Source organism: Moschus berezovskii, chromosome 10 (assembly GCF_049115385.1).
Source record: "Moschus berezovskii isolate FMDL1 chromosome 10, NW_MosBer_1.0, whole genome shotgun sequence".
In the NCBI taxonomy this organism is placed as follows: Eukaryota; Metazoa; Chordata; class Mammalia; order Artiodactyla; family Moschidae; genus Moschus; species Moschus berezovskii.
The window spans coordinates 42026556-42098644 of NC_142469.1; the positions used below are offsets into that span (position 1 = coordinate 42026556).

At 38.0% G+C, this 72089-nt stretch overlaps 1 long non-coding RNA gene across 1 annotated transcript; it reads left to right on the forward strand.

The window, feature by feature from the left end:
• Positions 1–1810: 1810 nt before the first annotated feature.
• On the forward strand, positions 1811–45340 carry LOC129561173 (uncharacterized). Its single transcript, XR_008686932.2, has 5 exons — positions 1811–2256; positions 32230–32331; positions 32951–33080; positions 44211–44535; positions 45081–45340. It is a non-coding gene; the product is annotated as an uncharacterized LOC129561173 (long non-coding RNA).
• The last annotated feature ends 26749 nt before the right edge of the window (positions 45341–72089 follow it).

Below are 72089 nucleotides of genomic sequence, written 5' to 3' on the forward strand. Positions count from 1 at the left end.
CCGCTCACGTGTTCCCTCTCCTCATTCACCCGCATTCAATGTGTCACTGCACTTCATGGTCTGAGGTTGCATATGTCTCCCGAATCCGTTTTGTTTTCATCCTCTGAGGATCGAACACAAGACTCTGTACATCAGAGTGGCTCAACAAATATTTGTTGAAATAATCTAGACAGTGTGGAGAGACAGCTGAATTCCTTGGATTTGGAACTTGACTTTTAGTTGTCTGAGAACGGAACAGTCATATGATCTTTCCATTTTCAAAAATAAATATATATGTAAATATATACATAAATTATATACATATGGTGGTGGCGGTGGTTTGCTAAGTTGCCCCTGTAAGAGGGTCTGATGTATGGTAAATGCTCAAAATATTTTGTTTTAAATGTTTGAATAAATGAATGAATGAAGTGAATTGTCAGATTTATCCAGATTTAACTTAGGAACCTCTTAGGTCACAATGAAATAATACATTTTTAAGCTAAAATAGTATATATAATATGGACAGACATTATATATATAATTATATGCTGCTGCTAAGTCACTTCAGTTGTGTCTGACTCTGTGCGACCCCATAGATGGCAGCCCACCAGGCTCCCCCATCCCTGGGATTCTCCAGGCAAGAACACTGGAGTGGGCTGCCATTTCCTTCTCCAATGCATGAAAGTGAAAAGTGAAAGTGAAGTCGCTCAGTCCTGCCGACTCTTAGCGACCCCATGGACTGCAGCCTACCAGGCTCCTCCGTCCATGGGATTTTCCAGGCGAGAGTACTGGAGTGGGGTGCCATTGCCAATATGCATATATATAAAATGTCGTATATGTGATTAAGTATATATATTATAAAACTATATATATATATATATATATATAGGGCTTCCCTGGTGGCTCAGTCTGTAAAGAATCAGCCTGCAATGCAGAAGTCCCAAGTTTGATCCCTGAGTCAGGAAAATCCCCAGGAGAAGAAAATGACTACCTGCTCCAGTATTCTTGCCTGGGAAATCCCATGGAGAGAGGAGCCTGGTGGGCTACAGTCCATGGGGTTGCAAAGAGTCAGACGCAACTTAGCAACTAAATCATCACCACCATATGTACGTATATAATTTATGTATATATTTACATATATATTTATATACTTTTGAAAATTGAAAAAAAGCTTACATGTACACAATCCCCAAACCAAAAATATCTATTTAGTGTATAATTTTTTCAGATGTTTTCCTGCACATGTAAGTGTAAATTTTTAAAACTAAAATTGGATCATGCTGTATTTAATATTTTATAAACTCTATGACTTTATTTAAAATTGTAGTGTGAACTAGATGTCTACTGTATAATGAGCACCAAAAGTGGATTAATCAGGCCATCAGACTTTTGTTTTTCTCTTTTGCCTTTACATTTACCCTTTTAGTCCCACTTTCTTACCCTTATGGTGCCTACTTCAAAATAGTGTAATTTAAAATGCAATTTCCAAGGCATGGGGAGGTGAGGGTAGGTCTAACTTATACTTGAACATAATTAGCATTTCAGAAAATACACTTAATAACTTTGTTTTACTCTACAACTTTGATTTTCCTTTTACAATTATTTTTTAATAATTTTATTTTACATGAATCTATAGCTGAAATTCATCATTGATTTTAGAACAAACACTGAAATTAAAGATTTAATAATAAAGCATAAATGTGATACACACCTAGATAGATATTTTCAAGGAGATCAAAAGCATTTTTTCTTTTTTCTATTCAACATCTATACAGTTCAGCTATACTGGGGGCCTCACCACTAGCTCTCTCTCCCTCTCAGTAAGTGTCAAGAGAGGCCAAGGACACTGTTATTTCTTCCAAATTCCGTTTTTGTTTACAAAGGACTCTCCATTTTAAAGTATAATGTCAAAATGGCTAAGCAGAAGGGCACCAAAATTGACAGAAAAATGACTATGATTTAACCAAGAAGCCACACATTGTAAATGGGATAAAGTAATAGAAAATGTGCTGGATCAAGATGATAGTTTGGGCCACGCTAATAAAGTCCTCGGATGGTAACTCCTTCAGTGAGCGTTCTCCTTTGCCTGGCCTTGTGAGTCAGATCTGGGAGAGCCACAGCTCTGTGCTGGGAACCAGGAAGTGTCAAGTTGTCCGTAAGCTATCTTTGCCTTCACAAATATTTACCAGCCACCACCCTCTTCTCCTCATTGCTACAGAAATGAAAAAAACAAGTGGAAAAACAGTTGAGAAAGGAACATGATTTCAGGTTTATGAGGTATGAGAGATAAGGAATTATCCTTATTAAGGGACTAGTTAACGGGACTTTTTAAAATTTTATTTTAAAGCAGTAAGATTTTTGACTCTCCTGATTCTCTCAAACAACATAGCAAGTAAATGTTTAACAAAAACTCAAGGTGTAAGGAATAAATCTTAGGTAGAATCTATAAGTGAAATGTACATAAATATCTGATTTACAAGTTTAGTGGAGTTTCTAGTCTGGAGGCTAAGAGAATAGAAGGAGGGGAAAAAGTAATAATATACATTATATTAAGGCTTATCAATATAATTAGTTATGATAGACATAAGTAATATTTAATGAAATATCAAAGGTAACCAATCTTGCAGAAACAATTTTTATAAGATCTCTATACTAAACTATGGCTTTAAACAAAAATTACAGTGTATATACCAATCAGAGTGCCCTTGTAAGACTTTGAATTATTGTTTGTGGCATGTTTTCTTAGTCCATTGGTTAATATTATGCTCAAGTCAGAGGTATTTATTATTCCAAAGGTTTTGTAAAATGAGTTTTTGGTAATGTCTCTATAGCTACTGGTGGAAAAGTACATTTTTGGACATTAAATTTTATTTTCTTAGAGTTTATCTTCTAAATATGTAATGTCTGAAGAAAATGACAATCTGAAAGGACAATGCTGCTTCAGCTGGTCAGTTTCATTTCTCCCTCCCTTTAAATCTGTCTTTCACTTATAAAACACCAACAGAATGGACTGACTTCAAAAGTGTTTATTTACTTTATAAAGAAACTGATTTTCCAACAGACTTCTGATATATCAAAAGGTCCTCGGGAATCAAACCTTGTCTCTCTATTTTCTTTCTCCCTGCCCTACTCTGTTTGGTAAAACTTGTAAATTGTTTCATTGACCTTGAACATTTTGTTCACATCCTTTGAAGAAAGGCAGAGATACAAAATAATGTTTTTGAAAGTACTGTGTTACCAAAAAAAGAGTGCCTGTTAGCCCATGTCCTGGATAATAATACTTCTTGGGCTTCTAATTTGGGAACGCACAAATAACCATAATATTAAATCTATGTGGAGTTTTAATGATAACTTCAAAATCCTTTGATTTATTAGAAATAAAAGAGATCTTAGAGACCACTAAGTTCTGCTGTGAACCAAAACAAAATATCAGACATTTTTTCTTATTAGAAATATAGATGTTTAATGCAAAGATTTGTGAAAAATAACAAATTTCTGTGTACTCTGTCTAGCTTAAAATATAAGACATTATCCTGATCAATATGTGGTTTAGTATTGTGTGTTTTTTCAACTTGATGTAAACGGGGATCATAAAAATACCACTAGCTGTGTTTTTAAGTTCTGATTGTTCCATACCTTGCCAACACTTGATATTGATGAACTTTAAAATTTTGCTTTTCTGGTGTATGGAAATGGTATTTGTGATATTATTTTGCATTTCCATAATTGACAAGATTGAATATCTTTTTGTACTTTTTGGATACATTCCTATTTTCTTTTCAGTGATGTCTATTTTTCTATTGGGTTGTTTATATTCTTCTTAAAATGTATAGAAAATTTTCATGAATTTTGCATAATAATTCTTTGTCAGTTATGTTTTACAAATATATTTTCTCAGACTTATATTTTCACATCCTTTGTCATACATATTATGGGGGTCTTATCTAAAATCTGAAAAGTAAATTAACTTAGTATGCAAAATTATTATATATTTACATAAACACATAGCCATCACCTAGATCAACATATAAAACATCTCCAGAACTGCAGTAGAATCCCTTTATACCTTGTCTCTAGTTAATGTTACTGTACTTCCCATGCTCAGGCTTCCCTGGTGGCTCATACGTAAAGAATTTGCCTGCAGTGTGGGAGACCTGGGTTCCATTCCTGGGTTGGGAAGCTCCTCTGGAGAAGGGAATGGCAACTCACTCTACTATTCTTACCTGGAAAATCCCATGGACAGAGGAGCCTGGCAGGCTATGGTCCATGGGATTGCAAAGAGACAGACATGACTGAGTGACTATCCCTTTCACTTTTGGCCAATGCTCACAGTATTCTCTTCTCTACCACTCTGGATTGATTTTTCCTGTTTTGAAATCTTAATGAATGAAACTATATAGTATGTTTTGTACAATTGAACAGTCATATAATTGTATCATACAATAATCATACAAAACATATTATTTTATAACTGGCTTCCTTCACCCAGTATTCTATGAGCAAGACATTGTATGTAAAAATATTGTTCTTTTTCATTGCTATGTACTGTTCTACTATGTGACCATTTTACAATTTTCCGTTCTACAGTTGATACACATATGGGTTCTTGTGTTAGTCTATTAAACGTTTCTGCTATAAGCATTCCTGTACTTACCCTTTGATAGACAGTAGCCCTTACTGTCCTTGGATTTATAGCCATGAGTGGAATTTTGGGGCATAGTTGTATGCATGCTTGGCTTTAGTAGATATAGCCAGAATGTTTAGCAAAGTGGTTACATTGATATGTACTTGGAATAACAGTATGTGAGTTTCAGCTGCTTTATGTCCTCATCAATATTTGGTATGGTCATTCCTTGAATTTTAGTCACATTTTATCAGATTGGTCTATATGTAATCATCTTCTCATAGGTTTAATCTAGTGGATTCTCATTTTCTCTTTAATTTTCATTCTCTTGGTGACTAATGATGTTGAAAAACTTTTTGTAGGCTTCATGACTATTCATAAATTTCTTTTTATGAAGTGCTGCTGTCTGTTGCTTTTTTTTTTGGATCGTCAGTCTTTCTGACTTTGATTCATATTTCTTTATATATTATGGATTCAAGTCCACTATTATTAGACATGTAGTTTCTTCTTATGGTTTATTATTTGCCCTTTCATCTCTACATGTTATCTTTTGATAAATAGAAATTCTTAGTTTTAATAAAATCTAATTTATGAATTTTTTTATGGTTGATGATTTTTAATGAAATCCAGTTTGTAAATTTTAAAAGTTATAATATTTAACATTTGGTGTCAATATTGACATAATTGTAAAATTTTGTTCAGAGCTAAGCTAAACAGTATACTTTAAATACATTTCCTTTCTTGTACAATCTTTTGGTTTTTTCTTTTGATGATTTTGTGTGTGTGTGTACCTATTACTAATTAAGCCTCAGACTTCTCAACAAAGCTATACAATTTATTTCAGGATGTTCAATTTAAGTAATATGTATATTTCACTTTTTCTTTTAAAAATCTTCCCTTTCAACCTGATTTCTAAGTCTCCATACTAAGCAGAGATTGTCTGCTAACCAAGCTAATCTACAGTGGGCATGTAGAAAGAGAAGTTAACCTCTCTGTTTTAATTCACTGAGATTTTGGGAGGGGTTGTGTATTACTGTAGCATAACTTACCCTGTACTGACTGTCAACAGTATTCCTTTGCTGAAAATAACTGCTTTGTTGCAAGCTGAACTTCAGCCATCCCATGCTTTGCCTCTGCTATCAGTCTAGGAAGTCCTTTGATCTCTTGCATCCTTGTTTTTTGGAATCTCAAGTCTTCCTTTTTTTATTCCATTGTTTTGGTGGCACATATTCTTCAGTAGCTTCCTTATAAAAACTTGTGGAAAGTGAAGTTTTTGAGACCCTAAATGTTGAAATATGTCACACTAGATATGATTTATAACTTGGCTGAATTCAGATATTTATGTTAGCAATATTTCCCCTTCAAAATTTAGAAGACAGTTCTTTAATTACTTGCTGAGTTATTATTTGAAGTCCATTGACATTTTAACATACCTGTTTTCCTTTCTAGAAGTTTTCAGAATCTTCTCTTTGTCGTGAGTACTCTGAAATTTCAGAGTGATATGCCTTGGTATGCCTTTGTGCTTTGTAATTGAATCTGGAAACCTATGTACATTAGTTCTGGAAGTTTTCTTATATTGTTTCTTTAGTAATGTTTTCCCTGCCATTTTCTCTGAGCTCTCTTTAGAATTCCTGTTATTCAGATCCTGGATCTCCTTGATTGATTTTCTAATTATTTTATCTTTTTTCTACCATTTTCAAACCCTTTATCTTTCTCTTCTTTTTTTTTTTTTTGAAGATTTTCTCAATTTTATCCTCCAACCTTTCTCTTGGTTTTGCTTTTCATATATATTTAAAATTTTCCAAATCACTTTTATGTTCTCTGAAGGTTGTCGTCCTCCCTTCCACCCTTCCCTATTTTTTCCTTCCTTCCTTCTTTCTTTCCTCCTTCTTCTGTCTCTCTGCATATTTTTAATCCTTTTATTGTTCTTCTGCTCCCTGCATTTTTTCCCTGTGTGCTTGTTTATTTTGCTATTGTTAGAGATTTTAATCAAATTTCTAAGAATCCTTGATTCTTCATTCACATTATGAATGAATCACTAAAAAGCTAACTGGAATGTTTGGGAACATGGGGTTCACCATGATAATTTTTGTTGTAGAATTCTGGTAGGTTCTATACAGCACATTTATTTAAGAACATTTATTTCAATTACTAGCCGGCTAAGATGAAATAAAAAGTAAGAATGGATTTTGTATTTTGTATTTAAACAATGCTTTCTTAGCATCTATTGAAACCATCATGTACTCTTTAACCTTTAATTTGTTAATGTAGTTTCCGAATGGTAGGGTTTCTAACAGTAGAGTTTCAGAATGGCTTTATTGTCTTTCTTCAAGGAGAAGCTAAAAGCTTCTCCTTTTTAAGGAAGGGGAAACTGGAGTGGGAAGGCTGACAGTGCTGTCCATGCTGCCCATGTTTAGGTCTGGGTTTGCCCTCTCTTTGCTCTATGCAATGCAGAAGTTAAGATTTTACTTTTCAAAACAAGGATTTGACGTAGGAAGACTGTGGTATATTTTAAGGAGTCAACTAAGTTTGTTGTTATTCTTAGACTTTCTGTGTTTAATATAGTTTTTGCTTTATCAAAGCCCAAATGGAATTAAATCTCCTTACTAGCATGACATCTAAGGTATTTGGTTTGACATCATTTTAAGGGTAAGAAAAGGTATTTATAAAATGTTTTTTCAATGAGCTCCTCATCTGTGGTTTAGCTACTTTCCTTACCACAGCATAGCTTTCCACCTACTCTTTATTGTCACATGGCAATCAAAAGACCAACACTCTTTTTCCTTCTGCAATATTTTACTCTTTCACATACTTCCCCAAAGAAGAAGGAAGAGTGAGGCCTGTTCTAATCATTAGCATCAGTTTCAAAAGAGTGTCTGAGTTCCCTGAAATGCCAAAGAATATTTATCTAGGATTTTTAAGCTAAGAAATTTTATGCAGAAGTCTTAAAAATTATTGATATATTGAAAAAATGAAAAGCAGCCTAAAGGTATCATGGAAGAGACTTAGGTCTGGGAACCAAGCCAGGAAGTGTTAGTTAGGCTCACTTCTCACTCACTAGCAAGTCACTAGCCTCTCTGAGCCCTCATTTCTTTGTACATAAAATAAGAAGGCTTGATTTCCCTAGATTGTCTCTGTAGTCTTTTGGGACTCTAACATTCTTTTGTACTCAAAACAGTAGCAACTCTAGGAAATAGTCAGTAGATGGACTTGTACAGTTTGTTGCTTAATTAATGTAAACTTCATTAATGTTATAATATTTCAGAATTAAAATTTTCCTTTTTGTTATGAACACGTTTGTTTTTAAATATATGAAATAGAAGGCTTCCTGGGGAACCATAAAATATCCCCAGAGTAGGCAGAGTAATATCCCCAACTTAAGATTTCCCATGTCCTAATCCCTGAAATTTGTTAGTGTGTTACCTTCCATGACAAAAAGAATGCAGATATGATTACATTAAGGATTTATGTAGAGGTGGGGAGGTTATCCTGGATTACCCAGGTGGGTAAATCTAATCACAAGGGTGCTTATATGTTAAAGAGGGAATTCATAGAATGTTGGATCTGGAGTGCACCATAAATATAATCTAATGAAGTCTAGCATTCTCTTTTCACAAGAGAAGAAATTGTAACCCTTTGAGATGAAAACTGTGAGTTTCTCTGTAATCATCGAGCTAAATTCCACTACACTATAGTCTTTCCAACTGAAAGTGCTAGGACATGAAACTGTTTAATAAATACCTTAGTGTGAACTATGAAGGAGTATGAAATTCAAATGCATCTTGTATGAGTCAACTTATTCTCACTTGAGAAGCAGCTTAACAGAGTGCATCTGATCTAGGATGTGTAGTGAGATTGCCTTTATGCAAATCCCATCTCTAGTACTTCCCAGCAGTGTGACCCTTGATAAGTTATGTAACCTTTCTATGCGTTTATTTCCTTGTCTGTAAATGGAGAAGGTAATACCACTAACTCGTAGGGTTGTGAAAAAGTGAAAGTTAGTTGCTCAGTCGTATCCGGCTCTTTGCGACCCCATGGACTGTAGCCTGCCAGGCTCCTCTGTCTATGGAATTCTCCAGGCAAGAATACTGGAGTGGGTAGCCATTGCCTTCTCCAGGGGATCGTCCCAACCCAGGTATCGAACCCAGGTTTCTGCATTGCAGGCAGATTCTTTACTGTCTAGGTTGTGGAAAGAGTTAAATATATTAATAACTATAAGTCCTGTAGAACAAGGCCTGGACCATATTTAACACTAAATAATTATGAGAAATTTCTGTTATGAGCAGCAGGCTTTATAATAAAGACATGCTATTTCAGTTAAACAAAAAAGCATATTGCTTAACATTTAAAAAATTTTAATTATTAATACTAATATTTGTTCCTACTGTGGTTGTTAGCCACTTCCTGTGGTGAAAGCATGAACACATAACCCTGAAACAAGGGCCGAATGTTCTGGTAAGGCTGAAAGTCTTTTCTTCTTCCATGCCCCCAGACATTTTGTAGACAGTGAGCACATGACTGTCATGAGTGCTCTTGCTAATTAAAGTCTCATTAATACCAAAGAACTGTACAGTGACTGGTTCTATACTGTCGTTTTTGCAAGCTGCATTGTTTGAAGAACAAATCAGCTGATGTTCTGTTTCGTTTCTTTCATAATGCTGAGCATGGGTATCTGATAGAATTGCTTAGGTTGGCAAACTTTGTGAGCAGAAGTGCTAGATCTGTATGCATCTTCAAGAATGAGGCAGTTCAAAGCTAAAGTGAGCTGGGAAAGAAACAGGAAGTGAAAAAGTAGAACGGAAAGACATAGGTAGATAGAGGAAGAAAAAAGAGGAAGGAAGAAAAAAGGAGCCATGAAAGGACATGAAAGATAAATGAAAACACTTAAATGGAGAAGAGACTTTTAAGAGGCAGTTTGGGCAAACAGGAGACTGTTTTATATGAAGTGTTTCTGATGCCTAAACCTGTCTTCTCAAACTTTAATGTGCATTAGAATCACCTGGAGGACTTGTTAAACTAGTTTCCTGGGTCCCATTGGCAGATTCTGATCCAGGAGCTCAAAGTGGAGCCCAATAATGCAGATTCTAACAAGCCCAAAGGTGGTACTGATGCTGTTTGTCTGTGGACACAGAACCTTTGTGTTAAACCGTATTTACAAAAAATAAATAGCTTTTAGCGTATTTTTAAAGCTGTATTTTATATATAGTAAATAGCACAGATATTGATGTTCTTGGTTTCCTAATGTAAGTTGCACCCTCAGTTCAACTAGGTCATAAAAAGATATATCTGTTCCCATATACTGTCTCTTCAAGGATAGCAGTAGATGTTGTTTTTTTTTTTTTTAATGAAGTCCTAGTGGCCTGATGTTATTTTCCATCAGAATGATATAATGAACTTCAGTAAGGTTTTTAGCTTTTAAAGAACAACATGTATATCTATAATCTGGAATTGAATGCTAAAGAACTAGAAATACCTATATTACTATGATTACACCTGGAATTCTCCTGGTCTCATTTTCTATCTCTTATTTATGATCCTATTTGAAAGGAGGATATTTTGTTGTGTTATATTGAATTCTCTTCCCATTCTTTGGATTAGCAATTTACAGGATTTCTATAATAAGTAATCTGAGATGTTGGGCAAGGAAACTGTTGAGTTGAAATTCTTGAGTGTGCTTCTTGAACTTCACATGCATCTAAATCCCTAGGAATCTTGTTAAAAATGCATATTCTGATTCCGGGGGTCAGATGTTGGGTTGTAAGTTTCACTTGTGTAACAAGCTTCCAAATGACATCGATGCTGCCAATTTACAGCTCACATTTTCAGTAGTAAGTCTTTGTATAGTGTGTGAAGGTGGGTCTCAGACTTTAGCGAGTATCAGAATCAATGGAAGCCTTGTTAGAACACAGATTTTTGGCTTTTACACCTGAGTGTCAGGGTTAGTAGGAGTGGGGCCTAAGAATTTACGTTTCTAAGTTGCCAGACGATGCTGGGGAAAGTGCAGAGAAACACACTTTGACAACCACTAATCTATTAACCAACCTCTTCATCTTGCTGATACTCATAGACTTGCCAGAAATTTATACTGCTGATTAAAATTGCCCTCAGATGTCTCTGATAAAGTCACCAGTGGTCTGTTCATTGACAAATCCAATGGACTTCTCTCAGTCGTTAACCTGGCTTCTCAGTGGCTTCTGACTTGTTACTCTGCTCTTGATACCCCCATCTCTCTTGATACTATAGCAGTATTTTCTTTGTTTCCTTCTTACTTCTCTAACTCAGATTGTATTCTAAAGTTTCTCTTTAATCCACCCCATGCTCTAATCTCAAAAGTCTGCCTGACCTCAGCCTCTTATCGTGTTACCCTAGACCACATCAGGGCTCGTCTAACCAATCAGGGCTCGTCTAACCAATCTCTCTCCCTCGAATCTCTAAGCCTCTCTTCCCACTTCTACCAGTGATCTTTCTAAAATGCAAGGGTAGGGATATTTATTACAGTGCTTAAAATCCTTTAGTAGCTTCCCATTTGTTCCCATTGTTCCCTTTGGATATATTCCAAACTCTTTAGCTTGGCTAACGTGGCTGTCTACAATCTAGTTCTTATCTGCTTTTTCCACTTATATCATGCCTACTTTGGAATCTTAGTTGAGTTCAGTTCAGTCGCTCAGTTGTATCCGACTCTTTGTGATCCCCTGAACTTCAAGCACACCAGGCCTCCCTGTCCATCACCAACTCCTGGAATTTACTCAAACTCATGTCCATTGAGTCAGTGATGCCATCCAGCCATCTCATCCTCTGTTGTCCCCTTCTCCTCCTGCCTTCAATCTTTCCCAGCAACAGAGTCTTTTCCATTGAGTCAGTGGCCAAAGTATTGTAGTTTCAGCTTCCACATCAGTCCTTTCAGTGAATATTCAGGACTGATTTCCTTTAGGATGGACTGGTTGGATCTCCTTGCAGTCCAAGGGACTCTCAGGAGTCTTCTCCAACACCACAGTTCAAAAGCATAAATTCTTCAGTGCTCAGCTTTCTTTATAGTCCAACTCTCACATCCATACATAACTGCTGGAAAAACCATAGCCTTGACTAGACAGACCTTTGTTAGCAAAGTAATGTCTCTGCTTTTTAATATGCTATCTAGGTTGGTCGTAACTTTCCTTCCAAGGAGTAAGTGTCTTTTAATTTCATGGCTGCAATCAGCATCTGCAGTGATTTTGGAGGCCCCCAAAAATAGTCTGCCACTGTTCCCATTGTTTCCCTATCTAATTGCCATGAAGTGATGGGACCGGATGCCATGATCTTAGTTTTCTGAATGTTGAGCTTTAAGTCCACTTTTTCACTCTCTCCTCTTGCACATTCTTCAAGAAGCTCTTTAGTTCTTTTTCAATTTCTGCCATAAGGGTGGTGTCATCTGCATAGCTGAGGTTATTGATATTTCTCCTGGCATTCTTGATTCCAGCTTGTGCTTCCTCCAGCCCAGCGTTTCTCATGATGTACTCTGCATATAAGTTAAATAAGCAGGGTGACAATACACAGCCTTGACATACTCCTTTTCCTATTTGGAACCAGTCTGTTGTTCCATGTCCAGTTCTAACTGTTGCTTCCTGACCTGCATATAGGTTTCTCAAGAGGCAGGTCAGGTGGTCTGGTATTCCCATCTCTTTCACAATTTTCCACAGTTTATTGTGATCCACACAGTCAAAGGCTTTGGGATAGTCAATAAAGCAGAAATAGATGTTTTTCTGGAACTCTCTTGCTTTTTCGATGATCCAGCGGATGTTGGCAATTTGATCTCTGGTGCCTCTGCCTTTTCTAAAACCAGCTTGAACATCTGGAAGTTCATGGTTCAAGTTCTGTTGAAACCTGGCTTGGAGAATTTTGAGCATGACTTTACTAGCGTGTGAGATGAGTGCAATTGTGTGGTAGTTTGAGCATTCTTTGGCATTGCCTTTCTTTGGGATTGGAATGAAAACTGACCTTTTCCAGTCCTGTGGCCACTGCTGAGTTTTGCAAATTTGCTGGCATATTGAGTGCAGCACTTTCACAGCATCATCTTTTAGGATTTGAAATAGCTTAACTGGAATTCCATCATCTCCACTACTTTGTAGTAATGCTTCCTAAGGCCCACTTGACTTCACGTTCCATGATGTCTGGCTCTAGGTGAGTGATCAAACCATCATGATTATCTTGGTTGTGAAGATCTTTTTTTACAGTTCTTCTATGTATTCTTGCCACCTCTTCTTAATATCTTCTGTTTATGTTAGGTCCACACCATTTCTGTCATTTATTGTGCCCATCTTTGCATGAAATGTCCCCTTGGTATCTCTAATTTTCTTGAAGAGCTCTCTAGTTGTTCCTATTCTTTTGTTTTCCTCTATTTCTTTGCACTGATCACGGAGGAAGGCTTTCTTATCTCTCCTTGCTATTCTTTGGAATCTTAGTAGACAGACTTAAAAACAATGAATTTCAGTATATGCTGTGTGATTTCATGCCTCTGCATCTCTGTTCATGTTCCATTCTCTTCCAAGAATTCCCTCCTTCCCATATTTGTTTAGCCAGCAGACATCTTCTCAACTTTCATATGTCCCTCCTCTTTCAACCCTTGATAACCACCCCAGGAAGCAGTGACCACTTTCTTCTTGTGGCCACATGTTATAATGACATCAGCTATACTTCATTGTACTTAGTTTGTGTGTCTGATTCTCTTTATCAGATTATCAAGCTCTTGAGAACAAAATTATTATTTTTCCAACTCAGACTTTATTTTTGGGGGTTCCAAAATCACTGCAGATGGTGACTGTAGTCATAAAATTAAAAGATGCTTTTCCCTTGGAAGAAAAGCTATGACCAATCTAGGCATATTAAAAAGCAGAGACATAACTTTGCCGACAAAGGTTCATTTAGTCAAAGCTATGGTTTTGCCAGTAATCATGTATGGATGTGAGAGTTGGACCATAAAGAAAGCTGAGCACTGAAGAATTGATGCTTTTGAACTGTGGTGTTGGAGAAGACTCTTGAGAGTCCCTTGAACTGCAAGGAGATATAACCAGTCAATCCTAAAGGAAATCAGTCCTGATTATTCACTGGAAGAACTAATGCTGAAGCTGAATCTCTAATACTTTGGCTCCCTGATGCGAAGAGCTGACTCATTGGAAAAAACCCTGATGTTGGGAGATTGAAGGCAGGTGGAGAAGGGGACAACAGAGGATGAGATGGTTGGATGGCATCACCAACTCGTTGGACATAAGTTTGTGCAAGCTCTGGGAGTTGATAATGGACAGGGAGGCCTGGCCTGCTGCAGTCCATGGGTCTCAAAAAATTGGACATGACTGGGTAACTGAACTGACATGTTTCTTGTTTGTTTTCTGAACAAATGAATGAATAACAGATTGAAGAAGCAGCAACTGATAAAGATGTCGGGTGACTGCATTCACATAGTAAGTCTGCTGTAACAAATTACCATAAATTTAGTGGCTTAAAGCAACAGAACCTTAGCCTGTTGTAGTCCTGGATGCCAGAGGTCTCAAATCAAGGTGCTAGTAGGGCCACACACTCTCTGGAGGCTTTCGGAGAGATTCCTTTCTCTCTCTTTCTAGATGCTGGGGCCTGTAGCTTTTCCTTGGGTTGTGGCTGAGTCAGTTAATCGCATCTCCATTTTCCCTTTTTCTCTTCTTTCTCTTCTAAGGACATTTGTCATTACCTTTGGGGCCAACATGGGTAATCTAGGATGATCTCATCTTGAGACTGTTAACTTAATTTCATCTGCAAAGAATCTTTTTTTCAAATAAGTTCACAGTCACAAGTTCTGGTGGTAAACACACGGACGTAGCCTGTTGGGGGCCACTCTTCAACCCCCTTCAGTGACTATGGGAAAAATAAGAATGGTATTCATAAACAGAAATAGAAAGCAGGCAGAAACTCCTTTTCTGCCCTCTGAATCCCATTTAATAACAGTGAATAGAAGGTGGTAGGCATGCACTCTCTTTTTCTAGTTTCTTTAAACTGGTTATCACCCACAGACAAACTCTTACTTCTTAAAAAAAAAGACATGTATGTGTGCGTATGTTTTAGGAGGCATAGGTCAAGTACTAATGTTATCCTTTCTGACTATACCAAATCCTCCTTAAGCTTCAAAAGAATAAAATAAAAAACAACAAAAAGCACAAGGATCTCATCTATTAGTCTTTAAAAATTAGCACTTTCTGAACTGTTTTTTCTTTCACTTTACATTTGTCCTGGAAGAGAAGGAACTGTTTCTTTTTTTTTTAGTAGTACCAGGCCTTCTTCACCAATTAGACACTTAAATACTTTTGATGAAAATATAAATTTGTATTGGATTAGATCAAGGAAAGAAGTCGGATTGGGATAAGCAGTTATGGAAATTGTGGGGGTGGGAGACTGGGCAAAGGCTTGGGAATGCTGGTCCAGATTCCAGCCTCAGCACTTACTCTGCAGTTTGCACATGATCCCCCAGCACTGAAGCCAGGGTTTCCAGAGCGAACAGCTTTCATTTCCATTAGTGACTGACTTACAGCCGCCAAGATCAAACCTTTTCCTCTGACTTTGCAATTGAAGGTCGAGGGCTTTCTCATCTAGCCTACAGATATGGGAGAGCTCAGGAAAAGTGGGGAAAACAGAAAAATACAGGATGAAGAATCTATAGAGCTACATTTCCCTTTATTTTTCCACGAGACAGGAGAACAGCACAGGATACTGTAATTTGTCAAATCCCCAAACAAAACAAAACAGGTCTGTTGTTAATACTGACAAATGGTCACAGCTGCAGAAAAGTTTCCACATGAAATCTTTCAGTCCTAAATAGTCGTTTTGCAGTTTTATAATTGCTTTTCCAGGGTTCTTTTTTCCCTAAGTGTTTATTCATGTTAACTGTTTGTTCCATGTTGCAAGGGCCCTCCTGTTAGATAGATTTCTGACAGTGGTGCTTTCCATACAGTAGTTTTTAAATATTCTATTCAGTTTCATCAGTACATATATATCATTTCAATTGGCACAATAACTTTAGCAATGAATGTTTTAATTACATAGAAGAACTACTGTTATACTCCCTAACTGTACACCCATTCTCAGCATTTGGATGATACAACCCGCCACCCCCACCCTTAGAAGCTTGTGGTTAACTGTTGTGCCACAAATGAATGCAGTGAAGCTTGAAACCCAGGTTGTCATGCAGCTCAAATGTAGGCCAGGTGGTGAGACTTTTCCAAAGTTTTTGACAATATTTTGGTTAAGTTAAATTTTCTTAGCTGGCTTGAATTGCTGTAAAAGTGAGAAAGCCAGGCTGAAAGAACTGGTGTTTGATCATTTAAGGCTGAAATTTAAACCTCAAGTAAAACAGAATCCAAAACTGATTCAAAACAGAAAGAAGAAAGTTTTATGTGACTTTGCTGTGATGGAAACTGATGAGTTACACATTTTTCCTGTTGATTCTTAGCTTGTCTTCCTCTTTTACCAGAATATATTTATCTCTTCAGGAGTAATACCACGTTACAATAAAACCACTTTCATTTTAACTGGATTTGTGATACTCAGACACATAGAGGTTGATGTTTAATTTTGCACTGACAAGAAAGAGCTTCCAAAGAATGGTGTATCAGCTTGTGAGATAAATGTTTAGTCCTTGTAAGAGAAAAGGAATCTCTGGGCCTTTGTAAAACACTTTACCAGCACAGAAATAATTTGAATATAAATAATTATAAAATCAAAATGACAGAGTATTCGTATCTAAAAGCAGAGTCCAAAGTTTAATTGGCAAATTTTATAGACATTCAGAATTAGTCAATGTAAATTAAAGTAATAAACATTTAATTGAAATATCAAATAACCTTTATAATACTTTTTACAATGTGTTCACTTATTCAGATGAACTTTTATCTGAATTTGTAAGATATTACTGTATTTGTATTTGTACACAAATTTTCTAAAGATACACTTATTTCCATGCATTTAAGCTATAATTTTACATATTTTATGGTACAGTTAAAGAAGGGAAAATAAACATATAACAATGAAAATTAAATGTTTTATTCATTTTCAGGTATAATGTATTACAAATGGCTTCCCAGGTGGTGCAGTGGTAAAGAATCTGCCTGCCTGCAGGAGATGCAAGACATTCAGGTTCGATCCTTGGGTCGGGAAGATTCCCTGGAGTAGGAAATGACAACCCACTCCAGTATTCTTGCCTGGGAAATTCCATGGAGAGAGGAGCGTGGCAGGCTACAGTCCATGGGATTGCAAAGAGTTGAACATGACTGAGCACACACACACACACACACACACACACACACAGTATTACAGGTTCATGGTCAAAAATTAAGGAAATACAGAAAACTCTAAGACAAGAAACCACTTCTAACTCTACCACTTAGTAATAACCATTGTTAAAAATTTTAGGTTACTTTTAATATTTTTACATATATATTATCTTTTTAAAAAATAAATCAGGATTATTAACTAATGTTTCAGTGCTGCTGGAACAACCAAGTATCCATATAGAGGAAAAGAAATGAGCTTTGATCCATATCTCACTCCATACACAACAAATTAATTGAGATGGATCATAGACTAAACTTAAAAGCGAAAACCGGGAGCGTAAAGCTTCCAGAAGAATAAAAGGAGTCTATGATCTTGGGACAAAAATTTCATGCAAAAATACCCACAAAGACCGTTAACTACAAGAGACATTATGTTTAATTGAATTGTGCACATTTTCTTTGCTTGTTAGAGGTCATCATTCAGATATGACCAGACAAACCGTAAACCAGGAAAAAAATATTCTCAGCACATAGGTATGACAAAATACTGACATTTACACCCAGAATATATAAAGAACCCCCAAAATCAATAATAAAATAATACTATACAGTAACTATTGCTGTATAACAAATCACTGAAGTGAGCTGAATTCAACAAACATTTATTATTTCATACTTTCGGAGGATCAGGAATTTGGGGGCAAATTAGCTGGGTGGTTCTAATTGAGTATTGCTTATGAGCCTGCAATTACAGTATTAGTTGGGACTGTAGTCAACTGACGGTCTGATTGGAGCTGGAGGATTCATTTTCAAGAGATGACTGATGTGGCTTCTAGCAAAAGACCTCAGCTCTTATGCCACATCAGCTTTTATATAGGTTGCCTTAATGTCCTTCTGATATGGCACCTGACTTCTCCCAGAGTGACCAATCCAAGAGAAAGAGCAAGGAGAAAGTCACCATGCCTTTTATGTTCTAATTTAGACATCTATACCATCAGTTCCACCATAATTTATTTATTAGAATCAATAATAATTGGACAATAAATCTGGACTTAAGATTTAAGAAGTTAGGCTTTTTGAATGGAGGAGTATCAAATTTAAATCACTACAAACACATCACAAAAGAAGATACATATAAAGGAGCAGTAAGTATAGGGACAAAAGTGGTCAGCTTCATTAATCATTCAGTTCAGTTCAGTTCAGTTCAGTTCAGTCACTCAGTCGTGACCGACTCTTTGCGACCCCATGAATCACAGCACGCCAGGCCTCCCTGTCCATCACCAACTCCTGGAGTTCACTCAAACTCATGAATCACTATAAAATACTATTCCAACCCACTAGGTGGGCTAAAATGAAAAAGATTGGCAACATCAAATATTGGAGAGGATACAGGGCAACTGGAGCTCTCATCATTGCTGGCAAGAATGTAAAATAGTCACATATTTTGGTGAATTTCCTAGTGGTATCTTATAAAGTTTACACTTAACTCATTCCACTTGTAATAGTTTCCTGAGAGAAGTCAAATATATGTCCACAAAAAGCATTAGACATGGGGATATTAAGTTTATTCATAAACACTTAAAACTGGAAACAGCCCAATGTCTGTTAACAGGGAGAAGGAAAAACAAGTTTACACAGTGGAATTCTTACAAAATGTGTATTTATACAATTGAATATTACTTAGCAATACAAAAGAAAGAACTCCTAATATGAATCTCAAAATGTAACTATGTAATGTAATTAATTATTAAGCAGAAGCAGCTAGACACAAAAGAATAAATATTGTATGATTCCATTTATATGAAATCCAAGAACTGACAAAACTGATCTATAGAAATAGAAATAAGGAAATTGTTGCCTAGTGACAATGGAGGAAAGGAATTGATTAGAAATGGGCAGGATAGAATCTTAGGGGTTGGATGAAAATGCTCTATTTCTTGTCTTGGATGGTAGTTACAATAGTGTATGTGATTTCCAAAACTGATAAAACTGAACACCTAAGATCTATGCATTTTATTAATAATGCTGTAATAAAAAATAAGATGATATAATGTTTTATTTACTGCTCTTTTGACTAAAATTACACTGTGTTATTCTATTTCCTTTATATTACTTTTTGAGAAGGTGTTAGGTGGCTACATATTGTTTCAGGATATTGATACCATGCAAATATAAGTATCATGATATGTATAAAATTATATATCATGATATGAATATACCAGTATTGAATCTATAAATATTAAGATTAATCTCACATTTTATAATAAGTATGAGTAAATTTTCTTATATCTCTAAGTATCTAGTTTTGAAGGTTAATGGTCTTTCATCATTAGATGTTCCTTACTGAATCTTTTCCTCTTCCTTTCCTTCATTTCTTTTTCCCTGCCCACCTCCCTCCCTCCCTTCCTTCCTACTTCCTCCTCCTCATCCTTCTTCTCTTTCTCTTCCACTTTGTCTGTGTGTGTGGGGTTTTTTTTGGGAGGGGGCATGCCACAAGGCTTGTGGGATCTTAGTTCTCTAACTAGGGATTGAACCTGACCCATGACTTAAAGCCCAGAGTCCTAACCACTAGGCAACCAGGGAACTCCCCCACTTTGTGTATTTTACCTAACTTTTAATTTAAAAATACTTCAATTCTATAGAGAAGTAAGATGAATGATGAATATCATGAAACCGTATACCTTTCACCTAGATTCACCAATTCTTAACGTTTTGCAACATTTGCATTGTGTGTGTGTGTGTGTGTGTGTGTGTGTGTGTGTGGGCACATACACTTTCTTAAGTTTCAGATGTTACTTCAGCATGTGAAAAATTCTGCAAAATCACAATAAAGTGATTACTCTTAAGAAATTTAATATGATGCGATAATATTAATTATAGAGTGCTTACTCAAATTTTCCAAATGAGTCCCAAACTTTCCTTTACACTTTTTGTTGTTGTTGGTTCAGGATCCAAAGATAATGCATTTTAGCTCTTTCCTTAGTTGCCTTTAATCTATTCTAGAACAATCTGTCTACGTTTTTTTATTTGACATAACATTGATATTCTGAAGGATCTAAAATGATTGTCTTGTAGAATGTTCCTTAGCCTAGATATTTCTGATTAATTCCTCATAATTAAGTTCAGGTGAAACCTTTTTTGCAAAAATATTATGAGTTATATGTATAATGTGTTGCATTATATAATGTCATTGTGTACCTTTACTGGTGAAGTTAAGCTTGATCCCTTGGCTAAAAGATATTTTCACCAGATCGCTTTCTGTTTGAAACTAAACAATAATCTGTAGGATGATCATATGAATATCATATCCTCTAATAAGGTCCGTCTAGACCACCTGACCTGCCTCTTGAGAAATCTGTATGCAGGTCAGGAAGCAACAGTTAGAACTGGACATGGAACAACAGACTGGTTCCAAATAGGAAAAGGAGTACGTCAAGGCTGTATATTGTCACCTTGCTTATTTAACTTATTTGCAGAGTACATCATGAGGAACGCTGGGCTGGAAGAAGCACAAGCTGGAATCAAGATTGCTGGAAGAAATATCAATAACCTCAGATATGCAGATGACACCACCTTTATGGCAGAAAGTGAAGAGGAACTCAAAAGCCTCTTGAGGAAAGTGAAAGAGGAGAGTGAAAAGGTTGGCTTGAAGCTCAACATTCAGAAAACAAAGATCATGGCATCTGGTCCCATCACTTCATGGGAAATAGATGGAAAAACAGTGGAAACAGTGTTTATTTTTTTGGGCTTCAAAATCACTGTGGATGCTGATTGCAGCCATGAAATTAAAAGACGCTTACTGCTTGGAAGGAAAGTTATGACCAACCTAGATAGCATATTAAAAAGCAGAGACATTACTTTGCCACCAAGGTCCGTCTAGTCAAGGCAATGGTTTTTCCCGTGGTCATGTATGGATGTGAGAGTTGGACTGTGAAGAAAGCTGATCGCCGAAGAATTGATGCTTTTGAACTGTGGTGTTGGAGAAGACTCTTGAGAGTCCCTTGGACTGCAAGGAGATCCAACCAGTCCATTCTAAAGGAGATCAACCCTGGGTGTTCATTGGAAGGACTGATGCTAAAGCTGAAACTGCAATACTTTGGCCACCTCATGCGACGAGTTGACTCACTGGAAAAGACTCTGATGCTGGGAGGGATTGAGGGTGGGAGGAGAAGGGGACGACAGAGAATGAGATAGCTGGATGGCATCACCGACTCTGTGGACATGAGTTTGAGTGAATTCCGGGAGTTGGTGATGGACAGGGAGGCCTGGCGTGCTGTGATTCATGGGGTTGCAAAGAGTCGGACACGACTGAGCGACTGAACTGAACTGAATAAGTGATAGTTTTAACATTTATTAGTGATCCGTACCTGAGACTCAATTATTACAGTGATGGTTACAAAATGGAGGTTGTTCTAGTTCTGTCCTTTTTTTTACACTTTTTAGCTGCATTCTTTGCCATAATAATGCTTATCTCTTTCTTCCTTCTATATTTTAGTACCATAGATTCTTTCTAAACAATTGTTTTATTTAATGTGTTAAAATCTCCTTTGGACATTTTAGAGTTCAAATTGCCCTGAATTGGGCCAGTGGAGAATAGAGGTAATAATTTTAAGTCATTTTAGATTGTTTTAGGCCATTCTTGGCCCCCCAAAAATTTCTTCATAGATTTTCTTTTTTCCTTGTTTTTTAAAGCTTTATTTTTATTTATTTATGTTTGGCCATGCTGGGTCTTCATTGCTTCATAGGGGCTTCCTCTAGTTCCAGTGAGTGGGGGCTACTCTTTGTTGCGGTGCATGGGCTTCTCATTGTGGTGGCTCCTCTTGTTGCAGATCACAGGCTGTAGGATATTGACTTCAGTAGTTACGGCACATGGGCTCAGTAGTTGCACCTCCTGGACTCTAGAGTGTGGACACAGTAGTTGTGTGGCATGGGCTTAGTTGCTCTGCAGCACGTGGAATCTTCCCAGACCAGGGGTCAAACCCTTGTCCCCAGCATTGGCAGGCAGATTCTTATCCACTGCGTCCCCCACAGAGAGCAGGGACTACTCTCTAGCTGAGTGCTCTGGCTTCTCATCATGGTGGCTTCTCTTGTTGTAGAGCATTGGCCCTAGGGTGTGCAGGCTTCAGGAACTGCAGCACTTTGGGCTCAGTAATTGTGACTTCTGGGCTGTAGAGCATAGGCTCAATAGTTGTGGCACACAGGCTTGGTTTCTCTGTGGCATGTGGGATCTTCCTGGATCAGGGATTGAACCCATGTATCGTACAGTGACAGGTGGATTCTTTACCACTGAGTCACCAGGCAAGCTCCTTGTTACCTACCTTTGGTATTTTTCTTGAAAATCAACAAGGTTTTTATTTTGTTACCCTTGTTTTTAATGTCATTTGTTTAACGGTAAGTTTGTGTAGTTTTTCAATTTTAATAATATCTGTGTTTAACAACTGGCTCATCTTATTTCTTGCCAAAGTTTAACAATTGGCTCTTAGAACAGGTGCAAACCAACTTCAGTACCCGATCCCACTGTCTATTACCAGTCAAGGTCTGAGCCTAACTTTTGGATTCAATATTAATTAAATATCAATAAAATTATACTTAAAACCAGATTGAAAAAACCTTAGCATATCTTTTCCCCAGAGGAAACACTTTGTCAGCGAAATCAATTTCCTTCCCTCTTCTCCTTCTATGCTTGATGCTCTTAGTTTAGTGGTGTCAAAAGCCATTAAACCATCTTCAATTTACTGAACTGGAAAGTTGGTAAGAACTTCAGGTAATATGTGAAGGAGAAATGAAAGACCATTTAGGGACAAGAGGCCCTCATGTATCATCCTGTCCAGATATTCTGTAGGGGAACATACTCTTTATTCTGCCCAGCTTCCAACCCTTTTAGCATCAGCTCCCTTTTTCCTGCTAATGTCCTTCCCTCATCTCAGCTAAGGACCTTGCTCCTTCCCATAGTTTGTTCTTGGGCATTTTTGAACTGAATCTGGAAGAGTTATTCAGCTCTTCTCTGGAGGACAAGTATGATGAAACACGGAAAAAACTGGCAGAAGTTGTGTGACCAGATTTTCCCTCTAGTCTTAGTTCTCTTAACACCATTGCAAGGCACTGCCCCATGTGCTCTGTGTGTCTCGTGGTCTGAGAATGCACCTCCTTGAAGTGAGATGAAGAAATTAGGGTTGAGCCCCTGATTGCAAGGCCCTAAACAATGATTCTTAAGAAGATAACCAAAATCTGATTCAGCTCAGATCGACTTCATTAAGTGCTATCCTTGTGCAAAGAAATAGTTTATATGCTGGGGGTAAAGGAGGAGAGTCATATTTTTACCTTAAAGGATCTACTGTAGTAGGAGAAAAGTGTGTGTAATCAAATACATATAAATAAATGGCATGTCTTACTGCTTATCTATACAGTGAACACTTAGCAGCCATTTAAAATTATAATCTATATGTACATACATTTGTGAAATACTACATAACTACTAAATCTGAAGAGTATTGCTAGAAGAAAGAATCATTTTATGCTAATTACATACACACATTATATATATATATATATATATATATTTTACATATATACATATGCATATATACATATAAACATACATATATACAAAGCATGCATGTGTGCTATGTCACATGTCCAACTCTTTGTGACTCTGTGGACTATAGCCTGCCAGGCTCCTCTGTCCTTGGGATTCTCCAGGCAAGAATACTGGAGTGAGTTGCTATGCCCTCTTCCAGGGTATCTTCCAGACTCAGGGATCAAACCCGCATCTCTTCTGTCTCCTGCATTGGCAGGTGGGTTCTTTACTACTAGTGCCTCCTGGGAAGACCATCCAAAGCTTATATATGTATATAACTAAAATTAAAAAACATACATTATGGGGTGACTCCAGTTTTATTTTTTTTAATATATATACATAGGAAAAGGAAAGAAGGAAATACTATAAAGTGAGGAGTAGATGGTGGATTGTAAATGACTTGACTTCAACATTTTTTTCTGTTTTCACAGTTTTCAAAATTTTCAGAGCAAGACTAATGTGACTGACACCAGTACTCAAAATATTTTATTGTTGAAGATATTGCTCAGTTACTGTAAGTCTTAATTTATACAGTGTATAAATCTTCTAGGATTAATACAAAATACCAAAGACTAGGTGGTTTAAACCCAGAAATTCATTTCTCACAGTTCTGGAGTTGGAAGTCCAAAATCCAGGTGTCAGCAAGTTTGCTGTCTCCTGTGGCTTCTTTCCATGACTTGCAGACCACCATTTTTTGCTGTGTCTTTCCTCTCTGTGGTCACAGCGCCTTGTGTCTCTTCCTCATTTTATAGGGACCCTAGTCTGTTGGGTTAGGACCCCACTCAGAAGACCTCTGGAGAAGGCAATGGCAACCCACTCCAGTACTCTTGCCTGGAAAATCCCATGGGCGGAGGAGCCTGGTAGGCTGCAGTCCATGGTCGCTAAGAGTCAGACACGACTGAGAGACTTCACTTTCGCTTATCACTTTCATGCATTGGAGAAGGAAATGGCAACCCACTCCAGTGTTCTTGCCTGGAGAACCCCAGGGATGGGGGAGCCTGGTCGGCTGCCGTCTATGGGGTCGCACAGAGTCAGACACGACTGAAGTGACTTAGCAGCAGCAGCAGACCTCATTTAACCTTAATTACCTCCTTAAAGTTCCTCTCTCCAAAGGGAATAACATCAGGGTTAGAGCTTCAACCTATTGAATTTCTAGAGAACACAAATCAGTCTATAACATATGATTTCTAAAATGAACTCAAACTCAAAAAATTGATTCAAGATAAAACAATGAGAGTTCTCAAAGTAAAAGAAATTTTCATGTAGCTTATTTTAACTGGTGATTATTTTTAATATCTTTGTAGACTTGAAAATAGTGTCTAGCTTCTAAATAAATGTTTCCATCCATTTCCTACAGCCACTACCCAAGTATTTTCTTAATTATACTGTTGTCTGATTGTGTGAGTACCAATGATATTATTATTAAAATACTCCATACTTTAAAATATGAGTTTATGTTTGAAACTTTTTTTTTTATTTCAACACTTTAATTTTCTAAACACAACCAGGTAAATTCTCTTCCAGTTCACTTGATTTAATTACATTATAATGAATGAAATTTTACATTTAGACCTATGGAAATTCAGTCCTAAATATAAGAAGAATTTAGAAAACTTATTTTGCCTGACTTCTCAGTATAGATGGTGACCTGATGGTGACCAGTTTCTCCAAGATAAATGTGCCTGCACACAAATAAACATATATGTATGTGTATATATACATGTGAAGTGTGAAAGTCAAAGTTGCTCAGTTGTGTCCAACTCTTTGTGACCCCATGAATTATAGAGTCCATGGAATTCTCCAGGCCAGAATACTGGAGTGGGTAGCCATTCCCTTCTCCAGGGGATCTTTCCAACCCAGGGATTCAACCTAGGTCTCCCACATTGCAGGCAGATTCTTTACCAGCTGAGCCACAAGGGAAGCCCATAGATAAAGCACATATTTTTCTCTGATTTAAAGATAACATATGTATGGGACTTTCCTGTTGGTCCAGTGGTTAGGACTCTGGGCTTCAACTGAAGGGGTCATGGGTTCTATCCCTGGTCAGGGAACTAAGATCCTGCAAGCTGCCCAGCCTGGCCAAAAATAAAAATAAATTTAAAAAATTTTGTTCAGTGTAGAGATTTTAGGAAAAAAAAAAACAACAGAAAAGCACAAAGAGGAAAAGCATGCACTTTATCCTAATATCCAGAGATATCTGATATTATAGTTTGACTATGTATTTGTTCCTGGCCTTCAAGATGGTATCTAACAATTCTCACCTCATAACAGTCACCTCCTTGTGTAGCCTCCTTCCCTGTGGAATCAGACTAATCAGTGTGAGCATTAAAATCACTTGGAAGTGACTGTGTGTGAATTCTGCAACTATACCATTAAAGAAACCACAGCTGCTGTTTTATTCTCTTGGGAATCTGCTACCATTTTTGGAGATACTCAGGCATCCCTAGAGAGGCCCAGGATGGGAGGAACTGAGCCCGTCCTCCAACAGCCAACATCAACTTGCAGCCACATGAGTGAGCCACTTTGGCAGTGACTCCTCCAACCCTGATCAGACAGTCAGATAACTATAGTCCTGGCTAACATGACAAGAGATCTCTTCAAGAAAATTAGAGATACCAAGGGAACATTTCATGCAAAGATGGGCTCGATAAAGGACAGAAATGGTATGGACCTAACAGAAACAGAAGATATTAAGAAGAGATGGCAAGAATACACAGAAGAACTGTACAAAAAAGATCTTCATGACCAAGAGAATCACGATGGTGTGATCACTCACCTGGAGCCAGACATCTTGGAATGTGAAGTCAAGTGGGCCTTAGAGAGCATCACGACGAACAAAGCTAGTGGAGGTGATGGAATTCCAGTTGAGCTATTTCAAATCCTGAAAGATGATGCTGTGAAAGTGCTTCACTCAATATGCCAGCAAATTTGGAAAACTCAGCAGTGGCCACAGGACTGGAAGAGGTCAGTCTTCATTCCAATCCCAAAGAAAGGCAATGCCAAAGAATGCTCAAACTACTGCACAATTGCACTCATCTCACACGCTAGTAAAGTCATGCTCAAAATTCTCCAAACCAGGCTTCAGCAATGTGTGAACCGTGAACTTCCAGATGTTCAAGCAGGTTTTAGAAAAGGCAGAGGCACCAAAGATCAAATTGCCAACATCTGCTGGATCATGGAGAAAGCAAGAGAGTTCCAGAAAAACATCGATTTCTGCTTCATTGACTATGCCAAAGCCTTTGACTGTGTGGATCACAATAAACTGTGGAACATTCTGAAAGAGATGGGAATACCAGACCACCTGACCTGCCTCTTGAGAAACCTATATGCAGGTCAGGAAGCAACAGTTAGAACTGGACATGGAACAACAGACTGGTTCCAAATAGGAAAGGAGTACATCAAGGTTGTATATTGTTGCCCTGCTTATTTAATTTATATGCAGAGTACATCATGAAGAACGCTGGTCAGGAAGAAGCACAGGCTGGAATCAAGAATGCTGGGAGAAATATCAATAACCTCAGATATGCAGATGACACCATCCTTATGGCAGAAAGTGAAGAGGAACTCAAAAGCCTCTTGATGAAAGTGAAAGAGGAGAGTGAAAAGGTTGGCTTGAAGCTCAACATTCAGAAAACAAAGATCATGGCATCTGGTCCCATCACTTCATGGGAAATAGATGGAAAAACAGTGGAAACAGTGTCAGACTTTATATTTTGGGCTCCAAAATCACTGCGGATGCTGATTGCAGCCATGAAATTAAAAGACGCTTACTCCTTGGAAGGAATGTTATGACCAACCTCGATAGTATATTAAAAAGCAGAGACATTACTTTGCCAACCAAGGTCTGTCTAGTCAAGGCTATGGTTTTTCCAGTGGTCATGTATGAATGTGAGAGTTGACTGTGAAGAAAGCTGATCACCGAAGAATAGATGCTTTTGAACTGTGGTGCTGGAGAAGACTCTTGAGAGTTCCTTGGACTGCAAGGAGATCCAACCAGTCCACTCTAAAGGAGATCAATCCTGGGTGTTCATTGGAAGGACTGATGCTAAAGCTGAAACTGCAATACTTTGGCCACCTCATGCGACGAGTTAACTCACTGGAAAAGACTCTGATGCTGGGAGGGATTGGGGGCAGGAGGAGAAGGGGACGACAGAGAATGAAATGGCTGGATGGCATCACCAATTTGATGGACATGAGTTTCAGTGAACTGCGGGAGTTGGTGATGGACAGGGAGGACTTGCGTGCTGTGATTCATGGGGTCAGAAAGAGTCAGACACAACTGAGCGACTGAACAGAACTGAACATGTGCTTGTAGCCTCATGAGAGGACCTAGGTAATAACTGCAAACTCTGCTCCTCTCAAATTCCTGACCTATAAAAAGTGTGAGAGATCATTTCAGTTCGGTTCAATCACTCAGTCATGTCCGACTCTTTGTGACCCCATGAATCACAGCATGCGAGGCCTCCCTGTCCATCACCAACTCCTGGAGTTCACTCAGACTCATACCTATTGAGTTGGTGATGCCATCCAGCCATCTCATTCTCTGTTGTCCCCTTCTCCTCCTGCCCCCAATCCCTCCCAGCATCAGTCTTTTCCAGTGAGTCAGTTCTTTGCATGAGGTGGCCAAAGTATTGGCGTTTCAGCTGAGCATCAGTCCTTCCAATGAACATCCAGGATTGATCTCCTTTAGAATGGACTGGTTGGATCTCCTTGCAGTCCAAGGGACTCTCAAGAGTCTTCTCCAGCACCACAGTTCAAAAGCATCAATTCACTGGCACTCAGCTTTCTTCACAGTCCTACTCTCACATCCATATATGACCATTGGAAAAACCATAGCCTTGACTATATTCTTTTAGTTTTCTATTATATTGATTTTTTTCTTTTGAGAAGTATTCATTGAACACTTGCTGCGTGTTAGGGTTGACCCAAAGAAACAGAAAACAAGGGTATATATATATATATATATACACACACATACACACACATACATATATGTGTGTATATATGTATAAGATATATGTGTGTGTATTTATTACAAAAAAGTGACCATGCTCTCATGGTGGTCACTAGCAAGCCTGAAGTCCACAATACAGGCAGGCAGGAAAGAGAGGTCATGAGCAGGTTGGAGCCCTGTGAGCACAGGCTGAAGCTTGTCTGTAGGCAGCAGGCACTCAGGAAGGATGATCTGGGGGAAGGGAGAGGAATTGGATGGCCAGCTGCTGTTTTGAAGTCTTTTAGCTCAGTGAAGTCGTAAGTTTTCTTTTAAAGCCCTTCCAACTGATGAAGCCAGGTCCCCTAGGGGTAATCTCTCTTTGGATTAATTTGAAGTCAACTGACTTGGGACTTTAATTGTATTTGCAAAATCCCTTCATAGAAGCACCTAGCTTAGTGTTGATTGAAAAACTGGGAGAGAGCAAGAGAAAGAGAGAGAGAGGAAGGAAGAGAGGTTTTTATTATGAGGAATTGGCTCACATAATTATGAAGGCTGTGGGGAGCTCTGTGATTTATACTGTCTGTGAGCAGGAGACCCTGGAAAGCCAGTGGTATAATTTAGGCTGAATCTCAAGTCCTGAGAACCAGGGGAGCAGATGGTATAAAGCCCAGTCCCAGTTTAAGGGCTAGAGAAGATGAGATGAAGTGTTCCAGCTCAATCTCTAAGGCAGGAAAAAAGGGGCAATTCCTCTATCCTCTGCCTTTGACCCTCGATGGATTGGATGATGTCCACCCACATTGGGGAGTGTAATCAACTTTACTGAGTGAAATGCTGCTCTCATCCAGAAACTACCCTCAGACACATACCTGAAATAATGTTTAATTTGGGCAGCCTGTGGCTAGGCAAGTTGACACATAAAATTAACCATCACAGCTAGTTTCCCTGGGCTTCCCCTGTAGCTCAGTAGTAAAGAATCTGCCTGTAATGCAGGAGACCCAGGTTCAATCCTTGGGTTGGGAAGATCCGCTGGAGGAGGATATGGTAACCCACTCCAGTATTCTTGCCTAGAGCATCCCATGGCCAGAGGAGTCTTGCAGGCCATAGTGCACAGGGTCGCAAAGAGTCGAACATGACTAAAGGGACTTAAGCATGCATGCACAGCTGGTTTCTCCATATTATCACAAACCTGTTGCTAGTTAACATGCTACTAGTTGACTGATTTTGTTTATTCAGATTCATATAACATGAACCAGTACATCATATCCTACATTAGTTCTGTGTCTTTAATCTGTGACACATTTAGTTTTTTAGAAAGGTTTGTAGAAATGTTCATGCTGTTTTGTATACTGATTAATATATTTAAGTCATCAATGCAGATCTATAATAACTAACTTAAATCATCCTTTAAAACTAAATATTGTTCAAAGAAAGCAGTTTACATTGTTTATTATCTATAGATTAATATTGTGTCTTGCTTTTGCAGTGAGATTTTCTTCCCATTTTCAAAATATTTTCACATCCGTCTCTTCCATGATTTCCACAGCATCCCTGAAGGTCAGCAGGGCAGTATACTAATATAAGACTTAGAAGGTACAAGAGTAAGGAAGACTGTTTCTATCTTAAGGAGTTGTCAGTCTTGTAGGGGAGAATAATATGTAAGCAGATAGCTCTAAGAGAAGATTTGATGTGACAAGTCAGGTTATGACTAGCAGACAGGGATGGGTTTGGGGAACATGATGACAGAAGAATCAGATTGAGCGAAGTTATAGAATATGCCTAAAATTCTTCACCTAGAGGGCATATAACCGTGTTCTTGGCACAGGTTTGTAATGAAAAGTTGGGCGAGTGGAAAGTCATGAATATAAGTAATAAAAGAAATATTTGAGTCTGTCGCAAATAATGTTTCTTTGCAACTAAGCAGAGAAGATATTATTTTACTCTGTGGGGAAAAAAGTTTTTTGGAAAATGTTAACCCTTCTAATTGGAGAAGGAAATGGCAACCCACTCCAGTATTCTTGCCTGGAGAATTCCATAGGCAGAGGAGCCTATGGGCTCCAGTCCATGGGGTCACACAGAGAGTCGGACACGACTGAGTGACTAACACACAACCCTTCTAAGGTCTTGATTAAACTATGAATTTTCTGTGGCTGAGAATTTTCATCGGGATTATTAATGACATTGAGTAACATTTGATTTGGGAGAGGACTGATATCTTTTAGTATTTGAAATATGATTATGTTCATTAATGAAATCTTTTAGTATTAGAAAACCTGTGAGGCTGAACACAAGTGGAGCAGGACCAGAGAGAAAATAATAATGGCAGGAGTATGGAAACCTTTCTGCTTGCTGACCAAGCTCAGGACAAGGCCTGAAAATGTATTCCTGGCCCTGGTGTGACTGATACTACCAACATGCCTCTGGTGGAACCACAGTGCCTGCTCCTGGGACTCATCCTGCAAGCACTACCAGACAAGAGAGTGCCTTTCTTCCAGCAGGGTAACTGCGTTCACTAATTGTAGTCAGTGGAGCCCACCATCAACAGGAGCAATAAATAGGCAAGCTCTATCCTCTCTGTGGTAGGGGAATGAAACTAGTGGTCATTTACTTTACATATTTATCTTTTAAGAGGCATTTTTTCCCCTTCAATTGTAGCTAAATACTATTGTCAAAGTCAGGGTACTCTTGGCACAATATGCTAGAAACCTCTCACTTAACATAGTGGTTCCTCCACTGCTATTCTAAGGTGTTTTATGGGCACAGTTTGAGCAACATCACTGTTTTCTTAGACTGTGCTCAGGACTAATCCCATCAAATCAATGCATGTATATAGTATATACATATGTATATGTGTGTATGAATGTATTAATATGTATATGAAATTCCATTACAATAAAACTGGTTAAGTTGTAGATCGCCATAGGATGAAACTGTTCTGACAGCTTGCTTATTTCAAGTACTCTTTCCTTTAATATCTTAACCTTCCATAAACTCAGACTTTCTTAGATCTCAAAATACATAAAGGATTATTTCTAATATCTGAAAAAAATAGTTATTCTTTCAACTATTAATAGTCGAAGGAAAACCCTGAGGGAAATATTCAGAACTTAAGGGAATGCTCTGTCCTTTTTTTATATAAGTGAGTGAGTGAAAGTCTCTGTCATGTCAGACTCTTTGTAACCCCATGGACTGTACAGTCCATGGAATTCTCCAGGCCAGAATACTGGAGTGGGTAGCCATTCCCTTCTCCAGGGGATCTTCCCAACTCAGGGATCAAGCCCAGGTCTCTCACATTGCAGGTGGATTCTTTACCAGCTGAGCCACCAGGGAAGTCTTTATATATATATAGGACTTGAATAATAAATATAGGTAAGTGCACAATCAGTTCAGTTCAGTCGTTCAGTCGTGTCCGACTCTTTGCGACCCCATGAATCACAGCACGCCAGGCCTCCCTGTCCATCACTAACTCCCGGAGTTCACTCAAACTCATGTCCATCGAGTTGGTGATGCCATCCAGCCATCTCATTCTCTGTCGTCCCCGTCTCCTCCCACCCCCAATCCCTCCTAGCATCAGACTCTTTTCCAGTGAGTCAACTCGTCGCATGAGGTGGCCAAAGTATTGGAGTTTCAGCTTTAGCATCAGTCCTTCCAATGAACACCCAGGATTGATCTCCTCTAGAATGGACTGGTCGGATCTCCTTGCAGTCCAAGGGACTCAATTCAACTAGATGAATCAAGAAAGAAAGCTTTTATTTCATGTGTGTGTTACCTTAATTTAGATTTTTGAAACCCTTAATTAGCTTGAATTCAGTAAAGTGAAATTGTAAGGAACCATCATTTGCTTTCTTAGGATTTCTCTACAAGAAGAAAGACAAATCACAGAAATTGGCAAGCTGCATGTTGATCCAGTTGAGAAAAGAATATGACTGCACCATACTTCTGCTAAGAGTCTGTGAGTAGCTCTAAAATTCAAACAAGAAAAAGCAGCTCATTTCAAAGACTTTTAAAGGCAACAGAATAATTGCATGATATTTCTTAGGGTCAATGTAGATTAACATCAGTATGACATATTTTCCCAGTTAAATCTGTACAACCACTTAATTGTAATTGTCATCAATGACTCTAAGGCCCTGTAACATTTTCAATCATAAGAGGGATTAAAGCAGCAATTTTTACTCTGTTTGCTAAAGTAGGAAATCTATTAGAAAATATTAGAAAGATTATCAGCTACTAAGTTTGAAACAGAAAGGGATTTCATATGAGTCCCTCTGAGGTCTTCATTATTTAGAAGTTCTTGTTCTCTAACTTTAGAAAATCACTGCCTTAACTTTCCATTTTGTTTAAGTCTAGGTATTGCTACTTCTAAAATGAATTTTGGTAGCTAAAGGCTTAATCTATTTAGAAATTACTAGAACCATTTCCTGAAATTCTGAAAAAATTAAAAGTTTCAAAATAAGAGTCTTGTGGATTTAATCACCTTTCTGCTCCCAAATTAATTATACATGTAGTCAGGATCAAATGATCATGTGTATACTGTATGTATTTTTTTTGTTTGTTTTTACCATTATCAGTGCTAATTCACTCAACAAGGGACATCCCAAATGTGTGGAAAAAGAGCCAGACATCCCATTCTAGATTTGGTGTGGATGACAGGTTTGACAGGAAGAATATGATTTACAGATTGAAGAATAGGATATCAAAGTGAGTAGATATTTTAAAAAACATTTAAAATACACTGTATAGAAAGCTGATGAAAATATTGTATTAAAAATAGGAGGTTTCTCTTTAGTTGATTTATGTGGTCTGTATTAGCTTTTTAATTTATTTTTTAATTTGAAGAAAATTGCTTTTCAAAATATATCATAATTTTATATTCTATAGTTCTTTGGTAATCTTCTGTTCTCATGGAGAAACTCAGTATAAAATGTGCACTTATTGGCAGTAAATTCCATCTTCCTCTTACACCAGAACTATTTAAAACTAACAAATACATTCCAGATTTTAGGTATATGTGCTGTGTGCTTAGTTGCTCAGTCATGTCCGACTCTTTGCAACCCCATGAACTGTAGCCCACCAGACCCTTCTGTCCATGGGGATTCTTCAGGCAAGAATATTGAAGTGGGTTGCCATGCCCTCCTCCTGGGGATCTTTCCAACCCAGGGATCAAACCCAGGTCTCCTGCAGGCAGATTCTTTACCATCTGAGCCACCAGGGAAGTCCTTGCATACTAAAGTTGGTAGCCTATCCCTTCTCAGGGGATCTTCCCGATCCAGAAATCAAACTGGGGTCTCCTTCTTTGCAGGCTGAGCTACCAGGGTAGTGGTTATTTTTCCCCACAAGTTAATTATTTTTGTAAAGATTCTATAATTCTCCTTCCTATTGTAAGTATTGTGAAAGCATGCGTAGAACCTGGGGGATCTTCCCTCTAATGAAGACCATTTTCTGCTAGTGATTAACTTGGCATCATCAAGCCTTTGGGTTCAGTTTCCTGATCTGGGAATCAAAGGTTTACAATAGTTAGTTGCTAAAGATCCTTTTTATGATTCTATAAGGACAATTATTTTTGAAATTTTCTTTTAAAATAAGAAATGTCAGAAATCTCAGATATTTTAGTGTAAAAACTTCAGAAAATAGGGATCAGGAAGATATTAATGGATGTTACCCTAAGATACACACTTTCATCATAAATTCACCCAGCACTAGGTAAAATGAGTCTCCCAGCCTCAGTATCTGCATGTGGTTTTTTTTTCCTTTTTTTTTTTTGGTTTTAACATGGTTCAATATGCTGTTGTGCCAGCACTAGCAAAATGAGTTTTCAAGCAATAATGTATCCTCTAAGGAAAAAATTAAATGCCGATTTTGTCTGTGTAGGAAGTGTGTAGGCAGGACTCTCAACTTTCAGGAAAATTTCTGTCTTCATAGAAAGATATTTTTCAGCTACTCTTTGAATTACTTCCCTGAGAACAAAGAAAAGACTATGAAAATGGAGTTGTCACAGGACTTGCTTGATGGCAGGGGTAATCTGTGGCTGCCTCCACCTTTGCTGGAATTGAGAGCAGAATCTGAGAAGAAGACAGAGGTGGTGTCACAGTAGGGCTGGGGAGGCAGTGGTAATAAAACTGGTTCAGAAAATGGCCTGATTGACTGGTTCTGTCCCAAAGACCCCAAATAGCCAAAGCAGTCTTGGGAAAGAAAAAAGGAACTAGAGGAATCAGGCTCCGTGAGGGCTGTTCAATTGTTGACACCTGTTGTGAGCTGAATGAGTGCCACCAAAATTTGCCTGTTGAAGTCCTAATGCCTAGCACCTCTGGATATTATTTTATGTGGAGATGGGGTCTTTGCAAAGTGTAATTGAGTTCCAGGTCTTTAGAGTGGGCATTAATCCAGTATAACTGGTGTTCCTATAAAAGGGGGAAATTTGGAAACAAAGACATATACGGGGGAATACCATGTGAACATGTAAAAGGCCAAGGAGCAAGTCTTGGAACTGATCTTTCCCTCATACCCCTCAGAAAAAACAACCCTGTCAACATCTTGGTTTTGGATTTCTAGCCTCTGGAATGGGGAGATAAAAAATTCCTGTTGTTAAAGTACTCAGTTTGTGGTACTTTGTTCAGCAGCCCTAGCTAACTAAAACAACACCCACCCGGAATACATTTTAAGGAATAAGTAAGTAGCAGAAATTCTGATTTATATGAGTCATTCCACAGAGAAAAGTGAAATTTTGCTTGAAATGGAATTGAGAATTTTGTGATTTTTATTTGTAATGAAAAGAATTTTACTAAAAACAATTGCATATATATGTTCACACACATATTATTTTAAAAAATTAAGCTATATATATATATATAAAAAGTTAAGCAAGAATACACAGAAGAACTGTACAAAAAAGACCCAGATAATAATGATGGTGTGATCACTCGTCTAGAGCCAGACATCCTGGAATGTGAAGTCGAGTAGGCATTAGAAAGCATCACTACGAACAAAGCTAGTGGAGGTGATGGAATTCCAGTTGAACTATTTCAAATCCTGAAAGATGATGCTGTGAAAGTGCTGCACTCAATATGCCAGCAAATTTGCAAAACTCAGCAGTGGCCACAGGACTGGAAAAAGTCAGTTTTCATTCCAATCCCAAAGAAAGTCAATGCCAAAGAATGCTCCAACTACCGCACAATTGCACTCATCTCACACGCTAGTAAAGTCATGCTCAAAATTCTCCAAGCCAGGCTTCAGCAATATGTGAACCATGAACTTCCAGATGTTCAAGCAGGTTTTAGAAAAGGCAGAGGCACCAGAGATCAAATTGCCAGCATCCGCTGGATCATGGAAAAAGCAAGAGAGTTCCAGAAAAACATCAATTTCTGCTTCATTGACTATGCCAAAGCCTTTGACTGTGTGGATCACAATAAACTGTGGAAAACTGTGAAAGAGATGGAAATACCAGACCACCTGACCTGTCTCTAGAGAAACCTGTATGCAGGTCAGGAAGAAACAGTTAGAACTGGACATGGAACAACAGACTGGTTCCAAATAGGAAAAGGAGTACGTCAAGGTTGTATATTGTCGCCCTGCTTATTTACCTTATATGCAGAGTACATCATGAGGAATGCTGGGCTGGAAGAAGCACAGGCTGGAATCAAGATTGCCAGGAGAAATATCAATAACCTCAGATATGCAGATGACACCACCCTTATGGCAGAAAGTGAGGAGGAACTAAAGAGCCTCTTGATGAAAATGAAAGAGGAGAGTGAAAAGGTTGGCTTGAAGCTCAACTTTCAGAAAACAAAGATCATGGCATCTGATCCCATCATTTCATGGGAAATAGTGGAGAAACAGTGGAAACAGTGTCAGACTTTATTTTTCTGGGCTCCAAAATCACTGCAGATTATGATAGCAGCCATGAAATTAAAAGACGCTTACTGCTTGGAAGGAAAGTTATGACCAACCTAGATAGCCAACATTACTTTGCCAACCAAGGTCCATCTAGTCAAGGCTATGGTTTTTCCAGTGGTCATGTATGGGTGTGAGAGTTGGACTATGAAGAAAGCTGATTGCCGAAGAATTGATGCTTTTGAACTGTGGTACAGGAGAAGACTCTTGAGAGTCCCTTGGACTGCAAGGAGATCCAACCAGTCCATTCTAAAGGAGATCAATCCTGGCTGTCCATTGGAAGGACTGATGCTAAAGGTGAAACTCCAATACTTTGGCCACCTCATGCGAAGAGTTGACTCACTGGAAAAGACTCTGATGCTGGGAGGGATTGGGGGCAGGAGGAGAAGGGGATGACAGAGGATTAGATGGCTAGATGGCATCACCTACTCAATGGACATGAGTTTGGGTAAACTCAGGGAGTTGGTGATGGACAGGGAGGCCTGGCATGCTGCAATTCGTGGGGTTGCAAAGAGTCAGACATGACTGAGCGACTGAACTGAACTGATATATAAATGTACAGTATAAAATGAGAGTCATCATTCTTCTTCCTCTAGTTTTAATCACCTGCTTAGTGCTGTTTGAAATCTAGCATTGTGTTTGTACAGTGCTAGATTCTTAATATTACAGTGTACAAACTTGAATAAAATTCTAGTCCAAGAGTAGAGTTTTTCTTTTTTTTTTTATTTTTTTTTTTGCATTTACTTTTTATTTTTTTATTTTTTATTTTTTGTAGTTAATTTATTTTTTATTGGAGGCAAATTATTTTACAATATTATATTGGTTGGTTTTGCCATACATTGATATGAATTTGCCCCGGGTTTACATAAGTTCCCCCTCCTGAACCCCCCTCCCACCTCCCTCCTCCCTTTATCCTCCCTCTGGGTCATCCCCGCATGCCAGCCCCGAGCATCCTATAACATGCATTGACCCTGAACTAGTGATTCGTTTCACATATGACAACATACGTGTTTCAATGCCATTCTCCCAAATCATCCCACCCTCACCCTCTCCCATAGAGTCCCAAAGACTGTTCTATACATCTGTGTCTCTTTTGCTGTCTCGTATACAGGGTTATCATTTGCATCTTTCTAAATTCCATATATATGTGTTAGTATACTGTATTGGTGTTTTTCTTTCTGGCTTACTTCACTCTGTATAATAGGCTCCAGTTTCATCCACCTCATTAGAACTGATTCAAATGTATTCTTTTTAATGGCTGAATAATACTCCATTGTGTATATGTACCAAAGCTTTCTTATCCATTCGTCTGCAGATCACATTTAGAGTCTGTGCTGTGGGACTATGTTGTAAGTTAAACCTTACACTTCTCTTATTGCATCACCATGGATAGGCTGTAAAGTAGTTAGGCCTGTTTTTTTAAATTCTATCCTATGTCACATGTTTAAAGTTTAGTATGTTACCAACCAAGGGTGAATTTTTCAGAATCAACTATCATTTGAAGTTTTTCTTGACTTAGTTTTGTTTACTGCTTAAAATATTGTTATTTTAAGTAGAATAACTGACTATATCTTACTAAAGCTCTTTCCTAGGAATCAGTAATAAATAAGTCAACAAATCAATACCTACCTTCTATGAAGTTTTAATCAATTATAGCAGTGATACCCTTGTGATGGAGAACTCAGTGAATCAGCAGCTCTACTGTGAATCTCCTACTTGATATAATAGTGCAGGACTTGAGGTATATGAAAACCTCTGAATAGACAACACAAACATTACAAAGTCCACATAAGAAAGCTCAAAGCTTTGTTGATAGACATGTCCGAGTCCTCAGCTGATGTTTGTGTACTCATGGTTTGTATGCAGTACCAACAACTTTGGTATAGTTCCTAAGTTCAAAGCAGAGAAACAGTAATAAAAAGACGACACATTTTATTCCTTCCATGTACAGTGACCAGAATCAGAAGGAAAATTTAAGCACTCAATGACTTGCAGGGAATTGCAAACTATGAAATGCTACAGTAAGTTGAACAATTGCCTGGAGTCATTTAATAACAGAGAAAAGATTTCTTTAGGTTTTGAGGTCATTTTTATATTAGAGTGTTATATTATAATTGATGCTCAAAGTGGCCTCAAGTCACTGTGAAAAATTTTTTCTGTGATTAATATTCCATATTTAAGGTGGTAGTTGTTCTGTAGCTCAGTCATGTCTGACTCTGCAACTGTATGGACTGCAGCATGCCAGGCTTCCCTGTTCTTTGCCATCTCCCGGAGCTTGCTCAAACTCATGTCATGTAGAAAGTTGTGTAATATATTTAAGAATGATTTCCATTTAAAATTGTTCAATATCAATACGGTTTGGCATTTACAGAGGGAAAGATTTAGTAATATGAAAAAAATTTGCTGTCTACATAGTTGAGGTTTTTTTAGTATACCAATTAAAGCATTTACTTTGTTTAGATGCCTCTATTTATGATTGTGCCTTAACTTATTGGACCTTTATATTATATATAAAGTGTTTACTCCACTGGTTGAAAATAAATAATGAAGTAATACTTAAATCTTTGTGGAAAGTGTTAGTCACTCAGTCGTGTCCGACTTTGCAACCCTATGAACTGTAGCCTGCCAGGGTCTTTTGCCCATTGGATTTTCCAGGCAAGAATACTGGAGTGGGTTGCTGATTTCTTCTCCAGGGGATCTTCCCAACCCAGAGATCAAACCTAGGTCTCCTGTATTTCGGGCATTCTTTACCATCTGAGCCACCAGGAAATCTTTGTAGTACTTTTATTTATTTAGGCACGTTGAAGCTGTATTGTATCAGAATAAGGGGTGCCTACCATATCAGCATATAGGAGAAGTTCACCGAGATGAATGGACTTCAAGTGAAGAGACTTTATTAAATGTACATCTCTCATTGTTGGAGCTCTACAGCTAAAGGAGAAGCAAGAGACCATAAACAAGGTGGTGTATTTAGGCAGTTTTACAGATACCTCCTTTTCCTCAGCATCAGATCAGTTGGTACAGTATTATTCAAATTATATTCAAATAGTCCAATAATGTTGATTTAGGATTGAAAAACAAAGGCAGAGACCATATCAGATGAAGTTCTCAATATTGTAATTAAATGAAGGCAGTATTTGTCATATTGATCAAAGAAACAGTCTTATAAAATTTATTCCAAGTTTTGAACAAAGGGCTTACACTTGCCTGCTCTTTGGTGATTCTGTGATAACATGTCTAAGTGTTAGGTGCTCCATGCTAACAAAGGAGAACAGCTTATTTCCAACAACCTTGCAGGCAGAGGTCTTTCAAAGTTCATATCATCTTTCCTTCTCAAGGAGCAATTGCTTTGCGCATGTGCTCTACAAATACCAAATACAAGGAACCTGGTTTTTAATTACAAAGTAAAATATCATTCTAAAGTTGCATAACTGGTGGTTGCCTTTTGCAATGCAATGAACATAAGGAAACCTGACATTAAATGTTTGATGTGTTGCCATGACATTTTCTGAAATTTTATTTTATGCCACTTTTAAGCTGAAAACTATGTTAAATTTGAATTCTTTGGGGGGTAATAGAGTGATGCAAAATTACAGAACCTAACTCTGATGTTGGAATGTCTAGGCCCACAGAGTGTATATTTCAGATTTTAGAAAAAAAGTAGATACAGAAATAGAGACACACTGGGGTCTTTATTCTCTCCTTACAGTAGTTCCATGTTTTTCTAGATATAGAGGCCATTTAGGCAGGGAGGGATGTCTCTAGCTTCCCCTTTGCATGAAGGGAAACATAATAGAGTGGAGAGAAAGACAGTGGCACTCAGTGTCACCACAGTTGAATGTGCGGGCCACTGAAACAGAGAGCCATATCACAGACTGTGTAATGTGTATGTAGGTATGTGCAGGGTGTGGGGGTGGGGGATTGGCTGCAGGACTTCCTGTGGATAGCAAAATCCACAGATGTTCCACTCCCTTAAGTAAAAGGATGTACTGAAGTTGGCCCTCTGGATCCACACATTCACCAAATGCATTATCCCTGGATGAGGGGACTGACTGTATTCCTCCAGGTTACAGAGTTGCTGGAGGAAGGAGCAGGAGCTATAGTAGGAGGATGTTGCTCTGGTTCTCTGTTCCAAAGTGCCTTTTGGAGTAAATATTATTTGCTTAGCAGGGTTTAGTACCACTGCAAATGTTGGCACGGCTCCATACAAACCAGAGGATATTGAACACTAGTTTTTCCCCTCCCCATGTCTGCATTTTCTACACCTGCAAACTTTTTTTGTTCCTTACCCCCCAAAGATCTCTGACAGTCTGAAAAATGAAGAGGCCAAATCTTAGAACTGAAAGACACTTTTCAAGGCATTATCTGTTCTGTCAGTGAGAGAGGAAAGGCAATTAGATATCATGATTATAATTTGGGCTTATATAAGTAAAATGTAATATAAAAAGCAGGATCATGCTACTTGAAATGATTTTCAAAGGTTCAGTATGGTCCCAATGCCTTTGACCTCTAAAACGTTCAATACCAGCTAACCACAACACAATAAATTTAGTAAGTGAATTGTAACTATTTTGTAGATTATTGTGAGTAGGGTTGTTACAGAGACTTTAAAAATTGTCTTGTTTTTAAATTTCACACCAGTAGTTCATGTATGCACTTTAACTCCAACAGTCAGCTAAATGTCTGGAAATAAATTCTTATTTCTTTCTTCCGCCCCACCTAGATTATTCTTGCCTTCCCCCTGCCTGCCCTGACCTTCAGAGTGAGTCCAAAAGGTCAATGTCCATAGGTTTATCTCCATGAGACCTCAGTATTATAATTTTCATCGAGCTTTTACTCATTTTCTTATATTTCACTGTACCTAACAGTATTTTGCACATAGCAATTGTTAAACATTTGCTGACCTCAGTTAACAGCTGCCCTCTTGCCAACCTTAAGATACAATTTAGAAATTTTTAGTGTCTGGAACTAAGTCATCTGCTTGTTGGCCTCCTCCTACTCCACAATGATAAAATGTATTCTAAAATAGAGAGATTGAACTGACCTCAGTGCTTTGCTAAGAACTATGTATAACAGTATGCTAAAATTATACTCAATAAACTGAATCGCTTTGTTGTACAACTGAAACTAACACAACACTGTAAATCAACTATATTTCAATGTGAAATAAAAATTTAAAAGAATTCATTCAATAGCTAACATTCAGATTTTCCTATATATCAGGCACAGCAAGGTCACTGTGCTGAGACTTTTTTGTGTGTGTGTGCTAAGACTTTTATAATCATGATCTTACTTATAGCTCATGATTTTGTTAAAATAGGTAATAACATTACCCCATTGAGACCCAGATTCATTAAGAAATTTGCTTAATGCTGTTCAGCTCATTAATGGCAAAGACTTGAAACCATGCACTTGACTGATTCTGTTGTGCCTATTCAAGCACCCAAAGCAAGTCAAGAAGTAGGAAGTACTAAGTTAGAGAGTTTTTAGTGCGTGGTTGAGCAAACAGGTCATTTTGATCTTTTAATGCTTTTTAAAAAAAGGATTGTAAATCTAGTAGTACATCTATACTTCTAGGTACATAGCAGTATGTAAGCATGCATGCTTAGTTGCTCAGTCAAGTCTGACTCTTAGCAACTCCATAGACTCTAGCCCGCCAGGCTTCTCTGTTCATGGGATTATCCCAGCAAGAATACTGGAGTGGGTTGCTGTTTCCTCCTTAAGGGGATCTTCCTGACCCAAGGACCAAACCTGTGTCTCCTGCATTCCAGGCAGATTCTTTACCACAGAGCCACTTGGGAAGGCCCAGCTACATAGAAGCCTTGTGGAAATATTAAGCCATCTTCTAAATATGGTGTTTATGGAAACATGATATTTTAATTCAATTTTTAGTCTAAGAATTACGTTTCATTTGTATCAAGTGCTATAACTGACAAAGTATTTTCATATATACTATGTTATTGGATTCTTACAGCTGTTGAGTTGAGACTATATATTATATGGTTTTACTGCAGAGAATTGGAGTTTGAGAAAGTCGAGATAACTTCCTTCAAATCATACAGCAAGTAAATGTTCTAAAAAGAATTAGTTCTTTTCATCACTATAATGATTCTGGAATATCTCAATACGTATTGATATCTCAATATATATGTGCATTTGTAGTCAAGAGTAACCTACTAAAAGTGATTACAATTTACTACTACTAATAGCTAAAGCTGAAGCTCCAATACTTTGGCCACCTCATGCAAAGAGTTGACTCACTGGAAAAGACTCTGATGCTGGGAGAGATTGGGGGCAGGAGGAGAAGGGGACGACAGAGAATGAGATGACTGGATGGCATCACCGACTCGATGGATATGAGTTTGAGTGAACTCCGGGAGTTGGTGATGGACAGGGAGGCCTGGTGTGCTGTGATTCATGGGGTTGCAAAGAGTCAGACACAACTGAGCGACTGAACTGAACTGAACTGAATAATAGCAACTTTACCATTTTCATTCAAGAATAAACTACTAAAAATTTTTAGTTTACTAATAACATTAATCACCATTTTCACACAGGTTGTACACATGAATTGTCATCCAAACCAGGACCCTCTGAGAATGACAAATGGGAAACTAATTGGGAAGTTGAGACAACAATCATAAATGGGACCAGCTCAAGGAAAGAGGGATGTGTGATTCCCCAGTTGAAACAGCACCTGTCTTGTGCTGTCCTATTCTAAACAATTTACATGGATTAACTTGCTTAATTCTCCATCCTTATGAGATAGGAATTATACATATTTTTCAGATGAGCATTTTCTGATGTGTTTAAGGTCACACGGCATTCATGGATTCTTTTCAGTGCCCTGTGCTCTACTGAATCTCTTTGCTTGCTTAAAAATAGGGGAAGGGAGAGCCAAGGCCAAAAAAATAAAGACCTGGGGAAAGGCAGGCAATGCTTATGAGAATTTTGTAGTTGAAAGAGACAGCTAGTTTTTTTCTAATTTTAGTGGCAGAGTTAGGGGAATAGTTTGTGGGAAAGTGGAAGTGTTAGTTGCTCAGTAGTATCCTACTCTTCAACCCCATGGGCTGTAGCCCGCCAGCTTCCTCTGTCCATAGAATTCTCCAGGCAAGAGTACTGGAGTGGGAAGCCATTCTCTTCTCCAGAGAATCTTACTGACCCAGGGATTGAACCCGAGTCTCCTGAATTGCAGACAGAATCTTTACCATCTGAGCCACCAGGGAAGCCCCTGGTATGGGGGAAGCAGTGGCAATTAACTGAGGGAGTATGGGTAATCAACAATCTTGCTAGTTACTGTGTTTTGTTTTTTTTTTTAAATTTTTGGCTGTGCCAGGTCTTCATTGCTGCGTGGGCTTTCCTCTAGTTGTAGTGAGCGAGGGCTATTCTTTAGTTGTGGTGGTTGGGCTTCTCATTGCAGTGGCTTCTCTTGTTGCGGTCCCTGGACTCTAGAGCACCAGGCTCAATAGTTGTGGCATATAGGCTTAGTTGTTCTGAGGCCTGTGGGATCTTCCCTAATCAGTGATCGAACCAGTGGCCACTGCATTGGCAGGCAGATTCTTTACCATTGAGCCACCAGGGAAACCCCTTGCCAGTTATTGTTTTTTAAAAATTATTACACATTTATACACATTAAAGATGGTTTTGATGTACTTGGTGCTCTTGGATAATTATTTAATGACGTGTGAACAATTAGGTGAACTCTAAGCAGTTGACTTTATTTCTAGGTAAGATGGGTGAACCAATCAGGATTAGTTTGTTTTATTAATTGGATCCAGCCTGGGATAGATCAGTTTTTGACTGTGAGAAGCCCTCTGGATTGTCTTGCTTCTGCTGAGGCTAAAGTTTGTTTATTTTTTCCTAAGTGGGTGTCATCTGTGTGAAGTCCTGGACCCTTTCTCTAACTACATTCCTTTTCTTCTCTGCTCTATCCCCTCTTAGTTTGTTGAGAGAAGTCTGTTGGCATTCCACTTCACTTGTCAGGCTGCATATAAAGGCAAAGATTGGAGATCTACAAGTGAAAAGAAATATTTCAATAGACAATGCCTGGTACTTTCAATCTGATCACTTTACAAACAAGCAGATGCTTTCTCTGTTGTACGGATGACCTCATCAGGGAAAGTGGATTAAGCTCTGGATCACTCTACTCAGAGTCATCCTCCAGCACTTCTCAAATCACAGGCCTATTCTTCTGCTCTACTCTTCCCTTAAAAAAACAAGGACAATTCTAAACAACATTCATCTCATTAATTAAAAAAACAAATAGGTAAGTATTTATACTTATAGTTAAATGTAAATAATGTTTCATTAACTATGAATCATTAAATTGCTTTCACAATGATTTTAGAGCAAACTGTATTTGGGGCAGGCATTATGCCAGAAATTCTTTCATGGCTTATTTAATTCTCACAATATTCTAGAACTGCTTTCCCCTTTTTAAACATAAGATAAGCACTGGTTAGGAAGATTACATAACTTGCTAAAGATCAACAGTAAAAAATCTATTTACAACTAATCAGTTGGCTTTGACTGATACAAACAATGTAGGTTTTTGTATTACAAAGGAGCTAAAGACGTCAAATGACATACAGTTGTGTTTCATTATCAGTGATTAACTCCACCATTGTCCAGATTATCTAGCCATTTAAAAGATAGGAGCCCACTTTTCCAGAATGACCTGCCTGTTCTATTTTGTTCTTGTTGATCACCTAACGAAATGAAAGAGGAATGTACCTTGTCTCATAACATATCTTAAAACAATGTCTTTCACTGTTGTTTCTAACGTTTTTTTCTTTTCTTTTTTTTTTGCAGAACTCTCTTCCTTAAACATCTACTAAAAAAAAATAGCATTTAACAGATGAATAACTTCACTGGTGGTCTAGTGGTTAAGATTCTGTGCTTCCACTGCTGGGAGCACAGGTATGATCCCTGATTAGGGAACTGAAATCCCACATGCCACAAGACATGGCCATAAATAAATAAATAAGTAAAATAATAAATGAAAACAGTATACCAGTTGTAAGATCAGTTTATACTGTTTCAGTTCAGTTCAGTTCAGTCGCTCAGTCGTGTCCAACTCTTTGCGACCCCATGAATCACAGCACGCCAGGCCTCCCTGTCCATCACCAACTCCCAGAGTTCACTCAAACTCATGTCCATCGAGTCAGTGATGCCATCCAGCCATCTCATTCTCTGTCGTCCCCTTCTTCTCCCGTCCCCAATCCCTCCCAGCATCAGAGTCTTTTCCAGTGAGTCAACTTGTAGCATGAGGTGGCCAAAGTATTGGAGTTTCAGCTTTAGCATCAGTCCTTCCAATGAACGCTCAGGATTGATCTCCTTTAGAATGGACTGGTTGGATCTCCTTGCAGTCCAAGGGACTCTCAAGAGTCTTCTCCAGCACCACAGTTCAAAAGCATCAATTCTTCAGCGATCAGCTTTCTTCACAGTCCAACTCTCACATCCATACATGACCACGGGAAAAACCATAGCCTTGACTAGACGGACCTTGGTTGGCAAAGTAATGTCTCTGCTTTTTAATATACTATTGAGGTTAGTCATAACTTTCCTTCCAAGGAGTAAGTGTCTTTTAATTTCATGGCTGCAATCAGCATCTGCAGTGATTTTGGAGCCCCCAAAAATAAAGTCTGACACTGTTTCCACTGTTTTTCCATCTATTTCCCATGAAGTGGTGGGACCAGATGCCATGATCTTCGTTTTCTGAATGTTGAGCTTCAAGCCGACCTTTTCACTCTCCTCTTTCACTTTCATCAAGAGGCTTTTTAGTTCCTCTTCACTTTCTGCCATAAGGGTGGTATCATCTGCATATCTGAGGTTATTGATATTTCTCCCGGCAATCTTGAATCCAGCTTGTGCTTCTTCCAGCCCAGCATTCCTCATGATGTACTCTGCATATAAATTGAATAAGCAGGGTGACAATATACAACCTTGACGTACACCTTTTCCTATTTGGAACAAGTCTGTTGTTCCATGTCCAGTTCTAACTGTTGCTTCCTGACCTGCATACAGGTTTCTCAAGAGGCAGGTCAGGTGGTCTGGGATTCCCATCTCTTTCAGAATTTTCCACAGTTTGTTGTTTGCTTATTATTAAATCAGTCATGTTAAGAGACTGTTTCTATGAACACTGGTCCTCAAAATCAAGAGTTAAAAAAGATTAAAAAATGAAAAGAGAAAAGATAGTTGCAGGGTTATATTATTTTTACTATCTAATTGTTTTCTGTATTTTTATTTGAAAAGTAAAATTAACTCAAGAAAAGTTATATAGTTCATACTGTTAAGAATTAGTGTCTGAATTTATACTTTTAGCTATACAGCCAGAATCTCTCCGGAATAAAAAGAAGAAATTCAGGCACATTTATTAATTATTAATAAATAACACATTTGTAGTAAATTCAAATATCTGTATAGAGGTGTCAAGAAAAAGTGGCTCAAGTGAATGTATTGGTAGTTTCTTATTTGATATAGAATGTATTTCAGTGTAGTATAGGTTTTCTTTTTAAATTATAAATCTGTGTGTTAGTGAATGTATTTTTATCATATTTTATTTTTTTATTTGAAAGCATATTTTTATAATGAAATGTGAGCTCAATATTTATAGAACAGATGAATCACCAGGAATTTTCAGAAAGACAGTTTGAAAAGTATAACCTTAGTTTTCTTTTTACTTATTCAAATTCCAGTGATACCTGTGAATCAAAACTACAAAGCATTTTATCATCTATATTTAGTCATTTTCATAGAGTTTAGTGAGGCACATGAGAAATGCTATGGAATGGCACTTAATTTTTTTAATAGTGAATTAAAATCCTTTTGGCTCCTGTTATGAAGGAAGCACTGAGTACTTATACTTTATTTTTTTCCATCTGTGTTGCAAATTACTTCCTCCAAATTTTGAAAAACTTTAAGACTTTTAAAAAATAACTATTTCAAACTTATAGAAAATTTGCATGGACAGTTCAGAATATTTCCATATCTTATGTAGACATAATACTGAAAACCCTAGTGCACATTTCTCAAAAACAAAGATATTCTCCTCCTAATCCCAAATAATCCTCCAAATTAAGAAATTGATACACACTACCTTTTAGTCCACAGACCCTATTCAAATTTTGACAGCTTTTGCAATAGCAGGTTTTTCCTTTAACATCCAGAATCAAGCATTGTGGTTATTTTTACTCTCTTTAGTTTTCTTTAATCTGGAGCATTTCCTAACTTTTTCCTTAGTCTTAGTCATGGATTCATAACCTTGATAGACTGAAGAGTACAGACATTTCATTTGATAGCATGTCCCTCAACCTGGGCATTTTATGAGGTTTTCTTATGACCAGATTCAGATCATTCATTCATTCATCAGAAATGATGCCATGCTCTTCCCAAGTTGATCACATGATGGAGGCCCAGGATGAGCACCCATCCCAACCCAGGTGATGCCAGCCTAGAGCACTCAGTCAATTGCCAGTTTTCTCCACCTTAAAATCACCATTTCTCCCCTTTGTAATTGATAAAGATTTTATGTTGAGATAGTTCAAACCTATGCCAATAGCCTCAAAATCTTTAAGCCTTCACTCACCAGCTTTGGCATCCTTTCCTGCCTGAATTAATGACTTTTATATGACTGTCAAATGATGATTTTCTTTTTTCATTGTTTATCAGTTGGGATTCTAGGATTGGATAAAATTTCCCCTTCTCCTTCATTTATTTATTCTTTTAATTATTTATATCAGTATAGATTTATGGATTCCTGTTTTATTCAGTGGATTGTGATCTGTTACTATCATTATTCTGATGCTCAGTTTTCCAGAATTGGCCAGTTAGAACCTTTGTAAATTTGCTCCCAAGTCTTTTTGACAGTGTTTATATCATTCTTTGAACACTTCCTTATTTTCTATGACAAAAAAGATAACCCAAGCCCATATTGTATCTTCTTCACGCAAGTGCTGAAATCAGTTGTTTATCTAAGGAGTCCTGGTTCCTTTCAGTGGAGAATGGTATTGGAAGCCAAAGTCTGCTCTCAGAGTACTCATTACTGCTGGAGTGTCATTGCTTCTAGACTCTCTTGGGACACAGAGCTGAAATTCAATATGTATTGAGATATATATATATATATACACACACACATACATACACAGATGCATATGCTGCTGCTGCTAAGTCACTTCAGTCGTGTCCGACTCTGTGCGACTCCATAGACAGCAGCCCACCAGGCTCCCCTGTCCCTGGGATTCTCCAGGCAAGAACACTGGAGTGGGTTGCCATTTCCTTCTCCAGTGCATGAAAGTGAAAAGTGAAAGTGAAGTCGCTCAGTTCTGTCTGACTCTTCGTGACCCCATGGATTGCAGCCTACCAGGCTCCTCCATCCATGGGATTTTCCAGGCAAGGGTACTGGAGTGGGGTGCCATTGCCTTCTCCGTACAGGTATGCATATATATTTATGTGTATGTATATATATTATGCACATATTGTTTATATATACTAATCTTGGACTGCAAGGAGATCCAACCAGTCCATTCTAAAGGAGATCAATCCTGGGTGTTCATTGGAAGGACTGATGCTAAAGCTGAAACTCCAATACTTTGGCCACCTCATGCGACGAGTTGACTCACTGGAAAAGAGTCTGATGCTAGGAGGGATTGGGGGTGGGAGGAGATGGAGACGACAGAGAATGAGATGGCTGGATGGCATCACCGACTCGATGGACATGAGTTTGAGTGAACTCCGGGAGTTGGTGATGGACAGGAAGGCCTGGTGTGCTGTGATTCATGGGGTCGCAAAGAGTCGGACATGACTGAGCGACTGAACTGAACTGAACTGACCTGAATCTATATCTGTCTATCATCTATTATCTAAAATTACAATTTCACGTAGTATTTCCAATTCCAGTTCATAATTTCAGGGTTATTTCTAGCTTTCTCATTTCTTTTACTTTCTTTGACATTGAGGAACCTGACTCTCATTACTGACAATATAGTTACATTTTCTCAAAGTGATTGTTTATAACTAATCTTCCTATTTTGCTTTGTTCCTCCTCCACCATCTTCAAGAAAGAGAATAAAACTGAAAGCAGCTGTAGTTTTCAGTTTACTTGGTAATTGTAGCCCTGAGCGTTCAGTACAGTGCACCTCTAGAAGTATTTCCTAATCATTTTACCTGTCTTTCAATTTCTTTCTGCCTCCAAATGTGGTAGAATGATTATAGAATATCTTTGTGGAACTAGGGAATAACGTTCAACAGTTGTCCTCAGTTAGCTACTGTTTCTTCATTTTACCCCTGCTTCTTCCTGTTCTCTTCTGCTGCTGCTGTTGACTTATTTCTTGATTGAATTACTTTAACAGGTTCCTAAATGCTACAAATCTTGTTGCCTTTAAGATATTCTTCTCCATAAACACCAGCATGATCCCTTTAAAACACAGAGCTGAGTACAACATTCTGTTGCTTTAAAATTTCTCAATGGCTTCCTTATTGCTCTAGATTCATTAATGTGGTTTAAAAGAAAATCTATAACTTGATAGATTCTAGTTTTTTCTCCAAATTGATCTCTCATCACTTTCTTCTCTGAACTTCCTATGTCAGCTACGACAGGTGATTGTATGTATACAAAAAAGTCATTGAATGAGTGTATTTTGATATCAAGCTTTCTGGATTTGAATTCTCTTTTATTGCCTGATTATATATATTATATATATATATATAATTTTATTGATTGATTTTTGATTGTGTTGGGTCTTCGTTGCTACATGGGCTTTTTCTCTAGTTGTGGTGAATGGGGGCCACCCTCTTGTTGTGGTGCACAGGCTTCTCATTGGAGTGACTTCTCTTGTGGAGCACAGGCTCTCTGGCATACAGGCTTCAGTAGTTGCAGCACATGAACTCAGAGTTGCGGCTTCTGGGGCTCTAGAATACAGGCTCAGAACTTAGTGATATAAAACAATAACTATTTTAAAACCAGATTTTGTGGGTCCAGATCAGAAAAGGGTCAGTGGGGACAGTTCTGTGCTGGGTCCAGAAGATTCATTCCTGAGATGACTTCTCTCAAGTCTGGTGCCCAGGCTGATGGATCAGAATGGTTTCTGCTTGTAGCTGGACATTTTGCCAAGCAGCTCAGGGATCCAGCGTGTGTGTTTCAGCAAACCAAGTGGAAGCTGCTTGGCCTTTTATGATCTGGCCCCAGAAGTCGCATAGTGTCACTTCCACTGTACTCTATTGATGGTAGCAAGATTCAAGGGTAGGGAACGTAGATTCTTTCAGCATTTTAAAGCTGTTGAACCTTGGAGGTAAAATGGAGGTATACTAGAAGTCTGGGTTAAATGAGACTTTGTTTCTTCCTGGAATTCAGGTCCTGTTCTCATCGTCTGATCAAGATGGAGCTAGGTTAGCCCCTTTCCTTGAAAGTCTCTCTTAAAAGTTGCCTCAGGGAGTTTCTGGGTTGTCTGACCTCTACAATGCATATAAATGCCCATTTATGTCTTTATTTTTCCTACTAATCTGAGGCTTCTAGGGCAAAGATAATTAATACAGTATTTCTAGTGTGCAGGGACTCAGGACCCTGAGACAGGATGATCGTATATCCAGTTTGCCTGGGACATTCTACATTTACATCTGCTGTTGTAGCACAGTTATTAATAGTTCCACACTTTATTCTCAAAAAGTTCCCAGTTTGGATGATAAACAATGCAGTATCTACTCAAAGAGACTTCTAGAGCCTCAGTCATGTTGCTAAAGGAAACACTGCCCTTGACCCTCTGACACACTTTCCAATTGTAGCAGCAATTCTTGAGGGTAACCCTGGAGCCTGGGAAACTTGCCTCTCACCCAGGGGGCCGGGGAGGCTGTGAGGGAAATGTGCCTATGATGTCTCAGTGAGCCAGCCTATAGTGCTGAATCACTAGCAGCATTTCCCAAAAGTGGAGTTAAGAAACTATTTCCCACTGACTCAAAGGGTGTGGGGCTGTCACTGGTCCATACTAACTAGAACAGAATTACCTGGTTTACTTTGACTTCTGTTGAAAAAGTAGTCTAAGTCCACTCTGAAACCCCATTCCCTGTTGTTCTCTAAGAATCTTCAGTTATTGCCCCCAGACGTCTTTCAGGAAATATTGGCTGATGAGTGCTCTTCAGTTGTGCTACAGAGTTTTGAAATGTTAAAAGTTGAATTTGGACTAAATTGTAAATGAGCTAATGATCCGATGTTTGTACTTACCTGGAAAAACAGGTTTAAAAGATCCAGAAAATCAAGCCATATGATCACTCAAGAAAGGAGTTTGTAAGAATGTGCCATCACCTTGGATAGCCCTGCCAGTTGCCATTTTCAGAAGTGAATGGGGACTTTTTTGCCTTTGGTTTGGTCTTCCGCATTTTTCAAGGCCGAGTTTAAGTCCTACTTTGTCCAAGAAACTTTGCTGAGTTCCCACAGACAGCTTCACCTCTCCTTGACCTCTGCTTTTCCTTAGCTCCAGGTATTTAAAAAATTTACTTATCTGGCAAGTCTCCTGACCTTTCAGTCAATACCTTTGATGCAGTATTTGTGTGCCAAGCACTGTGCTGAATTCTTTGCAGTAATCATTCCTTCTAATCCTTTACCACCAGGTAAGTACTGTTATGTATATTTTATAGGTAAGGAAACACAGGTCATATTGCATTATTATTTATATTAGATTACACTGCCTCTCCCCACCTACCTGTAATCCTCTCAAGAACTGCAAACAGGTTGCTTATCTGTTGGTATCCTAATTCTGCCCCCCCACAGTAGTAACTCAAAGGAGCAAATTGTTGATGTTCAGTTCAGTTCAGTTCAGTCGCTCAGTCGTGTCCGACTCTCTGCGACCCCATGAATCACAGCACGCCAGGCTTCCCTGTCCATCACCAACTCCCGGAGTTCACCCAAACTCATGTCCATCGAGTCGGTGATGCCATCCAGCCATCTCATTCTCTGTCGTCCCCTTCTCCTCCCGCCCCCAACCTTTCCCAGCATCAGAGTCTTTTCCAGTGAGTCAACTAGTCACATGAGGTGGCCAAAGTATTGCAGTTTCAGCTTTAGCATCAGTCCCTCCAATGAACACCCAGGATTGATCTCCTCTAGAATGGAATGGTTGGATCTCCTTGCAGTACAAGGGACTCTCAAGAGTCTTCTTCAGAACCACAGTTCAAAAGCATCAATTCTTCGGCGATCAGCCTTCTTCATAGTCCAACTCTCACATCCATACATGACCACGGGAAAAACCATAGCCTTGACTAGATGGGCCTTGGTTGGCAAAGTAATGTCTCTGCTTTTTAATATACTATCTAGGTTGGTCATAACTTTCCTTCCAAGGAGTAAGCGTCTTTTAATTTCATGGCTGCAATCAGCATCGGCAGTGATTTTGGAGCCCCCAAAAATAAAGTCTGACACTGTCTCCACTGTTTTTCCATCTATTTCCCATGAAGTGATGGGACTGGATGCCATGATCTTTGTTTTTTGAATGTTGAGCTTCAAGCCAACCTTTTCACTCTCCTCTTTCACTTTCATCAAGAGGCTTTTGAGTTCCTCTTCACTTTCTGCCATAAGGGTGGTGTCATCTGCATATCTGAGGTTATTGATATTTCTCCCAGTGATCTTGATTCCAGCTTGTGCTTCTTCCAGCCCAGCATTCCTCATGATGTACTCTGCATAGAAGTTAAATAAGCAGGGTGACAATATACAACCTTGACGTACACCTTTTCCTATTTGGAACCAGTCTGTTGTTCCATGTACAGTTCTGACTGTTGCTTCCTGACCTGCATACAGGTTTCTCAAGAGGCAGGTCAGGTGGTCTGGTATTCCCATCTCTTTCAGAATTTTCCACAGTTTATTGATGTTAATGGCCAATATTACTTTCTATCTACTCCACAAGACAGAATTTTAAGTGTGAATACATAATTGTGTTCTATAGGCCATCTTTAAAGCCCTGGAAACCTCACATCAGGCCAGGGAAATTAAGTGTGAAGAGAAGGAATAATGCATATGTGAGACTTGCCATTTTGAGAGTCCATGGATGTTGGTTTTGAAACACGGAAAGCTTTGCTTCAACATTTATTTCAAAGAGGAAGAAAATGCTGAAAGTTTTTTAAATGTTAGTCACGTTGTGATTATTTGAATATTCTCTTGTGTTGATTTCCTGCATTACATCTTTGAAAGTGTCCTGATTTTCCTAAGTATTCCAGCGCTGAGTGGTATTTCCTGTCTCAGCCTAAAAAATGGGTTTTAACTCGCAACCAGAAGTGTCAGAATCAGCTGCAGTGATGGAAATATTGAGGCAGTGACAAGCGCGTGGAAACACATTTGAATTTTGATCTTAACGCACACTGAATAAGTCTATAAAAGTATATGAAATAAGTATGAGTGCCTTATCATAATTTTAAGTCTGATTTTTATTGTCAAGAATGTTTCCATTTAGAGCCCTTTAACTCTTGCCTTAAAGTGTTGGCCAAAGTTCATTTTTGTGTTTTTTAGTTCTTATACTCAAATTGTTAGATATTAGGTGTGATGAGGGGAGTCAAGGCAGAATTATGAAAATTACAGGTGGAAAATTTGGTCCTTTTCTTTTTTCTTTTCCAATACAGGCTACTTTTCTTACAGAATATCCTCAAATAATTTTTCCATCCTCGTTTAGAATAATGTACACAAATGCTAGGGCCATTACAGGTTCCCCTGGGAGGTTATTCCTCAGAAAAATGGGATTTGTTGCAGGTACATTTTTAACCTAAACTTTTGTTTTGCTCAATTTTATTCTTTTACGCCTTGGACCACCTGTATAGTTCTTCACAGAAGTTTGCAGAACGCTTTTTTTTTTAATAGGAATACTCATAATAATTAAAGGGAATTAGGTTCATTTATGTTTGCTGTGCATAGGTCTGCTTTATTTTTTGCGTGCTTATTGACATGGCCTAAGGAAGCATAATGATAGTGGGCAATTCTTAAACATAATCACAGAACTGGATTAGAAGAGGTTCATAAATATTCTTTTAAGTAGGTGTAAAAAATATTAGGCCCTTTCTTTTAGGCATATTCTAGGTCTCTCATTTATGGGAAAATGAATGAAATAAGCAACCTGATCAGTCTGGTGTTGGATTGTCTAGAACTACTCCAGTAAGTTAGACTTGCATCAGTATGTTCAGTTTGACTTCATTCTGTAGCCATAAATTGGGATGTTTTGATTTGCTGTATCCCAGAGACACCAACCCTGAGGCTTGATCTGGCCTTTACGGGTCTTTGTAGATCTCTGATTGAGCCCGTGCCTGGCAGATGTCAGGTGTTTTGTTGGATAATTGAATGATGAAGTATGTGCCAATTAAGAAAAAACTGGTAAAGCAGCCATGTATCTAGTATTTTTGACACCCAGTGCCTATCATTTTTAATACCCTTATATGAAAGATGTATTTCAGTAAGAATTATGCTGTGAAATGAATAATAATAATAGCCAAACGAAAAGCATAAGCAATAAACTTTCATCAAATAATATATAATCATGCAAGTAGATTAAAAATAACAAAACAAATGTTATAGAACAAAAATATTTTAGTTTTATAAACTAAAGTATAAGACATTCATGATTTCTTGGGAAAAAGGAAAATATTTTATACTGCCATGTACTCCATGACTTCCAAAGGGAGGATTGAGTAACTCAAGTTTTCCTTCTTTGTCCTTACAATCATTGTTTGTTTTGACCATTCTAAACACTTGAAGCTGTAGTACCCTAGGAACTGGAGTTGCTAACTGCCATCCAGGCAAGCTCAAAGGATTCCAAACCATTTTGAACTTACTCTCTATACCTATGGCTGATTCATGTTGATGTTTGGCAGAAACCAACACAATTCTGTAAAGCAATTATCTTTCAATTAAAAAATAAATAAATTTAAAATAAAAAAAAAAGAATGTGGACAGCTGAGTCTCTGGGTGTACAAGTGGAGGTTCCAGATTACAGAGTTTATTTATAAATGATGTTTTATATATATATATATGAAGATTACATATGTATTATTAAAACTCAGCAGTAACCACAGCGATTGTTTAGAACTTCGACAAACAAAAGCTGTTTTAAGTGGGAGGAGTATTTTATCATTGACTTTGTTTAGAGTTGACAGAGCATAAGGAAAATAGAAAGCAGTATGCCTTTGAGCTTATTTCTTATAGTTTATTATAGAAAAATTCTTAATATTTACAAATTTTGTAATTCTCTACAGACAATAATGACTTGCCTGCACCTGGGGCACACTGTTCCCATTTCCCTGTCCTGGGTTCACTATTGTGGAAGATAGGAATTTTGCTTTGAATACAATTTTAGGGGAAAAAAAATGTTAAAAATGTTCCATGGATTGCAGGTATCCAGTATATATTTTGAATGTCTAACTAGAAGAGAGAACGGAGGATGAGTGAACTCTCTCAGGAGACTGTGGGTATTGGAGAGTAGCCGGCTAGTATCAGGCCCCTGGGGCAGCACAACAGAACATCAGCATTTTACAAAGGGAAGTGAGGAGTAGAACAAAGAACTGATGTTCCATTCTGTTGGTGATTGTTTTGGGTTGCTGATGGGAAGAGCAGAAGCAAGAGAGTTTTTCTAGGCTTAACTTCCCATCTCATTCTTTTAATTTCTTCCTTTGACCAGGGTTAGCCATACATACTGTTTTCTCCATTCCCTTGCTCAGTTCATGAGAAGACCCCTCCTTCAGAAGACTCTTCCTTCAGTGGCTTATCTGCTTCTGTCAATAATCTGGAAATTTTATAGAATGTGGAAGCACTGAAAATTTTATAAAATGTGGAAGCACTGAAACACATCTCAGGTCATGCAGAACATTTGTATGCCAGATGTGTGATACAAGTAGGGAGTACTTTTCATTAAATTCTTTCCAACATTGTTCTGTTCTCAGACTCAGTTTTCTCTTGCTGACTTAGAGCTGGCATGGAAACCCCCAACATCCTTTGTAGGCATTTTTGTACACTTCCTCTCCAATCAGAGCAAGGGTATCCAAGAAGTACAATTCTCTGCGATGGCCCTTAGCCATTCTGTTTTAGTCCTCATTGCTCTGTCCAAGAGAAATCTCAATTTGAGAATGCCTTGTACCCTGTTTCATGGCACCTCTGTCTCCCACTTTCTTATCAAAAATAGAATTCCAGCAGAGCCATTAGGATGGCTACTATTAAAAAAATAGAAAATAACAGGTGTTGGTGAAGATACGGAGACACTGGAACCTTTGTGTACCATCGGTGAGAATGTAAAATGGTGCAGCCACTATGGAAAACATTATGACAGATCCTAAAAAAATTTAAAAAAGAGTTAATACATGATCCAGCAACTCCACTTCTGTACATACACCTAAGAGAATTGAAAGCAGAGAGGAGACATTTGGGCACCCATATTCATAGAAGCATTATTCATAATAGCCAAGAGGGAGAAGCTGCAAGTCCATTGATGGATGAATGGATAAACAAAATGTGATCTATCCATACAATGAACTATTACTCAGCCTTAAAAAGGAAGGACTTTCTGACACATGCGATGACTTGGATGAACTTTGGGAACACTATGCTAAGTGAAATAAACCAATCACAAAAAGACAAATACTATATAACTTCATTTATAGAAGATACCTAAAGTAGCAAAATTCATAGAGATAGAAAGTAGAATGGTGGTTACCAAGGGTTAGGTTGAGAGGGAAATGAAGAGTTGTTGTTTAATGGGTACAAACTTTGAGTTTGGGAAGAAGAAAAGTTCAGGAGATGGGTGGTGATGATGATTGCACAATATGAATGTACTTAATGCCACTGAACTATATACTTAAAAATGATTAAGATGGTAAATTCTCTAATGTTATGTGTTTTTAACCTCAATTTAAAAAAAAGAAAAGAAAATATGACAAAATTACATACCTAACCCTAACCCTAATCCCAGAAAACTGCATGTGAAAAATAATTATGGGTATTTTACCACAATAAAAGATAATTTAAAAAATAGAATTTCAAGTTTGTTACACATCACTCTTTGTTTTTTAAATTAATTTATTTTTGGCTATGCTGGATCTTTGTTGCTTCATCACTGGGTTGGGAAGATCACCTGGAGAAGGGCATGGCAACCCACTCCAGTATCCTTGTCTGGAGAATCCCATGGACAGAGGAGCCTGGGGAGCTGTACTTAATGGGGTTGCAAAGAGTCAGACATGATTGAGTGACTAACATGCATGTGCACACACACACACACACACACACTGCTGGGTCTTTGTTGCTGGACAGGCTTTTCTCTAGTTGTGGTGAGTGGGGGCTTCTCTGTGGTTGCCATGTGCTTGCAGTGGCTTCTCTTATTTTGGAGCAGGGGCTCTAGGGTGCAAGGGCTTGGTAATTGCTGCTTGGGCCCTATAGCACAGGCTTAATAGTTGTGGCACACGGGCTTATTCGCTTCGTGGCATGTGGGATCTTCCCTGATCAGGGATAAAACTCATGTCTTCTTCATTGGCAGGAAAATTCTTTACCACTGAGCCACCAGGGAAGCCCCATATCACTCTTAATATAAAATAACAAAGAGCTGTTTTAGGGACGTTAGAGTCTGATGCCATGGGCCACATGCTGTACCTCATCCCAAGCAAGTTTTGAAATCATGCTTGGTGGTCGCTGTGGTTTGAATACAACACATGGTTAAGCAGTACTACCTTGTTCTTTCCAGGTCAGAGACCAACGGAAGAGTAAATCAGAATAGGAAATGACCACCACTGTCTATGACGTCAGAGAAGAAATGGCAACCCACTCCAGTATTCTTGCCTAGAGAATCCTGTGGACAGAGGAGCCTGATGGGCTGCCATCTATGGTGTCACACAGAGTCAGACACGACTGAAGCAGCTTAGCATGCATGCATGCATTGGAGAAGGAAATGCAACCCACTCCAGTGTTCTTGACTTAGCAGCAGCAGTCTATGAGATGGTACCCTCTTAGATGGAGAGCTTACATCCCTAGCTCATCTACATCAGATTTAAAGATCTGAACGTTCACTTCAGCTCCAAGTGGAGGCTGCTTGTGCAAAATGATGTTTGGCAAAATGAAGTAAGCAAATTGGGTGTCATGGTGAATTAAAAGCAGAGTTTTGAAGAACAGAAGCCTTCAAAAAACCTGCAATGCAATATCCACATTTTGACATTTAGGTTACCAGGCCAGAGGTAGCATGGGTTATTGGTGGAAGAAAACTATGATTACCATGGAGACTATTTGGCAGTAAGAAATAGTAATAATAATGCTTTGATTTAAGCCATTTCTCCCCAGGGCTCACATATATAATAATTTATTTTCACAATATACCGAGGAACCAGGGAGGAATGGGTATTATTATCTCTATAGTTATAGAAGGTGAAACTGAGAAATAGAGAAATAATTTGAAATTGAGGCAGTGACTCATTGGCAAGGTAGCCTTAGAAAATAGGCTTCTAGTTTCCTAATCTCGGGGCCTCTTCTTATGAATAGTTTGCCTTCTGTTCTGTTGATCCTGTTGAACAGAACTGCACCTTTATGTCCCCAAACGTGACAATAATTGGCTCTCTGAATAAGTTTTTTAAGTAAAGAAGCCACACAAGAAGATTGGGATCTTTAGTCCCCTCCAAAAGCAAGCAAATGTATGGATGATGACCAAGGAACTTCAGTGTTGGCTGGAGAAGTTTCCTTGACTGTCACATTTCTCTGTGTCTAACTTCATTTGAGAGGAAAAAAAGACAATGGAATTTCAGTAAGCTCCATTTTCTTGGCTTAGAAGTCACAAGCTCCAGTTAAGTGCTGCCCTGAATAAGTGGCTCCTCTGTGTTGAAGAAGAGACCACCCCCTGTTGCAGTTTCGCAACACGCGTATGGAGGTTTCCAGAAGCCCTCGGCTGGAGCAACTAAATGTGACGGAGACAACGCAGCCCCAGAGACAAAGGTCAGACCTATTTTAATCTCTGAGTAAGGCTATTACTCTGGGACAAGGCCCTTCTTGTCTGATATGCTGCTATTTTCAGTGATTCACAAGCTTGAATCTCTTTCATCTGGGAACAAAGAGTCCCATCCCCCTTTCAGATTTGTTTGTGAGTTGAAATACTTCCCATCCTCAGTCTTCTCAGAGTGTCTTCTTCCAGCCGTAGAATTCCTCGTGCTGTGACCCGGAGGAGTCCCTAGGAGGAAGAGTCAGGGCAGCTTGGAATGTGAGCCCAGGGGAGGATCTGGAGCATAGCAGGAAGTGGGGTTGCAGCTTGCTTGGAAGGTCCCGCAGAGGCTCTGAACCAGTAGGTCACTGGGCAGCTGAGTCTTCTGACAGTGCTCTGGGAGGCTTGCTCTGTACTATCTGCTGAGGTGTATGTGTCGTGCAGATGTTTCAAAGTCCAATCACTGTAGAATCCAATGGAATTAGGAAGAAAGACGCTCCCTTAGTTTCTTGATGACACAACCCTCGTGTTAATTACTGATCCGTTTGGATTGATCACCCTCATATTTATGGGTTATTTCTCCAAAGTGAATGTTGCAATATAGAAACCTGCTTATCCAGTTTTCATATATCCTGTGGTTCTTGAGTTTGCCAGTTCCCTCCTTTCTTAAAAGCAGTTTTTAGACTTCATCTACTATGGAAACATCTCAAATCTCTGTTTCTTAATTGTTTAATACCTCAGTTTGGTGTAGATAGAGAAGTTTAAGAAATATGCAGTCAAAGCTAACCTTCAGAGAATCTGCCCAGAGTAATAATAATGATGAATTACCACTTACTGATTTTGTACTGGGTAAATACTTTATACATATTATCTAATTTAATCTACATAATATCATTTTACTGAATACAAAACAAGGTTTAGGGTAGTTAGGTAATTTCCCCTAAATCACAGTTAGTTTATGACTAGAACTAAGATTGCATCTCAGATCTTCTTGCTGGTAAACACAATAGAACAATTATGCTGAGACTTTGAAAATAAGTGTTGGATCCTCTTCAATATCATGGTCTTTGTGGATATCATAAAATTAAATATTTTCTAAATTTTCTTCTCTCATTCTTTTAAAATAAAATGTCCCTGAAGTCAGTGAGAAAATGGTGAGTTGCCCTTTTCATTTGTTTATAGGAGGAAACATGAACTTCTGTGATTATTCCACACATTCTTGCCACTTCCCTAAATCAAAGAAAAAAGCCACAAAGCATGGCTGTAATGCCTGTTTTCATATCAAAAGGTCAAAAACTAAAGATCCTTTAGCATGCCATGAAGAAATAGTGGAAAGAAAGTATTGTCACAAAAATAACAGGAGTTGCATAAATAAATAAATAGGAGTTTTGAGGGGGTAGAGAAAAGGAATTAACATTTTGTTTCTGAATTCTGATCCAGTTCTAATGTTTTCAGAAGTAAATTCATCCAGCAAAAGACTGAAGCCTTTTGGATTTTATTGTATTAACATTCCACCCACAAAATAAAATTAGAAATTGATTACCTCCCCTCCTGTTCTCTATTGAGGTCAAGTGAACAGCAGAATGCACTACCTTTGCTATGAACTATATCTATACCCCAGAGCAAGGTGGAGAGATAAGCTAATTATCCAAATTTCAAGCCAAAGAAACAGCAATTTGGCTTTAATTATCTGGTAGAAAGTGTTTGGAAACCTGAATTACTTGCACATATTTTTATCTTTGCTTGATATAAATAGAGTGACTTTGTGTATAGGCCTTTTCACTTGATAGTTATTTAAGATTTCCTAGTTACTGAAATTATCTCTGCTCATGTAAAGAGAGGTAGTTTCATGTTCCACAGGGAGATAAGGACTGAGATCAGAAATTTTGTTTTTAGGTCACTGCCAACAGTGAAGAAGGATGCAAACGGGGCTTCTTAGCCACAACTTTGCATGAGAATCACTTAGGGGGCTCTTAAAAGTGTACAGTGGCCCTGGCCTCATATAAGGCCAACCAAGTCAGGATTTCCGAGATTGGAGCTGAGGTCAGTATATTTTCTAAAAGCTCTTTAGTGATTTGAAAGCATTCATGGTTGAGAATCATTGGATTCATCGTGGATATTATCATGCTGATGATAAGTATAAAAAAGATGGAGAATACATTGGTTCTGTTGTCCAAATTATCCATGGACAATTTATTTTTAAGAATATATCAAAAAGAGATAAAGCAAAATGACAGTGTAAGTTTATCTCCCTGCCCTTTTCACTAGTATTGTGGTCTCCTGTATCTGTCTCAAATAAAATGTCTTATAGTTCCCAAAGCTAGTTATGAAAGCAAATTCTAAAGTACAAAAGCCACCTTCAGAAAGATGAGAAAGAAAAATCTCTATGTTCTGACTGAATAGAGAACAACATTAACCAAAACACCATACTTTCAAATGATTAAGGAGTCACTTTCACAAATCCTTTGGCTTCATATTTCACTGTTCACACGGCACAATTACTTTCCATACCCATTTGCTGTTTTAAAGTAGTGGTTCTTAGACTTTATTGTGCATCTGAATTACCCAGGGAACTTGGTAAAATCCAGGTTGCTGGGTCCTATTCTTGGGTTTTCTGGTTTGATGGGTGTGGGGTGGGAATCCAATAATCTGCATTTCTAACAAGTTCCCAGGTGAGGCTGGTCTTGGGACCACAGCAAACTAAAGTAGAACTTGAACACCTCTCCCCAAAAGCTCATTATAATTGTGTAAAGAATAATGTGAATATTTCCTTTAGTATTGTTTTTATTCCAAACTAGATTTGATCAATTCTCTAAAAGTATATAAATAGGTTAAACTTTAAAAAAAAAAGGTAAAGGAGACTTCCCAGTTGTCCAGTGGCTAAGACTCCACCCTTCCAATGCAGGCAGCCTGGCTTCGATCCCTGCACAGGGAACTAGATACCACATGTCACAACTAAGACCCAGTACAGCCCAAGAGAAAAAATGGTGAAGAAATTTGAGTGAAAAGTAAAGTTTGAGTAGTAAAATAAAACCAAACAGCACATATATATATATATAAGCTATTTTAAGATACAGAAAATAAAATATATTTTACTATTTAATAAAACATATATTTAAGAGTATTAATTCTATATAGTAAATATGTCATTCCTGGGCTTTTTCTTGCTTCTAAATTCCTGGGAAACTTAAGTGATATAATATTTAGCTATTCCAAAGTAAAAGAAAATGGAAAATTGCCTCACCAGTCCTAAGGATACCGGTCAATGATGAATGATGTGAGATTCCGTTTTGCTCCTCTGTATGTGCACAGACTTCTTTCAAACAGAATACAGTAAAATGAAATGAGTGGTGACATGCATGATTTACTTAGTAAAACTGTGTATAGTAGATAACTAAAAAATTGATTTGGAGGCTTCTTCGATTCATTATCCACATGAAACACAAAGTCAAAGGCAGGAGGCAATCTGATCAAATGAATCCAGGCAGGTAGAGACTGACATGGTGTCCTGACTAATGGGAGCATATGGCCCAGTGCTGTCAGATAGTTGATTTATTGAGAGAAGTTAGAACACATTTTTATACAAAGTGTTATGCATTGTAACTGTTGCCAACGAATTCAATTAAATAATACTATGTGAGTCAAACAAAACAGATTTGGGCCAGCAAGGTTTGGCCTTGCTAATTTGTAAACTCATCTTCAGGGATTCATTTTTCCTGGTTAATTACCAACTCCTCTTTGCATTCTGAGTAGATTTCTACCCAGGAAGCTAATTGAAGCAGAGCCAAACAAATTATTGACTCTTACTTGCATGGCTTTCCTTTAACCCACTGGTTCTCAAAGTGTCATCCAAAGTTGTATCAGTGTCTTCTGGGAACTTGTTAGAAATACAAATTAAACTTGCCCATCTGAAATGGGCTAATTTCAGATGGCCTGCCCCAACCTTAGTCAGAAACTCTGGGAATGGAGCCAGAAATCTGTTTTAACAAACCCCTCCTTGTGATTCTGCTGCCCACTAAAAGTTGGAGGGCCCCAATTTACTTGAAGAGAATTTAAGGCAGCCTTATTAAACCAGAACAGATCTACTGATTTGGTAATAAGATGAATTCCTTACCAGCATCCAAGGCCAGAGTGCCCCATTTCAAATGGTGCTGGGTATCATTACCCCATTAATTGATACTTTGGTATATTTCTTTTTAAAAATATTTATTTATTTACTTTGCTGCATCAGGTCTTAGTTGCAGCACTCAGGATCTTTGATATTCATTGCAGCACTTGAACTGTTAGTTGCAGCATGTGGGATCTAGTTCCCTGACCAAGGATCAAACTCAGTCTCCCTGCATTAGCAGTAAGAAGTCTTAGCCACTGGACCACCAGGAAAATCCCAGATACTTCTGTATATTTTATTTAAAAAGATAATTCCAAAATAGCATGGAGAGTCTCATTTGAGAAGTTTGCTAAAGAATAGCTGTCAGTTTAGGGGTTGTTGTCATTGATTAGTCAGTCATGTTCGACTCTTTCATGGACAGTAGTCCACCAGACTCCTCTGTCCATGGGATTTCCCAGGCAAGAATATTGGAGTAAGTTGCCATTTCCTTCTCCAGGGAATCTTCCCAGCCCAGGGATTGAACCCAGGTCTCCTGCCTGGCAGGCGAATTCTTTATAGCTGAGTCACCAGGAAAGCCTCTAGGGATTGTATCAGTGCTTATTTACTCTTTTTTACCAACTGCTCCAGTTGTTGTGGTTGGTGTCAGATGAAAATATTCACACTTCCTTCTGTTGCTCACATTTACCAGTTTTCTGAGGGTCACTAGAATGTGAGTATAGTTATAGATCCTTGCAACTACCCTTCTAATGGAAAAACAGCTTCAAATATACAGAATCAAGGTATATCTAAAGAAGAACATTTATTCTGAATAAAAGAGAATTTAATCTTAAATTAGTATATTTACCAATATCCTAATGTGTAGCAACAAATACTAGCATTTGAACTGTACATGCTGTTTTCTTCCCTATATTAGACACCTTAGAGTTAGCTGGAGTGACATAAATGCTGATGGGCACTCAGGAGGCTTGGTTTCTTCATCTCTCTCCCTATCCCTCAATGTACCTTCAATGGGTCATTTGTGACTTCCCTTTTCTCAGCCTGTAAAAGGAAAGTCTAGATCTGAATGATCTCTTCTGAGAGCCTTTCAGCTCTGAAAACATTCTGTAATATTAAAGGCTTATTGTCATGTGGGTTATGAGTCTTAGCTGAAGCTTCTTTAGTTGTTTGGCTATCTGTGGATTGTGTATTCACAGGCATTCCATTTAAATCACATGCTCTGAGCTCATTTACTTGTACTTTTATAGTAATACTTAAGCATTTATATATTTCTTTTCATCTTCAAAGCACTTAACGTACTTAAGAATCCTTCCAGCAACACTTTGAGGTAGCTAAGTATTATTAAAATAGAAAGAGGAAGAGGAAAAGGGAGAAAGAGCCAAGGAGAGGGAGAGAGAGAATTTTAAGTCCTTTAATGATTTGTCTGTGGCCCAAGGAAGACAATATACCAAGGGGGCACAATTAGCAATTAAAAAAAATATATTTTTTTTAAAATCAGGGTTGGGGGGAGAAGAATATACCAGGGCCAGAATTAATATACCATGGCCAGAATTAAAACTACTTCCCTATTTTGTATTAGACTTGGTATCAAGCTTTTGTCCTTCCAAACATTCTTAAGGGTTTAGAACCCTCCCTGCACTGCTCCAGGATTTCCTCGAATCTTTGTAGGCTGAAGGCATTTTGATGTTGTCTATCTTCTTGGAGGGCAGAGACACATCTAGCACAAGTACAGTGCTCAGTTTATAACAGAAGTTTACTGTTGGTGATGGTGTTATGGATCCTTTCCTGTTTTAAGCTGATGTAACCAAAAACAGAAGAGAAGAGTGAAGATTTCTATTGCAGCAAGTCATGGAGTAGATACTTTGGGCTGCTAACTTGCAGGTTTGCAATCTTAAATTTCCCTGTAGCTTACTAGAGACCAATGCCTTTTAGAAATAATGCCAAACACATGTTGAACTTTAGTAACCTTTACTCTGTAATGAAAATGTAACTCTGAGCAGGGTGTATAATCAAAAACCTAATGATGAAACTATTGCTTAGAAATTTAAAGTTTGGTTTGAGGATTCTTAATGCTGACTCGGAAAGAACAGTGTGAATGGAGAGAGAGGTTGTGCGGAGGGATGGCAGGGAAAAAAGGACAAATGGAGGGAAAGGAAGATGGGTTTTCTGGAGGAGACTCTGAAGAACTTCAGTTATCACTTCAGTGTCCTCCAGACATGCTCAAAGACAGGAAGACCAGTGCTGAGAGGTAAATGTCAGAAGTACCCATATGAATGAGTCTCTTGTATGAAGTTAGATCATTTTTAGCACAATGCTATGTATTTTATTACACAAATTAGATCTCACTTTTTTTCTGCAGTACACTTTAATCCAAGAATTCATTTCTTTGAAATTTCTAATCCACTCTGTGACAGTTTTAGAGGTGTTACAGAAATTTGTGAAACAGCTGCTTAGGCTGAATTTTTTTAATATGTAAACTTGTTAAGTTCTGATAAAATACGCTGGCACACAAAACAACCCGAAGCTAGTTCATCAATATTTAATGTTAGGATGCAAAAAATGGAGTTTTGCTGAGCCGTGTTTCTAAGTTGGACAGTCTTTTCCTGGCAAATATTTTAGACGGCCTGCCCTGGGACTTGTTATAACTGCCTTGCTCACACTGTTGTTAAACATGCATTTGCCTCAGAAAATACTTTCTTGTTTTTCTGTTTATTTGCTCACTGAATTTTATTTTCCAAAAATACTAACATTTACTAAGAGATGAAAAGACGTCATAGAGGAGGGGGCTAAGTGTGGCCTCCTGTTTGTTTCTGTCTGAGCGGCTTCTGCTGCTAACATTTCCCTGAAGTCCCAGCAGATCTTGTGCCTGGAGCTCATCTTTCCAAGTTCTGAAATGGGAGGTTTTCTATTGATTGAGGGTCAACAGGGCTTTGAGGTGACTCACTTTCTCATTCTGGTCTACTCATGACAGATTTGTTCATACAGACTTAGTAATTTGCAGTGTGAAATGGAGATAGTTCATATTTGGAATTAGTCTACTCTAAAGAATTCCTGGTTGGACTTCCTTGGTGGTGCAGTGGATAGGAATCTGTCAATAAGGGGACGTGAGTTCAGTTCCTGGTCCAGGAAGATCCCACATGCCACAGAGCAACTAAGGCCTTGCATCACAACTACTGAAGCCAAGCACCTAGAGCTTGTGCTCCACAACAAGAGAATCTACCACAGTGAGAAGTCTGCGCACTGCAACCACAAGTAGCCCCTGCTCATTGCAATTAGAGAAAGCCTGCGTGCAGCAACAAAGACCCACTCCAACCAAAAATGTTCAACAACAACAACAACAAAGAATTTCTGGTCTTCAAGACATCCTAGGTCAGTAACCGGAAAATTTCTCATGGTGAAAAGAATCACCACATAATAAAGGACACCAGTCAATATTGGAGGTTATTTTGTCCAGGCAGTTGTAGAGCCAGAGAAATTGTCTTCATACGTGACCAGAAGTCACTTGAAGACCAAGATTTGAAGACCCCATCTTCCTTAGGAGCTAAACGAATGCTTCTAAATTTTTACTTTTCAAATCTTGTTTTGTTTTGGTTTTTATTGACAGTGTAGCTATCCAACGCATATAGATCTGTGCTCTGCAAATCTGTTCCTTAATAGCTTACTACATTCAACTTTGTATTTTGATGTACTGTCTTACCTATCTTATTTGCTGCATTAAATTTAAGCTCTTTTAAATAGGAATCATATTTTAGCAATCTTTACTATCTCTCTTTGCACTCCATAGAACTTTAATACATAGGATTTGTCTATTCTATGTATATATGTATCTATATATATTTATATATATGTATTCTACTTATTGCCAGGCCCTCTTTTTTTTTTTTTTCTTTTTCACCAAGTAGTTCTTTCTGTGAGGTGCCTGGTTAATGATCTAACTAGAAAATAATCTCTACCCCTAGCATTTAAAATATATCATGGATCCACAATAATATCCAAAGAAACACAGGGCAGCCCTGCTCCTCTTATGTAGCCATCAACTGTGAAACCATGTGATTGGGAATAGATTATCTAACAAATACAGCTCCTCCCGCCCCATGCCAAAAAAAAAAAAAGCAAAATGCCGGGTATTTCTTCAGACACTATGGGAAATGTATCAAAATATCAAAATAAAAATTGCTGTATTCCCAAAATCTTCTCATATACTTACTCTTAAAAGAGTGCCAGGAAATAATGTTCAGGCCCCATGTATTTAAAATGTGTTAGAACATGCTTCACTGGGGTTTTGGCTAACAGCATTGTGAGATGCAATTCAGTTTAGTGCACAACATTTCTCTAGAGTGAGTTTTACGAAGAAAAGTATCTAAGGTTCTATTTATTAATGTCAAATAGACTTTGAAAACTAATTCATCTAATTTGATTTCCTAACTTTTCATTTATTGACCCTTTAAACCATCTTTTTTTGTCCTAAAATTTTTTGAATAGGTAATATAGTTCCATGGTTCAAAAAACTGAAATAGGTATAACAGCTATTCGGAGGTGAGTCTCCTATTCTTATCCTTGTCTGGCTGCTCCCCATCCCTGTCTTTTTTCATTACACAGTATTCCTCAGCTATCTTTTCACATTGTACATAAGGAGTTTTCTAATTCTCTTTTAGTGTTATACAGTATTTGTAAGGATGTACCACAATTAGTATAAAGTCTTCAACTGATATACACTTAGGTAGTTTCCATTGTTTTAGTATTATAAATAATTATTCAATGAATAAATTTGTACAAATGTCATTTTGCAAATTGGCAAGGTTATTGGTCAAATAAATTTTCAAAAATTTACTGGAAATTTTCAGTATGCATTTATTAATTGGTTAATATTGACAAATTGTCATCATAGAGATTTTGTCTAAATTTATACTCATATAGATACATTTTCAAGTCATCGAATTTTTGTCAATCTCCTAGATGAAAAGTAATATATGAGTGTAATTTTAATCTGTATTTCTTATGTTGAGTGAGGTCAGTATCTATCCATATATTTAAGAGTAATTTATAATTCCATTTTTGAACACTCATGTAACTTACTTTTAGGTTGTCATTTTTTTATTGTTGATTTTTAGGTGCTCTTTGTATATTAGAAAAATTATTTTTCAATTTAACTTGAAAAGTTTTTTTTTTTTTTTTGGCCAATTTATAAAATTACTTGGCTGTGTATGTGTGTCTGTGTCTATGTTTCAGAATTTTTTTAAATGTTGTTGAATTTATCAACTTCTGTTATGGCCTCTAAATTTTGAGCCATATTTAAAAAGCCTTCCACACTCCAAAGTTTAGAAGTATCTTTTTATGGTTTAATTTTTTATGTTTAGATCTCTGATTCCCTTGGAATTTATCTTGGTATACAATATGAGATATAGATCAATCTTTTGACATAATCAGAAAAACTAAGATAAAACCTTCTTATAGTTTAGAATAAAAATTGAACCTCTTTATTAAATAATGGGTCAGACTGGTTGTCTACAATGATTACTCACCCAAAAATACCCTTTACTGCATAAGAGTCCAACCTTAAATTAACCAAGAATAGTTAACTTATCATAAGACAAGTCTAATTAATCATATTATATAATTATTCAGCATATCTTTGACCACCTAATGTGAAGAGCTGACTCATTAAAGAAGACCCTGATGCTGGGAAAGATTGAAGGCAGAAGGAGAAGAGGATGACAGAGGATGAGGTGGTTGGATGGCATCACCGACTCAATGGACATGAGTTTGAACAGATTCGGAGATGGTGAAGGACAGGGTAGCCTGGCGTGCTGCAAAGAGTCTGGATGTTAAAAGAAGTGAGATTCAATTCTGGTTCTGCCATTTAGCTGCCTGATTGTGTAAACTTTTGGGCAAGTCACTTACCCTTTTGGTTCTATGTTCTAAATCATTTGTCTTTGCTCTAGGAATGAATAACTGTACAAACTGTACCATGAATAACAACAACATTCAGCATATAATTAATGCCTTCAAAGGTCTATAGCACTGAACATAGTACATTAGTTTCGAGTTCCACGTTCAAATTCCTGTAGTCTAATATGACTGATAGACCAAGTGAATACAGAACAAATATTGAGTTAGATATAGAAAATCTATATCATATAGTTGGGATGGGGTATAAAGGTACAGAAAAGAACATAATCAGTAGATAAAAGGTTCTAGTTCTAACCAGAAGGGCTCACTGAAGACATACATTTTGAAAAAACTCCTGAGGGAAATGGCTACAGGAGCAAATGGAACAGGGGACAGAGTGGCCTCATAGTAGAAGGAGCTTCTTGAAGTGCCTAGACAGATTGTTTTACTGGAGAGGACACAAAACAGGTGTGAGTTGTTGACAGAATTTGCCGTCACTTTGAAAAGCCTACTTAGGGAAACCAAGTATGAAAGAGTCCATATGTTCCTAAGATAAGACTATACTGATACACTGGAGCTGTTGCTGGAATCCAGTATCTCACTTCAGATAATAGGCACTTGAAGACAACCTGGCTAACAAGAACAAATGTAAAAGGGCAAACCTTACTCAGTCCCCAACTCCACACCACCCAGTTCACGTCAAGAGGAATGGCTCCTGGTTGGTATGGTCACTAGTGACCACAATGAGAGTTTCATGGATTGCTAGTAGCCTGTTAGTTGCATATAAGGAACAATTAATTGGACTCCACTGTCTTGGAGTAAATTGCTTTTTCAGATGTTCTAAATATCTCAGTAAAGTATTCTGTGTAGACATTTACATTGGTCATTCAAAGAGTTCTGAAATATGGAGAGAAGACTGGACTGGATGTTAAAAGAAGTGAGATTCAATTCTGGTTCTGCCATTTAGCTGCCTAATTGTATAAACTTGAGCAAATCATGTACCCTTTTGGTTCTGTGTTCTAAATTATTGATCTTTGCACTAGGAATGAACAACTATACAACTCAATGACTTACAGCAATAGAAAATAAACAGTTTTTCACGTTCTTGACATGTGAGAAGATGGATCATATGAATGTCTGTTTCCATTGTCTTCTTCATTCCAGGCTGAAGAGGCTGTCTCTTCTAGAACATGTGAGTCTGTGGCAGAGGGAAAGGAATAGGGAGCTGGCAACATCACATGGTGACTTTTAAAGTTTCTGTTTGGCCATGGTATATGCAATGTTCCTTTTCATGCCAGCCTCCAAAGCACATGGTCAAGCCCAATGTCAATGGAGTAGAGGTATATACTTCTGTACCAGGCAATGCATGTTATATTGCAATTGGTGGAATTAATTAAACCTTTCATATGAAAGGGAAATGAATATTTGGAATCAGAGATACAGTCTATTTCAAGTTCTAATCATAATTTTATCATCTCTTCCTGAATACGCAACACAATACTTTCTCTGATCTTCAGCTATTAAATGGGGGACTTAAATGATCTTCATCCTTTCTGTTCTGAAGTTCTATGATTCTGGGAAACAGTCATTTCTATTTGCTATCATAATGTGGCTAGAAGAAAGGAATGGTGCTTCTGGACTGTGATGACCTAAAGGCAGGTTTCTTCATTCTATCTCTGCTCCTGTAAGTGCCTACGGTATGGTGAATGACAAGTATAACTGGTTATACTTATCTGGATGATCTCATTTCACTAGATGATAACTGTTGGAGTTTGGATTAAAACTCAAAAGTTATTGAGTTCTCTAAGCTCAAATGTTCTTGTATGTTTAGATCTGAATTTCCCAAATTCATTTCTCAATACAATATTTTTAAAAGTATAACATATTGATAGGACAGCAACTGGAGTTCAAGAGAAATAGAGTTGAACTAACAGAAATCATAAAAGGGTCTCATGAACTAATTTCAATTAGAACCTATTAGCATTTAATTTATATGCAAATATATAATTAACATTGGGTAATATTAAAAATACATGCTAAAATTATGAGATACCTAACATAGACTGGCAATAAAGATAATACAGTTTGATCCCAGCTGCTGGGTAAGTATAGCTTGTGTAGCAGTGGCAGACCTCACATCACATGGATTGTGAAATATCGTTTCACTTGACTGACATTCTTGCCACACACTTTTTAAAGGAAAATTACCACAAAAAATAGAAAGATAATACCTACATGTTTGACATTTCTCTTATATATCTTCTAGAGTAATTTGAGAAAAAATATTGCTAATGCTGAGAAGGTTTTGTTTTGTTTTCTTCTGTGGAATGCCCATGATATCTCACAGAATGAGGTTTTACTTTGTTAAAATATAAGCTAAGGCATGTTAGAGATTTTAAGAGTTTATTTGAGCAAACACCCATTCAAAGTGGGCAGCTCCACATGGGAAGTGTTTAGGAATGCTCCACAGACAGGAACACGTATTATTGGTCATTGTAGATGAGCATGAATAATAGTTGGTCTCAGTGAATTCTGGCTCTGTGCCTGATGAAAACAGGTTTTTTTGAGGGGGGGGGGTGAGCAGCAAGGAAATGAACCATTAGTTAACATTTGCCCTCTCTTTTTGAAGATAAATTATAAGTTATCTTTAGAGTTCACAGCTAATAGCCTGCAACATGTAGGCAGAATCAAAGGTTTAACACATTTATGCATGTCCCTTTATTAGCATTGCTTAATGGCAAGCCACTCCAGTACTATTGCCTAGAAAATCCCATGGATGGAGGAGCCTGGTAGGCTGCAGTCCGTGGGGTCGCTAAGGGTCGGACACAACTGAGCAACTTCACTTTCACTTTTCACTTTCACACATTGGAGAAGGAAATGGCAACCCACTCCAGTGTTCTTGCCTGGAGAATCCCAGGGACGGGG